The sequence below is a fragment of the Monodon monoceros genome, unplaced genomic scaffold (assembly GCF_005190385.1).
Source record: "Monodon monoceros isolate NGI ecotype Baffin Bay Population unplaced genomic scaffold, NGI_Narwhal_1 Super_Scaffold_4, whole genome shotgun sequence".
Lineage (NCBI taxonomy): Eukaryota > Metazoa > Chordata > Mammalia > Artiodactyla > Monodontidae > Monodon > Monodon monoceros.
The window spans coordinates 11,460,263-11,532,351 of NW_021703781.1; the positions used below are offsets into that span (position 1 = coordinate 11,460,263).

At 40.9% G+C, this 72,089-nt stretch overlaps 1 protein-coding gene across 2 annotated transcripts; it reads right to left on the reverse strand.

The window, feature by feature from the left end:
- Positions 1-23,912: 23,912 nt before the first annotated feature.
- SLC16A9 (solute carrier family 16 member 9) lies at positions 23,913-59,749 on the reverse strand. Of its 2 annotated transcripts, XM_029201248.1 has the most exons (5): positions 59,522-59,749; positions 44,592-44,735; positions 31,976-32,071; positions 25,503-26,420; positions 23,913-24,856 (listed from the first exon to the last, which is right to left on the reverse strand). In XM_029201248.1, the coding sequence occupies exons 1-5, from the start codon at positions 59,715-59,717 to the stop codon at positions 24,669-24,671; spliced, it is 1,542 nt and encodes a 513-aa protein (XP_029057081.1). In that variant the 5' UTR covers positions 59,718-59,749; the 3' UTR covers positions 23,913-24,668. The 2 variants fall into 2 exon arrangements, with proteins under 2 accessions (XP_029057081.1, XP_029057082.1); XM_029201249.1 differs by lacking the exon at positions 44,592-44,735.
- Between the last annotated feature and the right edge of the window lie 12,340 nt (positions 59,750-72,089).

Genomic DNA, 72,089 nt, shown 5'->3' on the forward strand with positions numbered 1-72,089 from the left:
ATCCACAGGTGTCCGAGTTTCAGGCTACAGGTAAATTAGGTCTGAAAATTCAAAGGAGCTTAAAGAGCAATTAAGTCATGCTTTGGCTTGTTAATGAAGCCAGCACTAACCAACCGGGCAGGTAAAATGTAATTGAGCTCAGAGCTGAAAAAGCCACCGTGTCTCTGTTGTAAATTCTACAGCTGTTAAGGTCTGTGTGCATTTATAGGTGGACTAAACAGTGAAGGAAACCCCAGAAACATCCCGCAGGAAATTCTAGACAACTGGGAGGTCACCTCTCCTAAAATCCAGGGAGCAGAGAGAGAGAGAGAGAGGAGAGCCTTCCCCACAATATTTCTAGACCTGTGCTGTGCGATACAGTATCCTTATGTGCCCACTGGGTACTTTCTGAATTGAGATGGGCTATAATTTTAAAATATACACTAGAGGGATCTCCCTGGTGGCTCAGTGGTTAGGAATCCTCCTGCCGGTGGAGGGGACGCAGGTTTGAGCCCTGGTCCAGGAAGATCCCACATGACACAGAGCAACTAAGCCCGTGCGCCACAACTACTGAGCCTGCACTCTTGAGCCCGCGAGCCACAACTACTGAGCCAGCGTGCCTAGAACCTGTGCTCTGCAACAAGAGAAACTACCTTAATGAGAAGCCCAAGCACCACAACAAAGAGTAGCCCCTGCTCGCCGCAACTAGAGAAAGTCCACGTGCAGCAACAAAGACCCAAAGCAGCCAAAAATAAATAAATTAACAAAAAAATATATATATACACACTAGATTTCAAAAAAATGTAAACTATCTCATTAATCATGTTGTATATTGATTACATGTTGAAATGGTAACATTTTGGATCTACTGAGTGAAATCAAATATTAAAATTAATTTCCCCTTTTAATTGGGTTCCTAAAAAACTGTAAATTACATATGCGGCTCTCATTGTATTTCTGTTGGATATTACCACTCTAGGAGCAAAGCACTGATACGCATGTCGTTTGTAAAATACTGAAATACTTTCATACCAGCAGGACGATAACACCGCCCTGGTCCCCCAACCCCTCCCTTGTGTCCTCACAGACTTGGGTGCTCAAGTCCCTCAGCCTTGCAGTGTCCACACCCCAGCCAGCTCACGGTAAAGTCATCTCCTGTGTCCATCCCACCACCCCCAGAATGGGCCTGGACCCACAGGAGAGTTGACACTCTTGGCGGGAGTGCTGGCCCCCTGCAGACAAATGCCCCACGCGCACCTGGCCTCCACTTAGTCGCCCTGCCTTGGTTGTTGGTAAGAAATGCCGCCTTTGCAGTGACTCTACTTGTCAAATATTTTGCATCTCACCCACGCCTATAAAGCTTGCATTTTCTGTATCAGTGATATTCTTCAATTTGTGTTCTACGTATCTGTATGATGGTTTCCCCAAGGACACTGTGAGGTCATGGGTGGCAGGGTAAGTCTTAACCAGACCTTTATTCCCTGCTCGCAGCACTGTGAGAAAATGCACAGATGTATGTTGCACGTATTTCCTTTGTATATATGTTGGTTGAAGGTAAGAAATGGAAAGACTCTTGAGCAGTGTCAGGAGGCCACATAGTGGCCCTCAGACCAGCCTCCACATCCAGAAAGGAGGCTGACTTCTCCCAAAGAGATTCTGAGGACAGTTTCCCCCTGGGGGTTAAGCTACTTGGGAAAAACGAGGAGCAGGAAATCTCTGAAGGGTCTGCAAGGTGAAGAAAGCCAGAATCTAGAGTTTATTTTGTCAGAAATCCTCATGGTGTAAAATGACCAAGTCACTTTCAGTCTGTACTTCAAGGTCTCAATCTGATTCTTCAAATCCCCATTCATTGTTTCTCATCTATAGATGTCTTTGTCTCTCCGAACCCAAGTCCCCCTAAAACCGAGTTCCCTCACTGTGTTTATGATTAACCTCCCTATCCAAAACTTTATTCCCTTTCTGGTCCTCAATCCTGTGCTGAGCACTAATCAATCAGAATCGTATGAACGAAATTGCTGTTGTTGATAACACTGTTAACGTATTAAAATTATTATTATAGATATCATTAATGCACAAACTCAGGTTGTTTCTCCAGGGCAAGATGAGCTAACAGGCCCCCGAGCCATAGACTACCTGGCCAGAGAATCCTAAATCAGAGACATCCTGACTCCCGAAATGACAATTAAGAAATGTCACAAGACAGTGATTAATCCCAGCCTCTTTGTTCTTCCCTGTTTAAAAACCCTTCACTCAAAGAACAAGTGGCCTGGATCTGAAGCTTGTCTTTCACTCCCTTGCTTGCTGCCCTGCAATCAACACTGTACTTTTCTTCACCACAACCTGGTGTCAGCAGATTGGCTTTGCTGCATGTCAGGCGAGCAGACCCAAGTCCGGTTTGGTAACATCTCCAAGCTGTTACTGGACTCAAAAATCCCTGCGTAGAGGACAGTTAAGTTTTCGCCTCTCGGATTGTAGCTCTTGCATAATCCTTGCAACGGCAGACCTTGGAAATGAAGCCATTTTTACCTACATCTTTGGAGGAAGAGCAGATATTTATGCCCTGGCTCACCCGTGATGAATCCCTTGTCAGCCTGAGAGGACAAGGCATTGGATTACTGCGCCCCCGGGGGTACATGGAAACTTGTCTGCACATCTTAAGGAATCAGACCCATGGCCCTACGCCTGGCAAGCGCAGCAAGGCTTTCATTGCTGTGGAGAACAAGAACTCTGCTCCAGGGCTTTCTCTCAGCCCTCTAGTCACAGCTGCTCTGGAGCTGAAGGAGGCTGCAGAGGAAACGTCTTGCCCATCTAAATGCACAGCACTTAGAATGATCCCCCAGACTCCCAGGGCTTCCGCTAGATGAGGAGGCAGAAGCAGCAGATACAAGCCCATAGTGACAAAAGTAGTATGGACTTGACTAAAGAGGAACATGGTGCCTTCCAGGAGTACAGCCCCTGGCTGTGGCCAGCCTCACAGTTACCCTTTACTACATGCTCATGATGTCCCAAGCTCTATGCTAAGGTGTTTCCAGACCTTATCTTAATCATCATTCCAAACAAAGAGATGAGTACGACCATTTATTCCTACTTTACAAAGGAGGAAACTGACACTCAGAGGGGTTAAACAACTTGCTTAATATCACACAGCAAATCGGTGCTGTGGTCTTTCTAAATTCAAAGTCCATGGGGCTTCCCTGGTGGCACAGTGGTTAAGAATCCGCCTGCCAATGAAGGGGACACGGGTTCAAGCCCTGGTCCGGGAAGATCCCACATACTGCGGAGCAACTAAGCCCGTGGGCCACAGCTACTGAGCCTGCGCTCTAGAGCCCGCGAGCCGTGACTACTGAAGCCTGCGCGCTTAGAACCCATGCTCCGTGACAAGAGAAGCCACCGCAGTGAGAAGCCCATGCACCACAACGAAGAGTAGCCCCCGCTCGCCGCAAATAGAGAAAGCCCGCACACAGCAACGAAGACCCAACGCAGCCAAAAGTAAATAAATATTTTTTAATAAAAGAAACCTATTGAAATATTACTCAGCCATAAAAAAAGAATAAAACAATGCCATTTGCAGCAACATGGATGGACCCAGAGATTGCCATATTAAGTGAAGTAAGTCAGACAGAGAAAGACAAGTATCATATGATATCGCTTATATGTGGAATATTTTTTAAAAGTGATACAAATGAACTTATTTACAAAACAGAAATAGACTCACAGACTTTGAAAACAAACTTATGGTTACCAAAGGGGATAGCGAGGGGTGGGGACTTTGCGATTGAAAAAAAAAGAAAGAAACCTATTGCGTCAGCTTCCTAAATATCTCTCCTTTCATCCTCTCCTCCACCACAATGCAAGCATCCATCATCTTCATCTGGACTCTTGAAATGGTCTCAGACAGCCTCCCTGCTTCCAGTACTGCCCCTGCCTTCTACCACCTGCTTGAGATTGCTACCAGAGGGATATTTCTAAAATGCAAATTTGACATCACTCCAATGCTCAAAATTCTTCCATGGAGAATAAAATGAAAAACTGGGAGTTTGTTATAACCAAAAAGAATGCATTTCTACCTCACAACCCAGCAATTCTACTTCTAGATGTTTCTCCCAAGAGAAATAAAAACATATAACCACAAAAAGACTTGTACAAGAATGTTCACGGCATCTTAATTCACGTGAACCAAAAGCAACTTAAATCATCACTGACAGGAGAAAAATTAGCTATAATTGTGGTACATTCGTACTATAGAGTATTACTCGTCATTTTTCAAAAAATGAACTACTAAAAACAAAACGATATGGATTACAAATACACAAGTTGTATCAAATTACAAATATTGCATTGGACATACTTTTACTACAAATTATTTATTACCTGAAATTCAAATTTAACTGAGCATCCCATACTTTATCTCACAAACTTAACATGGCTTAATCTCAAAAACATTATGTTAAACAAATGAAGTCTGACACAAAAGCATAGATCCTAAATGATTCTTTTTATATGAAGTTCATGAAGAGGTGAAATTACTATTTGGTGATAGAAATTAGAACAGTGGTTGCTTCTGGGTAGTGAGGCTTGAGTGGAGGGGAGGCTCAGGAAATTTCCAGGGTATTAGAAATGTAGATTGGGATGGAAATTAGGCAGGTGTATGCATTTAGCAAAACCCATTAACTTGTACACTTAATTTTACCTCAATTAAAAAAAACAAAAACTTGGGGAATTCCCTGGCAGTCCAGTGGTTAAGACTGCGCTTCCACTGCAGGGGGCACGCGTTCAATCCCTGGTTGGGGAACTAGGATCCTGCGTGCTGCGCAGTGCAGCCAATACATTAATAATAAAAAAATAAAAGAACAAAAACTATTTTCCAAGGATTCTCAATACCTAAACTCTTGATTATACCACACAGGTTTCTTCTTCCTCTTGCCATTACTTATCCACTACCCTCCCCTTATCCTTAATGAGTTCTACTGGCCAAGTGTGATGACACTGGTATCCATCGTTTCAGCTTTGGCTCTACCTCCTTTAAGATGAAGACTTGCTAAGAGAGATTTAGACCCACTTTCTTTTCTGGTCCATTGTACCTTGCAGTCCACCTCCATTTACAGTCCTGTCCCATTGTTAGGGAATCACTGACTGAAACCACCCACCCTGGCCAGGCACCGTAATAACCGAATTCAAGAGTTATCTCACAACAGGAGGTCCCGGTAAGAAACACAGAACTGACAAGCTACTGCCAGCTGGAAGAATTTGGGAGGGGACAAAAGGAAGGAGGAGACACCAGCCCATAATATGTCCTGCCAACCTCCCAGAAACCCCTGCGCTGGACTCCATCTTGACTGAGAGGTGCACATGCCACCAGAAAGGGCCCTGAGTCGGACCAAATATGGGCACAAGTAAGATGATTGGCCAGAGACAACCCAGAAGGCTAACCCCACCACCATAAACCATGAGACTGCAAGCCACGAGGCAGAGCAGTCCTCCTGGGTTCCCTTACCCTCCTGCTCTCCACCCAGGCGCCCCTTCCCAATAAAGTCTTTTGCTTTGTCAGCACATATGCCTCCTCGGACAATTCATTTTCCATTTTCCAGTGTTAGACAAGAGCCCACTCTCGGGCCCTGGAAGAGGTCTCCCTTCTGGCAACACCACTGCTTTATTGTCATCGTATACACCACACTAAGCTGTAAATTCCTGGAGGGCAGAGACCTTCCCTCTTTGAATTCATGCAATACAATAAATATAAAGCACCTAGTAACCATCCACAAATGAAGGAACCAAACATTTACTCCAACCTCTCTTCTTAATTTCCTACCAAGAGGAAATCCCTTTCATTTTAAACTTTTTTCAAATACAATATTAAACACATATGCACATACATAAAAGATTTTCAAATGGTCAGAAAAGAATTAATGAAGGGCAAGGCTCCTTCATACCCTAGTTGCACAGTTGCCCTAACTTTCAGAAACAGTCACTACATTTTATTCTAGATCATTCTACAAACGTATGCATAAGCGTATTTTATGTATATATATGAATTATATGCATATATATTATGAATATATATTTCTGCATATGTGCATATATCTACATATCCTCCTGTTAATATTTTTTTAATTAATTTATTTATGGCTGCATCGGGTCTTCGTTGCTGCACACGGGCTTTCTCTAGTTGAGGGGAGTGGGAGCTACTCTTTGTTGCAATGCTCAGGCTCTCTCTGGGTGGCTTCTCTTGTTGCGAAGCATGGGCTCTAGGAGCGCCCATGCCCGTGCCTCACGGGCTCTGGAGTGCAGGATCAGTAGTTGTGGCGCACGGGCTTAGCTGCTCCACGGCATGTGGGATCTTCCCAGACCAGGGCTCGAACCCATGTCCCCTGCATTGGCAGGCGGATTCTTAACCACTGCGCCACCAGGGAAGCCCTCCTCCTGTTAATATTAATGGAGGATACTGTGCTACTTATTCTCCACTTGTCACTCCTATTCTCAATCCATTTTATGTCCTATTTGTCCCCAAGAGGTGGCCCCTGCATACTTCATTACCCAGACTCCCTTGCTGGCTGGCTTCCAATTGGGTCTGTCCAGTGAATGACATGGAAGGAAGGGGGTTGGAGGATGGGAAGAGAGAGAGGTTTGGGTATCTCTTCTTCCTCTGCTTTGGCCCCATGTCCCTGATGGTAGCTGCACGCCTCCACACCTAAAGCTGCTGCGCACAGCCCCTACTCCAGGCTCCAGCGCTTCAGCCCCTTCAGCTCCAAGGATGTACCTTAATCTAGGCTTCCTGGAAACAGACTGAGATGGAGAGGTGCATGCACATAGCTTATTGAGGAATGTCTTGGGAGACATACCTGTAAGGAAAGGAGGAAAGCAGGACTGGCCAGAAGGAGAGGCTAACATGAAATACAGTTCAGTGAGGCCTCAGATGATGCTACAGGGAGCTCTGGAGCTGGGGTGGCCCTTCAGAAATGTCCCAAATTGAGAAAAGGGGGTTGGGTTTTTGTGTTCCTGCATCAGATAGTCATTGGCCGCGGCCACCCCCAGGAGGGAGTGTAACCTGAATGAAGCTGTCCCTTGTGGTGGCTGAGGGCAACCCAGTGAAGGGTCAGCTGTGAGTCAACAACAGTTGATATTCCCAGTCCCTGGGAATGGGTACATCAGCCCTGGAAAGGAGATCTGGATGGAGAACCTCAGTTTCCATTATAGGGAGGTAGTGGCTTCTTCCACTGGTGCTGGTGTCTAAGTGTCTCTGCCCACACTTCTGTAAACAGTCCGTTCATTACAGTCTCAATATTTGAAACATCAGAGGCAAATTTTGTTTCCCAGTGGGATCCTGACTGATACACACAAAATACATGCAAGCCCTGACCCACTCACACACACATACACCTACACTTTCGCTTAGTATGTCTTGAAACACATTCCATATCTAAGCCTATAATTATCCAATGGCTACACTATGATTCACTGCATCAATAGAATATAATGCAATTATCAACTTCTCTTAGACACTGAGGTTATTTCCAGCTTCGCTCTTGCAAAAAATGGTGCAATGAGCACTTGTGTACATCTCTGCACACGTCAACAAGGATAAATTCTCCATAGTGAACTTGCTGGATCAGAGAGTATGTCCATTTTAATTTTAATAGATATTGCCAAATTGTCCATGAAGAGTTTACTTCATTATCTGTTATCATAAGCATATGAGAGTGGCTATATCAGCACTTATTCATCTAACGTGTGTTCACATTTTCAAGGCAGCCTGTTGGATTGGAGGTCTCCCAAGTGCATGCATCCTCTTATCCTTCTCTTCCACCCCCAGCCAACATGCCTCTTTGGACACATGCTCATTGCTGGGCTGGAGAGCGACCACTGTTAGACAAGCATGGCTTCACCACCCATTTTCCCACCGTCGTTTTGCCTTTCATTCTGGTAGACTGACCTGTGATGCTTGGCCCTCAGGGCTACAGTGTCAAGTGTGTTTAGTGAAGGAATTTCCATCTGTTCTCTCTCCTCTCAGAGTTCAGGATGGCCTTAGTAATTCCACCAGGTGTCTAGAGCTAGAAAACTAGAAGTTAACCTGGAATAATGAAAGCTGGCATGTGTAAATGCACCTTACTGTGTAATTAGTAATCAGACCAGTGCCCCACATTCTACAGACTCTCAGACACTCTACGTGGGTTTTCCACTTCAGGATACTAGCGATCTCACCTTGAGGCCTTTTTAACTAACATCTCAAAGGAGGCATGATCCATTTCAGAAAAAAGTTCAGCTTCATCAATTCCACCACCTCAGTTCCAAATTGCCCCTTAATGCCCCCCTATCCAAGCATCACATATAGATGCATTCCATTTGTTTTGACTAGGAACATTAATAAGTGAATTACACTCTCTAAGATTAGTTCTGGAACATTCTTGGAAATGGAAGAGAAGTTGCATAATTTCAGGAACACAAAATGAAGGGCCCCCTGTCATTTCATCTAATAGGTCATTTCACCTAATGCTTTAATCTCTTGGTTTTAGAAGGAGCTACACTTGATTTTAATAGAAGTGGATGTCATCCAGCACAACCTGATAGGCTTGTTACAGCCCATCAAACTTTGAGACATAACCCATGAAAAACAATCTGGAAGGGCCCAAGAGAAGAGAGCAGAGTTTAGAGTTGATGACTTTCAGACACTGAGGCAGGACAGGGCGGCCTCAGGCTGTTCAAGGATGACGGTGAGAGCTAAATGCTGCCCTTCTTTCCCTGCCTGTTAGCAGGAACACATGACACAGGGAACCAGATCTAGGTTGCTGATCACTCGAGCTAAGTGGAATAGAGCTGACCTAGCCAGGGGAATCTGACTGAATAAGATGGTCAGAAGTCCTAGGTGCTCATCCCAGCTCTAGAGCAATGCCTCAGCCACCGAAGTCTTCAGTTTCCTCCTCTGTAAAATGGCGAGAGCATCACCTGCCTGGCCAACATCACGTGGTTTTGATGAGGATCAAAGGAGATACTAGATAAGAAAGCACTTTGTAAACGAGGCAGTGCTGTACAATCAAAGGGGGTCATTATTTTCCACACTCATCCAGAGCACCTGCTGTCCAGCAGGCCCAGCGTGAATGCCTTGTCCCAGTTTATTTCACCTAGCAGAGATAACCTTCACAGCAAAGAAGGCCAGGAGTCACGTGTCAGACAGACATTTCAGTTGTTTCTCTAGGACTGTGGGTGAGTTTGTAGTGATTTGTCCACACTCTCTCAGATCATCCCCAGAGGTGATTAACATGCATGATCAAAGTCAAGAATTTATTTTTGGCCATGAAACAAAGCAAAACACATTGGCCCTGTCTTTAAGGCTCAAAGAGGGACAGAAACAGTAATTTGGGGCTAATTAGCACCAGGCCCAAGTCACTCAACAGAGTTAACATATTTTCATCATACGTAAGAATAAACCTCCTTAAGAGTCATTTATATTCATGGTCTCCCATCACTTTTCTCCATTCTCTTTTGAACCTACTCTAATAATACCCTTGTATGCTGATTGCTTCTCCAAATAACTTATCAAGACCACCAAACGATCTGGGAATGTAAACTGGTGCAGCCACTATGGAAAACAGTATGGAGGTTCCTCAGAAAACTAAAAATAGAGCTACCATATTATCCAGTAATCCCACTCCTGGGCATATATCTGGAGAAAACCATAATTCAAAACATGCACCCCAATGTTCACAGCAGCATTATTCACAATAGCCAAAACATGGAAACAGCCTAAATGTCCATGAATGGATAAAGAAGATGTGGTACATACGTACAATGGAATACTACTCAGCCATAAAAGAGAATGAAATAATGCCATTTGCAGCAACATTGGATGGACCTTGAGATTATCATACTAAGTGAAGTAAGTCAGAAAGAGAAAGACAAATAGCATTTGATATCACTTATATGTGGAATCTAAAACGTGACATAAATGAACTTATCCATGAAAAAGAAACAGACTCACAGACATAGAGAACAGACTTGTGGTTGCCGTGGGGGAGGGATGGGTTGGGAGTTTGGGATTAGCAGATGCAAACTATTGTATATAGAGTGGATAAACAACAAGGTCCTATTGTATAGCACAGGGAACTATATTCAATAACCTGTGATAAACCATAATGGAAAAGAATATGGGGCTTCCCTGGTGGCGCAGTGGTTGAGAGTCTGCCTGCCGATGCAGGGGACACGGGTTTGTGCCCCGGTCCAGGAAGATCCCACATGCTGCGGAGCGGCTGGGCCCGTGAGCTATGGCCACTGAGCCTGCGCATCCGGAGCCTGTGCTCCGCAACGGGAGAGGCCACAACAGTGAGAGGCCCGCGTAACGCAAAAAAAAAAAAAATATATATATGAAAAAGAATATCTATAACTGAATCACTTTGCTGTACACAAGAAACTAACACAACATTGTAAATCAACTACACTTCAATAAAAAAAATTTTTTTTAAGAAGACCACCAAAGGATCTCCACACTGATCAAGCCAACAACGTGCCTGCCGTGCTCACCTTGCCTGACCCATCAGCATCAGTAACCCAGCTGATCACTCCCTCCTCCTTGAATCATTTCCTTCACTTAGGTTCAGGGACACTATTCTCTTTCTCCTCCTGTCTTACAGACTTGCTCCTTTTCAGCCTCTTTTGTGGGTTTCATCTTATCTTCCAAATTTTTAAGGGATGGAATATCCAGACCCAGTCCTTTACCCTCTTTTCTAACTACATCCACTCCCTAGAGATCTCACCCTGACTCCTGGCTTTACTCCAACTGCAGAGACAGCAGCTCCACACAAATGTACAGTAGCTGTCTCAAGCTTGACATGTGCAGAGCAGAACTCTTATTTTACAGCCTGCAAAACATCTCTGCAAATGGCAACTCTCTTTCTCTCTCTCTCTCTCTCTCTCTCTCTCTCTCGCTCTCTCTCGCTCTCTCGTATCCCACACCAAGCCTGTCAACATTTATTCTTAGCTCTACCTTCAAACTAAAACCAGAATCTTGTTCCTTCTCCCAACCTCTCATCTGTTCCAAGTCACTTCTCAACTGAATGACTACAACGGCTTCCTACCTCATCTTTCGGCTTCTCACCCTTGCCTTCCCTATAGTCCATTTTCAACTCAAAAACCAGATAGATCCTCTTAAAACATTATTCAGATCTATCCCTTCTTTCCTTCCCTCCATCCTTCTCTCCTTCCTTCCCTCCATCCTTCTCTCCTCCCTTCCTTCCTTCCCCTCATCACTTGAGTTGTCTCAGCCTCATTTAGAGGAGAAGCCAACATCCTTCCAACAGCCTATAAGGCCCTGAATGAAAGCCTATAAGCTCCTTCACTTCTCTTCAATTCACGCTACTCCACCCACCAGTCCAAAGAACACTCCTGCCTAAGGGCCTTGGCACCTGGTTCCTCCACCCAGGCTGCTTTCTCCCTAAATAGCCATATAACTTGTTCTGCATCACACCTCTATTCAAATGTCACCTCCTAGTGGAAACTTCCCTAACAATCATATTTTAAAACACTCCCCATCCTCTAGCATTCTCATCCCTCTTTTTTTTTTTTAAACTCTGCTTTTCTTCCATTGTATATGTACAATGTACACACATACACACACACACGGAATATATTTGCTCTCGTCTCTCTTCCTTATCTAAAGTCTAAGCTTTTTAAGGACACCAGGTGGCTGGCACATACTGGGCATTTAGTTATTTTTATAATAAATAAGATACAGGTACATTTAAAGATTTGATATTTTTAAAAGCCAGCATATCATGTGACTTCTCAGCAGAGGAGTCAAGATTTTTAAGTTATGCTCCATACTGCCTGTCCAGATTTTAGAAGGAGAGAGAACATCAGTGATCAAGTTCCTACATTATGGATTTGGTATGTGTCAGAATGTGATTTGAAAGTGCTGTCTCACGGAGTTTTATATAAGACTGTGAACTGAAAAAGCTTGACCCAAAATTCCCATGGTGTCAGCAGATTTTCCTCAATGTTTCCTCTTAGAAACTGTCACAAGATAGCCGATTAAAAAGATAAATGATTTAATAAGTAGGACACTTAACTAGTTGTTCAAGGAAAAAATAATAAGCTTGATCCCTAGCTTACTGCTTATACCAACATATATTTTAGGTGGATCGAAGATTTATATGTAAGAAATAAATCTGCAGAACTACACAGGGGTGATTCCTTCCTTTTTCCTTGCTCACAAAATCTAGATCAGGCTCAAATACGTGATGATCATTTGCTTTAGGCTTTTCTCAAGTCCCAGGGTTAAATCTTCATTAGTCGTTCTTGCCAGTTTTACCACCAATGCCAGTGACTACATTGGAAACGAGCACAGGACACAATTCAGAATTAAGACTTGCCACAGGGCTTCTTCAGACCGATTTTCTGTATTCTCAAAACCTGAAATCTGAGGAGGTACCTCCTTTTCCTATGTCTGTAGTTGTTTGCATGTGATACCTGGAAAAGTGGTGGCTGTCTGAGGCCAGGAGAAGACTCTGCCTAAGAGGATAAACTGTTATGCTTACGATTGCAAAACAAAAAGATGAAAAGAGACTGGGTCCTTGATGACATTGTTGGGCTACAAAATTAATCAATGCTGTGATTTTCCTAGCTCCAGATTTTTTGCTATGCAAAATAATACATATTCTTAATATACTCACAACCTTTAATTTGATATTCTATAGCTTGTAGCCAAAAATATTCTCATTCTTTTTTTTTATCATCTTGAAATGAGAAGGCCTTCCTAAGCATGACACAAAACTCATAAGGCATAAGTGGAAGTATTCATAATGTTCACTCCATAACTCATAAACTTTATAATTACAAAAATAAGTAAATAAAAAACTTAAAACATGCACATAGCTATATCTAAAATATACAAATTCTTAATTAAAATCAATTTGAAAACATACAATAAAAAATGAGCCACGCATAAAAATTTTAAAGCTTCGCCATGGCAAAAGACATCATGAACAAAGTAAAGAGACAATGACAAACCGGAAAGATCACAAAGGGCAAATATCCTTAACATATAAAGAGTTTCTAAAAATAGAGAATGAAAAGGCCAATAACCCTATAGAAAAACAGAGTTTACAAAGAAAGAAATTAAAATGTGTCTTACACATATGAAAAGATGCTCAACCTCGTTCATAATAGGAGAAACGCAAATTAGTATTGCACAAGTAAACCTAGTATCAAGTTGTGACTTAATCACATGGAGAGGAATTATTTCAAGGGACTAAAACATAACAATCTGATTTCACATCCTGAATAGGTTACCCTAAGGACAAAAAGAGCTGCAAAGCAGTTTTAAAGTATTTTCAGTAATCATGTTATTCATAATAGTTATATCATTATTTTGAAAATGTTATATACATGGTAGGATAGAACAAGTACTGTCATTAGAAAATTAGGATTTTCACTACTCAACCATAAAAAAGAGCAAAATGATGCCATTTGTGGCAACATGGATGCAACTAGAGATTATCATATTAAGTGAAGTCAGAAAAAGACAAATAGCATATATCACTTATATGTGGAATCTAAAACGTGACATAAATGAACTTATCCATGAAACAGACTCATAGAGAAGAGACCTGTGGTTGCCAAGGGGGAAGGGGAGTGGGGAGGGATGGGTTGGGAGTTTTGGGGATTAGCAGAGGCAAACTATTATATATAAGATGGTTAAACAACAAGGTCCTACTGTACAGCACAGAGAAGTATATTTAATATCCTATGATAAACCATAATGGAAAAGAACATTAAAAAAGAATGTGTGTGTATATATATATATGTATACATGTATACGTATAACTGAATCACTTTCCTGTACAGCACAAATTAGCACAACATTGGAAATCAACTATACTTCATTTAAAAAAAAAGAAAAGAAAATCAGGATTTAAAGCATCAAAGAAAATGAAGTTAGGTAAAAATATGTGATTCTCAATTTAAATTAGAATTACTGGTATTAACTCATGATGCATTTTCTGTTGAAAAACAAAGTATCTATTTTGTAGAAATGATCTCCAACCCACTAGTGATGAACAACCCTAGTGCCCACATTGTGGTCTAAAAACCATCCTGCAGGGCTCCTTGGAGGAATGACTAATTCCAGACCTGGGACAGAAAATGTACAAGATGAGCCTAAAATATCGTGGCATCTCAAAAAGTAAAGAAACTAGCAAAGACTACCGAGTTTGTGTCCTTAGGACTCAGGAGTCAACTTGATGGGAATTTTTGAGCATCAAAAAAGAAAAAACTGCAGTTACTGTAAACTTACCACCCCGCAAAATATGACATACATGAGTTCATAATGAGGTCTTCCCTCAAGGCGGGGCAGGGGGACTCACTGGTGACATTTGGAGGATATCAGAAAACCAACCTATTTTTCTGAAACTGATAAAGAATCAAATATGTACCTTACTTTTCTTGTATCTGCTGTTCCTTGGGGAAATTGGTAGTTGACAAGGAGATCATCTCTTTATAGAGGGATGTCAGCTAATAAATGAAGGAATGATAGAATATCACCATTTTGCAACCTCTAATGACATAATGAGCACAAGCAATGATCATAAACAGCTACAAAAACCATTACGTGAAGAAAGTATTATGGGAAAATGTATAATGGATAATCATGCTGAACTCACTGCTCAATCTTAACACCAAAAAAGTGATACAACCAGATAGATATTTAGTGCACCTCAATGGAAGTACATACCCACCAATGAATTTTTCTTCCCCAAATAATCAAACCTCAGTGTGACCAAGCCTCTAGATATAACTCCCAGCTTCCAGGTAATACAGGCTACAAAGGAATATGTTAAATGACACCAGGGGACTTCCCTGGTGGTCCAGTGGCTAAGACTCTGAGCTCCCAACTCTGGGGACCCAGGTTCGAACCCTGGTCAGGGAACTAGATCCCACATGCCACAACTTAAAGACCCCTCAGGCTGCAACAAAGACCCTGCACAGCCAAATAAATAAATATATTTTTTAAAATGACACCAGGAGTGTGCAATCAACAAGATCCAGAATGTGGAAAACACTACAGGCCAAAAAGATCTGATTTCTTTAACAAATACATCAAAGAAAAATCTTAAATTAAAAGACTTAAGATTCATATCAACCAAATATGTGTGTTAAGATTGCTTAAATATGCTTTTGGATGATAATATCTAGAATAGTACTGCCCAGTAAATATATAATATGAACCGTATGTGTAATCTTAAATTTTCTCATAGCCACATTAAAGGAAGAAGAAACAGGTGAACTTAATTTTAATAATGTATTTAACCTAATATAGCCAAAATCTTACCTAATTATAAAATAATCATTAAACATATACTCAATATTTTAAATTATTAAAAGGTATTTTACTTTTCTTGTGTGTACTAAGTCTTTGAAATCTGGTGGGTACTTCATACAACACATCCCAATTTATCAATAGGTAAATCTCGTTTCAAGCACTCAGTAGCTATGTTTCCAGTGGCTACGCCATTGGACAACATAGAAGAAGGTTCTTACTAATCATAAAGTTCTGGTTACCCAGTAAATGCCTCTAGTTACCCAGTAAATGTTTTCAAGGGGAGGAAGTGATGTCATGAATTTCCAGATGTAAAGAGTGAGGCAGAAGAGTTCTGTTCTGGACCTGTCTCTTTCTGGCCCACGGTGTTTTCTTCTGTGAGCTCAGAGGGGTGGATCAGATCATTTCTGAATGTGCTCTCACCTCCCCACCTCCATCATTGGACAGGAGCTGGGCCTGAGCAGTGACAGGCTGACCTGGAGCATGTGGCTTGATTCCCTTGATTCCTCAGTTTCCCCACCTGTCTCGTGGTGATGGTGGCTCCCTCAGCAAAAGTTATGTATTGCCTAAGCAGACTCCCCTCTGAGCAGTATGAATCAAACATCATGCCTCTGAACAGACATTTGCACAGTGGTTCTGACCAGCAGCTCTTGGCTGTAGCCTGATTAAAGGTATGAACACATCAGGGGAGAGAACAGGGGTTGGTCAGCCATGGTGCTGACTGCCATGGAGGCAAACAGTCTCTGTGCTCAACTATGCATAGTCCAGAGGCAGTGCCTTAGAGAGGCCAAAGTTGAACCTGGCTATCTTCTCGTGATGCTATTAAACACTCATGTCACTCAACGAGCCACCATGGCCCTGATCCCAAGAACCTTAAACACCTTCTGGTTAGTATATGGCTTCCCACTGGACTTGCCTACCAGGAAACGGTGACTAGCAAGTGAATTGGAAAGTTCTCATGCAAATAAATGAATTGGCATTTTGGCCCCTATATCCATTCTTTTGGGAATCTCCGTGTGAGTCAGAGGTGACTTAACTAAATTGGGACAATGCTGAAGGGCCATCTCATATCCAGAGCTTCCCATAAGATCTGAGGCTTCTGCTGAAACTAGCTCTGGGGCCCTGACAAGCTCACAGAGGTCGAGCACCTTGCCCATCTTGCTCACAATTATATCCTTGGTCCCTGGGAGAGTGCCTGACACCTAGTAGATGCTCAATTAATACGCGTTGGGTGAATAAGAAATGAAGAATCTGGATCTGCCACAAGAAAGATGGGCCCTAAATGTACCAGATTAAAAGGCATCTCTGTGGCATCTTGATAAATAGCCAGTATTGCCTGATGACACCCAATCTTCGCCAAAGTCTTTGGAACTTAAACAGGACAAGATTTGGTTGTGAAGTATCTGGAACAATACTGGGCAAATACAGGCCCTCAAGAAAGATGTCCCCCTTCCCCCTCTGCTCTGATGAGCAGACCATTAACCCACTGTATTGGGATCACAGGTGTCTTCAGTCAGGTTTCCTTATGAAAAGCTGACTATGCAAGGGAGTTGACACACATGAAGTTGATTGGAATGTGCTTTCCAGAAAAGCATCTTTAAGAGAGCAGGGGAAGCAGCACTGGGCAGTAGGAAAAGTTGAGCTGTGATGCAACTGCAAGAGGCCTCAGTTCCTACAGTAAACTCTAGAGAGAGAACTGCATTTCAGAGCTGTCCCAATAGAGTCAAGGAAGCCATTCATTAGTATTGAGGCCAGGGTTATTGGAGTCTGGTTTCCCCTGAGGAAGGAGTATAATCCCTTCAGCTGAAGGCAGTGCCCGGAGCACAGCTCAGCTGTGAGCCCTCAGCAGCCAGTCCCAGCCCCTGAGGGAAGGAGTGCCAAAGTGCTGCAGGGATATTAGGGTGACAAACCACAGCATCCACTACAGCAGCAAACATGGATATCTTTTTCTCCCCCAGGACAACCTCATAGACACAACTGCCCTTAAACCCCAAATACCAGTTAGAGTACCATGGGATCTACCTTTTGTTTTAAGGAATCGTTGTGAACACAAGGACTATGTCCGTCTTGTTCATCAGCATTACTTCAACGCTTGTGTACTTGGCACATGGTGTATGCTAAATAAAAATTTGTTGAATGGATACCTAAACTGGTTAACAAGTAAGTTTTTAAAAGCAGTTGATGCATTTATACTTAACTGGATATTAGTTGCTCCTGTTAAATCATGAACTACTCAGGGCAAGAGGCTTTCTTAATTATTCCTGTATTTCTAGCATCTAGGACAAGTCCTAGTAGTGATACACTGTCCCCTACCACCACCAGCACACACACAAAATTGTTTGCAGAACAACAGCTTGATACTATGCCCAGTGAGACAAGAATTCAATCTACCACATATTGTGTATCTACTATTTTACCATATACTTCCTCCTTTTATGATATTGGGGTTCACTTTCTAAGATGCCCCTTTCGGGAGCAGGGGTTAAAAATTTTTTTTTTTTTTTTTTTTTTTGCGGTACACGGTCCTCTCACTGTTGTGGCCTCTCCCGCTGTGGAGCACAGGCTCCAGACGCGCAGGCTCAGCGGCCATGGCTCACGGGCCCAGCCGCTGCGCGGCATGTGGGATCCTCCCGGACGGGGGCACGAACCCACGTCCCCTGCATCGGCAGGCGGACTCTCAACCACTGCGTCACCAGGGAGGCCCAATTTCTATTTTTTTAGAAACAACTACACACTGGACGTTTTACATTTATTACTTCTAAACGTTCCAACAACACATTCAGTAATAACAGAAACGGAGCTCAGAGAGTTTAACAAACCAAAAGATTACCTATCAAGTGACGTGGTAACTGGAGGGGCTAGGAAATCAAAACCTGCTCTGCTGGACTCCAGAGCCCATGCTTCCTCCCCCCTGCCAGGCTATTTTCTTATTACCACCTATCTTTTTTTTTTTTTTTGCGTTACGCGGGCCTCTCACCGCTGTGGCCTCTCCCGCCGCGCAGCACAGGCCCCGGACGCGCAGGCCCAGCGGCCACGGCCCACGGGCCCAGCCGCTCCGCGGCACAAACCCGCGTTCCCTGCATCGGCAGGCGGACCCTCAACCACTGCGCCACCAGGGAAGCCCATTACCACCTATCTTTGATGTCCAGCTTACCAGGTAGTTACAGCAGCCCTTGGCGTTCCACCGGATTTCCTAGGGGTACGCTCGCACTCACAGACGCGGCCCAGCAAACTAGGCACTGACCTGCTGTCTAATTACGGAGAGCCCACGCCCTTCCCGAAGTTCCTTTGAGGAGGGCGGGGTTAGGCAAACCCCTTTAAGGCAAAGCCAATAACCCACAGAGGAAAGCTACCTCGAACTTCCTGAGGAAGCCCAGCTGAAAAGAATCTTCCTCTTGCCTAAAAACCCAGAGGTTTTCAATTTTCAGGTCTTTCTGGAAAGACTGAGATGCCCCAGGTTCTGAAACAAGAGCTTCCTGAGATGTTTCATAGTGGGCTGTGGGCTGAGATAACGAAGACACATCTCTCCACATCTTTCTCTCAACCTCTCTTTCACACACGCGGGCACGCACATGTGCATGCACGGACACACACACTTTCAGATTTCTTTGGCACATCCGTTCACAGTCCCTTCAGAACTGACTGCTTGGGTTCCTTGGTGCTTCTGTTGTCACCTTTCTTTGGTTCACACCACTTCCCAGAGCTTTGGGAATTAGGCACAGACAGAACTCTTGTATCCGCTTATGCCTCTCACCTGGTGACTGCTAAATGCCCCTTGAAAGTTACAGTCGTTTTTAGCCTTGGACAATGGATGGTCCCATTTAATGGAACAAACCTGCACTCTACATACAGTTCTGTCCAGGGGCCTGAGCTCATTCCGACTCTGTGTGCACCATGGCCCTCTCACCGGCCTCAAATGATTCCTGCACCTGGTTCTTGTTCACCTTTAGGGAGATACATTTCCCAGGACTTTTCAAAATGGCACCCTCCCGGCAGCCTTGGCGACTGTATGCAAATGAGCTGCTGACCCTGGTCCATCACTCCTTAGAGGTTGATCTAACCAGTCCCACCTGGTCTCCTTTGTTGTTATGGTGCTAGAGTCATCTGGGCTAGTCCTAGAAATGCCCTCTTAACGCTGTAATGTTCCGGAGTTTTCAGATGTAAGCTGGATGAATGACAACTTGCCTTATCACATTAGGGACGTTCCCAGGAAGAAAAACCAGTATTATCTCCGTGGCTATGTAGTTTTAAGGTGACCTACAGCAGTTCAGCACCTTGACAGCAGTTCATTATTCTTTTCCGAAAACATGCTGCTTAGCAAAGATTTTAGACTATCACATAGAGAAAACTGATGAAATTTTTAAAGATATATATCTTTTTATTTTTGAAGGGAAAATAAAAGTAAATGACTCGGTGGGACAAGGAATGTATGAAGTAAAAAGCAACTAACATGACTGTTAGGAATAGAATCCCAGAGGACCTGGCAAGGAATTCCACTCCCTCAAGGGTAAATCTCAAAGGCACACTGGCAGGCAGTGAGGTAAGGGCCCTGAGCTGAAGCTAATTAGTGCTCAGTAAACAAACGGGAGCATTTTGCTTTCTGCCCAATTTCAGTCCCGCCTTCCTAGCAGCTTGTGTGATCAGTTCTTAAGGAAAAAAATAAAAGTTCAAATTCCCATAGTAATTCAGTTTGCAAAGTGGATTCTATGTGATTTGTGGAGGAACAGCGTGTTTTTGTTTTGTTTTGTGTCAGGGCTTCTGAATGGCAATTTCAGAAAAATGTGCTGAGTCATGAATCCCTAAGGATGCAAGATTTTGACAAGAACATGCATGGGGGAGGGCAAGAGCTGTGACAGAAGGCTCATTCTCCTTCTTCTAAATGAGATTCTTCAGGGCAAACAAATACCCCACACCTGGGCCCAGGAACACTGGATACTTCCCCTGGGTACTGAGAAGCCACACACTCACTAAAGAATAATGACCACAACAAAAATAATAATAGCTAATATTTACTGAACATGTGCCAGGTATACATATGGGTTATCTTATTCAATTCCCACAATAGCCGTATGACGTGTATGACAAATGAGAAGACAGGCTTTGAGAGGCTAAATAATTTGCTGACAATCACCCAGCCACAGGAACTGGGCTGGGATTTGAACCCAGAAATCAACCCTAATAAGTACATACATTGTCTCTCCAAGTATTATCCATGTATTATTCACAGATCTCGGATCATTTTAACTGATTGTAGTGAAACTCCTTACTCAGAGGCATCTTACTAACTGGCATTCTTCAGACACAATCAACTATAGAACAAAAAGGTCCCAAGATTGTTAATATTAATGAAGGAGAAATGGTATGGCACCGCTCATATAAGTTGTGTATTTATGTGTTTAATATAACACTCCTTCCAAGTCAAAGAAAAAAGGAGACATTCTTTTATTAAAAACAGAGCTCTTCGGCTTCCCTCGTGGCACAGTGGTTGGGAGTCCGCCTGCCGATGCAGGGGACACAGGTTCGTGCCCCGGTCCGGGAGGATCCCATGTGCTGCGGAGTGGCTTGGCCCGTGAGCCATGGCCACTGAGCCTCCGCGTCTGGAGCCTGTGCTCCACAGCAGGAGAGGCCACAGCGGTGGGAGGTCCGCATACCACAAAAAATTAAAAAATTAAAAAAATAAAAAATAAACAAAAAAAACCCCAGAGCTCTTCATTTCCTGTAACGTCCTGAGTTGAGATAATCCTACAGTGATTACTAGAAGTTGAGGCTGTCTGAGGTCATGGGCCTTTCTGGCCAGTACAAGACGACTGCCCTCCTGCTCGGTCATGACGTCCCAGAGCAGGAACTCCTGATTCTTGGAACTGTTTCTCATGGGGACTTTAAAAGTTGGTGGCTGAACCTTCTCCCCTGAAGACACGGTCACCCTAGAGAAAATTAGATCACCAACCGGCTTCTAGGAGGCGAGAGAGAGAGAGAGAGAGAGAGAGAGAGAGAGAGAGAGAGAGAAGAGAAAGCAGAAAGCAGAAGTGAGGAGATGTTAGAGTCAGTGAAGACTTTATTTCATATATTTCCCCAAATCAGCCCCAGGCACTTGGAATGTCAAGAAATATCTTGAGTCACAAAAGAAAGATAGTATTCTAATCAATAAAATTTCATTATTAAATGGGATTTTTAAATGCTTAGGAAATAGGCAAGTTAAGAATAATTATTTACATAAACATGACTCTTCTATTCCCTAAAGGACTGGCTTTATAGCAACCCTCCCAGCTAGGCCCCATTTTCTAGCCATGTTAGAAATCAAAGGGTTTGCTAGAAACCTTTCTCATTTTGCTTTTGGAAATTACTCGTGTATGTTGTTTATGTCGTGGCAATTATGTTTCATACCATACAAAGAGGGTCATAAACCCCATCTCACAGGGCTATTATGAGGGATGAATAATATAATGTGATTGGAACAGACCAAGAATTCCATTAATGAGTAGCAAGATCAATACTAATAATTCCAAAGGGGCGTCTGTCTCCCTTTCCTCAAAAGGATTCTGTAGGACTGATATTTTAGCTTTTTGGAAGGCAAAGGTCAAAATGGTTTAGCAAATTGACTTTTGAATATGCTAATATCTATATCACCAGATTCTGGATCTGAAGTGAAATCAGAGAATTCATATTTTTACATTCAAGTAAAGTATGACTGTAATTCGGGGGGCTAAGAAGAAAAAAGGCAACCACACTGAGGCAAAACAAACAAAAAGTATTTTACTGTAACTTAAAATTCATTCCCTAGACAATGGATAATGCACACGCTGGAAGACATTAGTAGACATGGTAAAGACGCACTTGGACAAGTATCAACATTGATGAATGTGGGGATGGCATAAAAGTTAAGAAAAGCGCTTCCCTGGTGGCGCAGTGGTTGACAGTCCGCCTGCCGATGCAGGGGACACGGGTTCTTGCCCCGGTCCGGGAGGATCCCACATGCCGAGGAGCGGCTGGGCCCGTGAGCCATGGCCGCTGAGCCTGCGCGTCCGGAGCCTGTGCTCCGCAACGGGAGAGGCTACACCAGTGAGAGGCCCGCGTACCGCAACAACAAAAAAAGAAAAGTTAAGAAAAGGTTATTGGATTTCCCGAACATGATATTGGCAAAAAGAAACTTTTATCACAAAAACATTTTCCTTTAATTTTTTTTGAATGCTATTTATTTTACTTACTAACCTTGACAGTGACTAAAGAGTGAGGCATAGAAAAGTTTCCAGAAGTCTGAATATGGAGCAGTAGTCCAAGTGCTTTGGAGCCCCATTATTGGGTTATTGAATAGGATTCACTCAGTTATGAAATTCCCCACACTCCAGGTTTACTGCCTGGAAAAACACTATTTACCGACCTCACTGAGGTGCTGTGGGGATTTATGCTTATAAAGTGCTTCACGTGCCTTTGAAGAAAGGCAACATAGAAGTATAAAATAACCTTACATATTTCAAAAGAAATGAAAAGACGATTTTGGCACAGTGGAAAGAGTGACTCCTATTTAAAGAACCAAACTTGTCTATTTATTAAAAACCCCTCACCTCCATGGGTTTTTGGTTTGTTTCTTTATTTAAGAGAAAAAAAATGTTTCTCTACTGTCAATCTTAAAACAGTCATTCTCAACTCAGGCTGTGCTCTCAGAATCACTTGAAGAGCTCATTAAAAATAGATGCTTAGCCCACAGCCTAGAACTACATAATCAAAGTCTCTACTAGTGGTACTCAGGCAACTACATTTTAAAAAGGATCTAGAGAAGATTCTGATGCATAGCAAAGCTTTTAAAACATTTCTTTAGAAAAATGTCAACATATTAAATGTTGATTTTCTTCCTAGAACATTTTGCTTAAGAGTGAATAAAGTTGGAGGAGGGTATCAATTTCTTATTGCCTTTTTCCCTTCCCACGTACTGGATAGCACACAGGCTCGGAGCACAACGTGTGCACATCCACACACACATCCACACACACACAAATTTTTAGTTCTGCCCTTGAATTAAAATTGGATCGTGATAAAATCTGATAGTAGCAAATAAATGCTTCACTGACAAGGCATGCAAGGACTTGCAACTCATCCCCACTGTGCCCAAAGCAAATGGATGTTTCCCATTTGCCAGAACGGAATGGTTTAAATATGCATTTCCAATTTGGAAACAGGTAAAATCAGCACTTCTTGGGAAACAACAGCTGAGTGGATGCTGACAAACAAAAGTGAGCGAGGTTCCAGCGGCCAACCATGAAGAAAGGCTACAGTGACTCTACTCCTCTGTTTGGAGATTGCCTGCAACTCAGCAAACACCTTAGGAATTGAAAGGATGTATCCTCAGTGGGCACCAAACATGTGGGTGATTCATCAAGGTAAACAGAGTACAGTAAGTCCCCTACATACAAATGAGTTCCATTCTGAGAGTGCATTCGCAGTCCAATTTGTTTGTAAGTTCAACAAAGTTAGCCTACATACCCAACTAACACAATCGGCTCTATAGTACTGTACTGTAATAGGTTTAAAATACTTTTTCACACAAATAATACATAAAAAACAAACACAAAAAATAAAGAAAACACTTTTAATCTTACAGTACATTACCTTGAAAAGTACAGTAGTACCAGCTACATCATCACTGCTTTTACGCTTGCTTCTGGACATCCTGGGCTTGAAATAAAGATACTGTACCACTGTACTCTATACAGCACTGTACAGTAAAGTACACTTGTAGAGGAGGCACGCACGTGACAATCTACGCCAGACACGTGAACTAACTTACGTGATTAGACATGCGAACGCACTCCATATCTTTGAAAGTTCGCAACTTGAAGGTTCATAGGTAGGGGACTTACTGTAATGAAAACTGGTGACGGTAGTTTAAAATATCATTTTTAAAAAACGATCAATTTTGTGCCACCGCAATTCTTAACGCTGTTTTAGGAACCCCTTTCATTTCCTGACTGGCTCGAAGTCTTCCATTTACTAGCGAGGCTAGCAGAGAGAAGAGAGTGATTTAGTCCCTGGCAGGCTACACACATATCTCCTCACGCTGCTTGCACCAGTTTTGAAATAGCTAGAGTCTCCTCTGGCTGCCTTGCAATGGAACTAATGGAGTCTGCAGAGAAATCATATTTCTTTACACAGAGAAAGCCTTCTGAGGCTGGCCAAAATGATCACAATGTCCGCAACTCATCAATAATAGTAAAACAGAATAGTCCCACTTCTTGGAAAAAGGAAAAAAGAGAAAAAAAAATACAGGAGATAGAGGCTACATATACAGTACATAGAGAATAGGATATGTTAAAAAAAAAAAATTCATTCAGATCAGGCACAGTGCAATTTTGCTATGAGAAAACAGTCCTCAGTGCCTTCCAATATTCCTCTAAACATTAGAGGAATTAGAGGCAACTTTGTACAAAAAGGTTGCTGGAGCTGGCTTGGGGAGTTGCTTGTTGCACGTATCCCAGGAAGGCAAGGCTGCCAGCAGCAGAATAAAACCTCCCAGCAGGACGCAGAAGCCACTAAAATAAAATGCAATGTCATAGGTGTGGGTCCAGTCATAAAACCAACCTGAAAAGGGAGGAAGAAAAAAGTGAGTTTGATAGACATAGTATGAATAGGAATACTCTAATTTCATCAATTTATATACAGTTCGTGGGAATGACATATACACACTACTATATATAGAATAGATAACTAATAAAGACCTACTGAATAGCACAGGGAACTCTACTCAGTGCTCTGTAATGATCTATATATGGGAATAGAATCTAAAAAAGAGTGGATATATGTGTATGTATAACTGACTCACTTTGCTGTACAGCAGAAACTAACACAACACTGTAAACCAACTCTACTCCAATACAAAAATTAATTTAAAAAGTTTATATACAGTGCAGATTAGGATATATATTACCCAATCTACTCCCAAAGTGGCCTAATGGGAGTTAGAGGAGGAGAATTTCTCAAATAGTTGGACAAGAATAAGCAGGCATTTTGGGTTTCTCCCAGATGAAGAACAAACACAGATTCCTGAGCAAATGTACTGGCTTTTCCAACTACATCAAAGTGATTTTGAATAAATCACGATCAGGAGACATTCCACGCAGATTTATGTTGTATAAATCTGTGCTATTATTACACCATGAATTTCTGTATCCAGAGATGTTACAAAGAAGAACAGTAAAGTGGATTGACTTTAAGATAAATCTCTTACCAACAATTGGTGGTCCAAGGCTATTTCCAAGTCCAGCAAAGAACATTAATATCCCGTAGGCATGGGCTAATTTTTCAATTCCCACAGTCTTCGTGGTCACATAAGGAAAGATGGACCAATTACCAGTAAGAAACCCTAGGATCCCAGAAAGTAGTGCCAACGTGACATAACTTTTGGCAAATGGAATTGCACACAAGGCCAGGCTCATAATTATTAAGGTAGCTACGTAAAGATATAAGGTATTAATCCACTTGAAGTCAGCCAGTATCCCTAAAATGAGTTTACCAACTGCTGTCATAATGCCAATAATGGAAATAAGTGGCATAGGAAACTCTTCTTCTTTCACATTTGAACTTCTTGCTACATCTTCCATAAGTAATGAAGGTGGAAACCCTCCGATGTCGAAAAGAAAGATGGCGATGAAAAGGGCTGAAAATACTTTGTTTTTAAAAAGAGCCACAGTTTCTTCACAGTAGTTTTTATATAACTGCCATTTCCTCTTGGCAAGCTGTTTGCAAAAATATGTCCGTTCTGCAACTTTCTTTTTGTACGTTTCAGTCTCTTTTGTGTGTGCCATTGTTGTTGGGTTTTTAGGAAGTAGACTCTCTGGTTTCCAGTCACCACTGGCTAAAGTGCTCTTACATGTTTCCTCACCACGGTAGGTCTTTTCAAGAATGTTTATGTTTTCTTCCAGGTTCTTTTCTTTTTCATTGTAAATCGAGTACCTACCTGGTACATTTTCCAGAGCTATTTTTTCAGGCAAAGTGCAATCAGAGGACTGAAGGGGTCTCATCAGACTGCCACAGGCTAATGTATTTAAAGCTAAAGCACCTACAATCAGCAGGCATCCATCCAGTCCATAGAACTCAATCAGCAGTCTCTGCAGAGCGGCGTATATAAAAAGTCCAATGCTTGAACCTAAAAAGGAAATGGTAACCGTTTAATCTCTTATCATTTGGGCCTCTCGGGACAAGCATTATTAGTATTACAATTTGATTTCTTTTTTTACACTGGCATTCATGTGTGTGCCTTCATATTAAAATCACAGCAAGAATGCTGAAGATAGTAACAACAATAGTGACAATTTATTTTAAGAATTCGCATTTGTATGTCAGACACTGCGTTAAACACATTACTTCGCAGCATCTTGTTTCATCCTTACAATAACCCTATTGGGTAGGTCCTATTATTATTCCCAGTCTACACTTGAAGTGACCTAGGGCTAGAAAGTTTGAGAAATTTGCCACACATCAGAGAGCTGTAAATGCCATAAGAAGGATTCACACCCAGTCTGACACCAGGAGCCCAACGTCCTTAACAAATACCTATGCAACTCCTTTTTGGGTACTTAAAAAAGAACCAAAAAAGTACTTTTCTGGCTCCATGTTATGTATGCATTCCTTTCGGAAAAGAAAAGTTCTCACGTTTTATTTTTTGAGATGAAGGATATATTTTAGTTTTAGGATATTTATAGTGGTTTGATAGCTCAAATCCATTGCTAATCACCAGAACGGATGCTTGATATGAATAAAATATGAGAAGAGTAAAGTGAACTCTGATAGGGTATTAAAATTACAAAATATGCCTGGTTTGCACATTTGGGCAACACTGTAAATACTCCATTTTTAAAGCATAGATCACACTAACCACACTGGAATGGAAAGTTACATTAGCGCAATTAATTTGCAGTGTTCTTATATGGCTCTGATTTCGAGTTTTTGATTGTTTTAAAATTTAAATACCATTGAGAAATGTCACGTGAAAACACAGGAAAGAAATAAGTAGATCTGTAATAAAAAAATAGTCTAAATAGGTTGATCATACTTTTTAAACGGTCTATACCAAATTATATCAAAACCCCAATAGGATGCCAAGCTTATGGTAAAAACCCATCAAAAATTCTTACAAATAACCAAATGGCTTTGTCTTAGAGTTATAAGAAAACTTTTTTTTTTTTTTTTTGGTACCACAGTTGTCCCTTCCTAATATATTTAAAGTTAACTCCTTCATCCCCAAAGAAAAAAAACTTCGCTTGCAAACGTTAATTAATAGCTCACATTAATGTAATGACAGCTAAAATAGTATCTTTTAGTGGCTACCAAGAAAGTCTCTCTTTGCTGACTACTGAGAAGTTATAAAAGTAGATGAATTGAATTCTGCCTTATCTTTTTAAAAGTGGCACATACTTCAAAAGTTGAAAGCATTTCAGAAAACAAACTGAAAGAATTGAAAAGAGGACCTTTCATATAATTCCATACTGCATTAGCATCCATTCATTATTAATTCATATTTTTCTCTAACACCATTTCTTTGTAGAAGTTCTAACAAAGTGCCCTATAATTAGACACTTAAAAATATTCTTGATATTTTGAAAGTTCTGTATTTTGACCTTAAGTTGAGAAAATAAATAATTCCCCTTTGCTCACCAACTAACTTTATCTGTCAACATCATGAAATATAAGGGAAACATATAAAATCAATTCAACAGGTTTTATCAAACATCTATGATATGCTAAGTGTACGACAGGGCAGCAAAATAAAATTCCACTTTGGACACTAATAGTTTCTTCAGCCCACAGCCCATGAGAATGTAGTTATAGCTTAGAACGATGCAGGAGGGAATTCCCAGGTGGGTCAAGGGTTAGGACTCCGCACTCTCACTGAAGAGGGCCCAGGTTCGATCCCTGGTGGGGGAACTAAGATCCCACAAGCCACAATGCTTGGCCAAAAAGAAGAGAAAAAAAAAAAGATGCAGGATTCTTTCAGGGCAGTGAAGAGTAATTAGAGCTCTCTTGTGGAACTGTGTAAACTGTAAAACCATAATTTTTAATCTTCAAAAATAAAATCCCAATTTAAAAATCAACACGATAAAGGAAAAAGTGAAATAAAACACTAATTATGCTTCCATGCATGCCTAAAGTATGCATTATCACAAAGAGGGAGAATATGAATTGATGTTCAGGGAACCTGAAACAATAAGAGATACACTCATGCTTTGATTAAGACCAGGGGTCAACAGACTTTTTCTATAAGGGGCTAGAGAGTAAATAATTAAGGCATAGTGGGCCATACAATCTCTGTCACAAATGCTCAACTCAGCCCTTGAAGCGTGAAAGCAGCCAGAGAAGAATCATGAAGGAACGAATATGGTTGTGTTTCAATAAAGCTTTATTTATGGACACTGAAACTTTAATTTTACCTAATTTCATGTGCCATGAAATATTCTTCTTTCGATTTTTTTTCAACGAAACAAAAATGTAAAAACCATTTTTAGCTCACGAGCTGTCCAAAAACAGGTAATAGACCAGTTTTGGTCCACGAGCATTAGTTTATCAATCCCTGTTCACCAGGGATTAAGATCGTTTCCCCAAAACCTCCATTTCATGCCCATGTTTCTTTCTTTCAACTGGATCACAATATTTCAACTAGGTCTCATTATTTCTTTTTTTTTTTTTTTTAGATTTTTTTTCTTGACATGGACCATTTTTAGAGTCTTTATTGAATTTGTTACAATACTGCTTCTGCTTTATGCTTTGTTTTTTTTGCCCCGAGGCCTGTGGGATCTTAGCTCCCCAACCAGGGATCGAACCCGCACCCCCTGCACTGGAAGGCGAAGTCTTAACCCCTGGACCCCCAGGGAAGTCCCAGGTCACATTATTTCAACTATATTTTGCTTTTGGGTTCTTTTTCAATTAAAGAAAAACTCTACTGTGAGTTTTGTTTTTCTTGTCACCACTTTCACTGAAGGTGGATACTACAGTGTGAAGGTTTGTGTCTCTCCAAAATTTGTAAATTGAAATCTTAACCCCCAGTGTGATGGAATTAGGAGGCTTCTCCTTTGAGAGGTGATTAGGTCATAGGGTAGAACCCTCCTGAATGGGATTAGTGTCCTTATAAAAGAGAACCTCAGAGAGCTTCCTCTTCCCTTCTGCCACATGAGGACAAAGGGAGAAGGTGGCAGTCTGTAACCCAGCAGAGGGCTCTCAGCAGAATCTAACCACGCTGACCTTGACACCCTGATCTCAGACTTCCAGCCTCCAGAACTGTGAGAAATAAATTTCTATTGTGAATAAGCCACTCAATCTATGCTACTTTACAGCAGTCTGAATAGACAAAGACAGTGGATTCATGCTGCTCCTTAATTTTGCCCCATCTAACTTCCTATGGCTACAACTAAAAACTCCCCAATTCTACCAAATCTAGACTGTCCACAGTCTATCCATTTTGGTTCAGTGTGCCACAGCCCAGTCTCTTATGCTCTCCTCTTTAGACTGAGTGAAAGCAAGAGCAGCTCTCTCAGCATACAATTTCCAACATCTTCAACACAAATAAATTCAGACGTTAAAGGAAACCTAGGTCATAATTATAGTGACTAACACTTTTAGAGCCCCTGCCATGTGCCTTACACATATGTTCCTTTAATATTCCCAATGACCCAGTGTGATGGTGTATGGTCAGACCACCCAAGATGGCTGTTCTCTTGCTCTCTGTACATCCCCTGCCTGACCAGTGCCTGCTTTACCTACACCTACTCGCATGACTGACCTTCCTATATACTGGCCCAAGGCCCCACCTAGTGATTGCTCTTATCCAAGGGGTGGGGAGGTGTGTGCCTCTCTGCTAGTTTCCTGGTAACCAATAAGCCAACCTGATGTCAATTCCCCTATAACTGGCAATCTCCCCTCCCCACCCCGGGAGCGAAAACCCGCATCCATGTCTTGCCCACCCTCTACCACACATGGTGGGGCATCACTCCAGGATCTTGCTTTGGATTTGTAAGCTCCCCCCTTCCATTAAGCCACTGATGTCTCTGTCGCTGACTCCAGGCTCTTTCTTCTGTCTTGAAGCTGGGCAAGCACAGGCCTCACAGGGTGCAGCCCAACAGATGGGTGCTATTATTATCCCCATTTTACAGTTCAGAAAACTGAGGCTTAACAGTTAATTTCACAGAACAGGTAACTTGTCCATCACCAGACAGCTACTGAGTGACACAGGATTCAAAACCAAGCAGACTGGCTCCAGGATCTGGGCTTATCACTACGTTATAGTGCCTCTACAAAAAATACAGTATAGGTAAGACTTATTATCCGTTAAGCTGCCAGCCCTGCTCTCACACTCCCTCCCACACTTGTGGGAGATGCTGTCAGGTTCTTTACTTTTTTTTTTAATTATTATTTTTTTTACATCTTTATTGGAGTATAATTGTTTTACAATAGTGTGTTAGTTTCTGCTTTATAACAAAGTGAATGAGTTATACATATGCATATGTTCCCATATCTCTTCCCTCTTGCGTCTCCACCCTCCCACCCTCCCTATCCCACCCCTCCAGGCGGTCACAAAGCACCGAGCTGATCTCCCTCTGCTATGCGGCTGTCAGGTTCTTTAAACTGCCTTCCAACTGCTCTGGATTCTCCATCTTTTGTTTTTTCTCTTTCTTTTCCCAGTTCTGCCTTAGCCATGCTCTCAGACTCCGGTCCTGTTTCCTCCTAGGCCATGATTCACATTTCTTTCCTGGCAATGCTTCCTTAAACCACCTTGGGGAAATATCCAGCTCGATTTAATTTGATGTGGAAGCACTCTGTTGCTACTGCATTGGCCTCAGGAACAAAACATTAGTTTGGATCCCGCTGCCAGATATACTACTGAAGTACTTCAGCTTATCTGAAAGTCTGACCTCCCAGGAATATCTACCCACGAACAAGTAGCAATGTAAACTTAAATACAAGTTTTAGTAAGCTTGGCAGCTTTATCTCCTAAGCAAACTCCTAAAGCATTGGCCACAGAAATTTTGATAAGTTCTCTAAATAGCTTAGAAAAAAATCCATCTGAAAAGTAAAACACCACTTTACAATATCAGAGCAAGTCCAGAAGGCTTTTACACTTACACACACACACACACACACAGCTGCTCCCCCCCCCATCAACAGTGATTCATCTCTTGATTATTAAAAGAATAACAAGTGTAAACAGTCTGTTGTTTGGATATGCAAATAGACCAACGAGATGTATTCACAAACCAGTACTTTGGAAAAACCCTAAGTTCCACAATAAATGGAGCTGGAGAGGTGTCAGCATTGTTCTTCCTGACAGTGGCCTGAAGGGACCCACTTTCCTTCCATTTCTCCTCTTTCCCAGGGATCAGGTGCTTTACTTAAGTGCTCTCTGCTTCTTTTAGCAAGGCTCTCACCAGCATGTGACTCTCAATTTACTGGACCCATAAGTTTTCTTTTCCTATATTATACTGGACACCTAATGCCCCAGCTTTTTCATACATGTATCTTTAGGGTTTTTTGAAAGCTACACCCATATTTACAGGGGAAAATAAAATTTCCTTCTAGGACTAGAGTAAAATAAATTGTGCTACGTGAATGGCAGCGGGGGCATGGTTGGTTAAACATGTCTGTGCTTTGTAACTTCTAACTTTGATTAGAAGGCTGAAGAGTAGCAATGCTGTACTTATATTGAAAATGTACCTGTTGAAATCAGGCCAAGTGCAAGGCCTCGGCGGCTGTCGAAATACTGGCACGTAATGGTCACTGTTGCAGTGTATAATAAACCACATCCAAGACCTAAACACAAGAAGACATTGCACAAATTAAGCCAGACAGTATTACTTCAATGCAAAAAAAAAAAGAGGTGTAATTAAATAACTCTAATAGGACATTCTGTTACTAACTGGCTAAAACTCTTCAAAGTATGGGTTCCTAGATCCCTCTGATGTTAGTTGTACAGTTCCAATGCACACATTGGGCAGCCTTGGTTTTCACTCTACACCCACCCTAAGGTCAGGGCCAAGTCAAAAAAATAATCCAATTTCTAAAGCATGAATGAATAATGTAAATTTAAATTAAGACTTTATGGAGAGATAGAGAAAATGGTTAAACCACACACCAAATAGCAAAATTTAATCAAACTTGCCCATTAAAATATCTCTGTCTCTCTTCCACACCTTTACCCTTGGTTCAGTGTTCTTCCTCCTCTGGGTCCTCTAAACAATTTTATAAAATCCCCTTATAAAATCATGCCAAGGTATTTTGCTAGACTGCATAGCCTGGTACACCCCAGTCTGCAAAACAAAGGCCCTCTGGCGCTCTCAGATCATCCCATCATCGCAAAATGTATATTTGTAAGTTTTTATCTTTTAGAGATGCAAACTACCTCATTTAGGAGTAAAATGTCATGTCTTTAGTTTACAATATCTTTGAAAAAAAAAATGAGGAAGAAAATGCAATAAATATTAACAACGGTTACATTTAAGTGATGACCATATGGTTGCTTGCTATACTATTCTCCACTTTTCTGTAAATTTGAAATTCTTTTACAGTTAGAAAGAAAAACCCTTACTACTCACTATCCCTTTCCTGAGACCACAGGGCAATATTTAAGGCTGTTTGTTGGCTTAATCTTTTTCTCCCTATTAAGTATCTAATAACCCCAGTTTTGTTTTTCATAAAAATTTCCTCTGGCTTCTAACTCATAACATTTGCCTTTCTTCTGCAACATCGTCTGTTCTTGGGGATCACCCTATAAACAACACAAAAGCCATCGTCTAAAAACTAATTTTAACTATGACTGATTAGGTGAGTTATTAAGGTCATTTTCATTACTCTCAAATTGCGACCTGGACTATGATTAGAAAGAATACATGGGTTTAACAAATACAACGCATAAACATTTTAGGAAATTAGCATTTAACTCAGGACCCAGATGATCATCTGTGATTGCATTAAAAAGTATTCTTGGTCCAAAAAAAAAAAAAGTATTCTTGGCTTCCCTGGTGGCGCAGTGGTTGAGAGTCCGCCTGCCGATGCAGGGAACGCAGGTTCGTGCCCCGGTCCGGGAGGATCCCACATGCCGCGGAGCGGCTAGGCCCGTGAGCCATGGCCGCTGAGCCTGCGCATCCGGAGCCTGTGCTCCGCAACGGGAGAGGCCCGCGTACCGCAAAAAAAAAAAAAAAAAAAAGTATTCTTAAAGAAATGAGATAGATGAAAATAATTATACTTTAAATAAACCTTTTAAAATATAGCACACTTTTGTATGATTTAAGGGAAGAGATACTATCTCATTAAAACATGAGTTGGATTGATTTATACATTTATCATTATTACATATACTTCGATGAAATAAGACCTGCTCCTGAACAATCAATTTTGTGAAGCCAAAAAATGTCACCCTTAACTAAAACTATATTTCGGAAGGCCTTTGGAGAGGGAATGAATTTACTTTTGCGTGATTTGGTTGTCAGGGCTCTGTCAAATGGTAGGCATTAGGGACAAGAAAAAAAAAAAAGGCATTTCTGATTAATAAATGCCAATGCTAGAAAAGTTAAAACAGTAACTTTTAAACATTTTACCTTAGACTAAAAAGAAAGAAATTTTAAAAAACTATTTCAAGGCCATGGGCTTCAGATAAGATCATCTCATTTTTTTTTAAGTAGCAGAAATTTGAAATGCTTTTTCTCTAAACTTTTCAAAAAGCAGAAGGTGACATGATGCTTTCCCACATCTGTATTAGGATGACCTTAAACCACCAGTTATTAAAAAGATGGTCCTCAAGGTCTTTCAATGGAGTCAAAACTATTTTCACGATACTGACATGTTTCCTGCTTTTTTCACTGTGTTCCCATTTATGCTATTGGTGCAAAAGACATGGTGCGAAAAACTTCAAGAGCCTTAGTACAAATCAAGATATTGGTATCCAACTTCATACCTTATATGTTTCATCACCACTCACAGTAAAAGCAAACAAATTTTTAAAAAATACTTCATCTGAATTACAATTGTTGCCGAGAAAAAGCACGTATGCAATTGTTTTAGTAGCCAGCTAAAGTAGCCACTTTTTCCATGTAACCCTGTATGTATTTGAAAGAATTTCTGACAGACACAAACTATGGTTACTCAGACTTGAGTATTTGGCAGACATTTTGTTGAAAACAAACAAGGAAAATAACTGACAATAACTGTTACCAATGATAAAATTTGAGCTTTCCAGCAAAAATTAGAATTTTTGGAAACTTATCCAACACCATGATTTGACAGATTCCCAACACAAAGATTTTCTGATAAGCCTATTGGTGATACTAACAAAAGTGATTTTTTAGCTGTTGTTTAATAAAATGTGTCAACATTTTAAAGTTCTTGCGTAACTCAGAGAACCAATATTTTTCACATAACCAATTCATGATGTTACAAAATCAGACTTGAATGCTGACCTATTCAAAGTACAGAATAAACAAATTGATTTAATATTACAGAGCACGAAAAGTATATTCATGTGGTTTCAGGTTCCATATTGCAATTAACCCTTGGAAAACTATCATACATCAAGTTTTGGGATAGTATCAAAGAAGGGTTTCTACAGTTAACTGAAAAGACTATTGAAAACCCCTCCCTTTTCCTTTGTGTGAGACCAGATTTCCTTCATAAACTTCAACCAAAAAAGCACATTGCAATAGACTGAGTACAGAGAAGACATGAGAATCCAGATGTCTTCCATGAAGCCAGGCATTAAGGAGATTTGCAAAAATGTAAAACAAGGCCGTCCTTCTCACTCAACTTTTTCTTTTGGAAAATAGAACTGTTTTTCATAATAAGTATGTTATTTATGCTAACATGTACTGAGTTTGTTATTATTATCTTTAAATGAATTACTAAACAAATATTTTTAAATTTCTCACCTTTTAATACAGTAAATTTTAACAGAATAAATAAGTATTTCCACATAATTAAAAGTTCCTTGGGGTCCTAAATAAAAGAGTGTAAAGGGTTCCAGGAATATAAAGTTTGGAAACCACGGCCTTAAAGCCTTCTTTGGTCTCCAATCATTTAAAAAAATTAATTAATTAATTTGGCCACACCACGCGGCTTGTGGTATCTTAGTGCCCTGACCAGGGATTGAACCTGGGCCACGGTCATGAAAGCACTGAGTCCTAACCCCTGGACCACCAGGGACTTCCCTGGTCTCCAATCTTGTTTTTTTTTTAATTTATTTTATTTATTTATTTTTGGCTGCATTGGGTCTTCGTTGCTGCGCGCGAGCTTTTCTCTAGCTGCGGCGAGCGGGGGCTACTCTTCGTTGCGGTGCACAGTCTTCTCATTGGGGTGGCTTCTCTTGTTGTGGAGCACGGGCTCTAGGCGTGCAGTCTTCAGTAGTTGTGGCTCGCGGGCTCAGTAGCTGTGGTGCAGGGGCTTAGTTGCTCCATGGCATGTGGGATCTTCCTGACCAGGGCTCAAACCTGTGTCCCCTGCATAGGCAGGCGGATTCTTAACCACTGCGCCACCAGGGAAGCCCCTCCAGTCATTTTTGATCAGACTCCTATCAGTGAAAAAATTTTGAGAATCGACCTCCAGTATAAGCATAATCATTTTTAAAATGAAATACCTAAACTACTAACGATTCAAAGCATAATCATTAGCAAAATATAATTGTTTTCCTTTACTTACATAGGTGAAACTAAACATATTTACCTGTTCTAGCATTTCCTTTCCATACCCTATGTTTCATTCCACATACTCTGGGTGAGACCACAACCTCAGAGGCCTCTTTTCCCTGATCTCTTCCCATCAAACCATACATCACGCTCTTTATCACTCCCACTGCCTCAATCATCAACCTTCCACCATGTGAACTACCACTGCCTCACTTTACCTCCTCCAGATCTTTTCTGTTCTGAACAACGGCCTCTTAATCACCATCTCAGCCTCCAGTACTTTTTCCACCAATCTACTGTCTAACCCACTGTTATACAGTTCTCATCACATTACTCTCCTGCAATAACGTCCAAATAAACCCTCCATCATCCGGTCTCTGTTGCAAACCAAGCTTTGACATATTTGCAAGTCCCCTCGTGACGTGTGCATTCCTTAAACAAATATCTCTGAAAAGACCCCTATTATCCACTGTATCTCATGCCTCTGAGCATTTGAGCTCCTGGAATGTACTTCTCCTACCACCCTCACTCCTTTTCCAACTCATGCCCACCTGATCACATCCCACCCGCCCTTCAAGACTCAGCTCAAGCACCAATTCCTGCATGAAGTCTTCTTCTGCAGCCCCTCTCCCACAGATACATACTATACCCACACTGAATGCTGCTTTCATTTTATAATTGCACTTATTTTACTGTGTTACAAGTTACATATGTACAAGTCTCCTCCCCCAACTAGACAATGAGCTACCTGAGGGCAGGCTGTGTCTTATTCATCTGAGTATCCTGGTTCCAGGTCTGAGCCTGGCACAGAGTGTTAAAGTTATTCTACTACTTTTTCCCATAAACCTCATTTGAATTCCCCAATGTTAAGTCACATTGGCTAATTTCAACCATTTCTATCTATTCTTACTCTGGCTGTCACTCTCTCTTGCATTTCTCTCTTCCTCTCTGTGTCTCATTTCCTCTATTCATATAACAAACACACACACACGGTATGTATGTATGCTTGTGAATATATATTTTAAAAAATATATCTTTACATCTGCTTTACAATTAAATGACGCTGATTTTTTTCACTTAGGCCAGAAAATAAATCTTAGCTGTAAAAATAAGATTTTTTTACTTTCACAATAATTCATGTAACAGGATGGCATCATTAGAATACAGAATTAGAATTATATGGTTTGAAAAAAAAAGATACAACTAATTTACAACTTGTATGTATTACAGGATGATGGTTTGGGCAAATCACACTTAACAGCCTCATTTCCTCATTTTTCTTAATCTCTATCTGTAACTAAAGAACACCCAGATCAATTAAACTGATAAGAGAGATACAAGAAGAAAATATAACTGAAGTAAAACACTCTAATATGATAAAATGCATCTAATTCAGAAATATAAAGCAAGCATCTCTAAGGAAACAGCATATGAATAAAATCACACAAAACGGACAAGCAGTAAACACTGGAAATTGTGTACATATTTTGAAAATTGTCTATGAATTGTCTTTAAATATTCTTTCATTATATACATATTTTTGTGTATATAACTAAACAGACATCTATCAAGCCCCTACTTTTATATATGAACATTTCCCCCTGCAGTATTATCTCTATGAAAAGGGAATAGTTTAGTAATAGTGCATTCTAATATGGCAATCTTAAAAAGTGATGAGAGTAAACTTACAGAATCCAGACTCTATGTGTAAAACAGGGGTTAGGTGTAGCACCTAGGACTTTCTTGCTTTGGCCACTGGAAGTCTCATATCCTGGAAAACCCCTTCGCCCTGGGCAAACCAGAACAGCTGGTCACTGGGTGTGCCTCTTGGGCCTGCCTCTTGGTCATCTGGGAGAATTTCCCTTTTCTATGGTCTGAAACAAGTATTTGATCACCTCTTAGAATAGCTGAGCCAGTAGGATTTATCATCTTGACCAAAGGTTAAGGTAGGCAATAGCCTATAATGTTCCAGAAGTACCTACTTCTAGAAATAAAATTGTGAGAATGGAAATTTGGATGCTGAAAAAGATAAGTTTAGAGCATCCAAATGCAATTACTGTTTATGTTTCTAGCCTAAAACATCTGCATGGAAAAAGTTTAAAAGTTTAAGCAGGGACTTCGCTGGTGGCGCAGTGATTAAGAATCCGCCTGCCAGTGCAGGCAACACGGGTTCAATCCCTGGTCCGGGAAGATCCCACACGCCGTGGAGCAACTAAGCCCATGCTCCGCAGCAAGAGAAGCCACCACAATGAGAAGCCCACACACTACAACGAAGAGTAGCCCATGCACTACAATGAAGAGTAGCCCCAGCTCGCCACAACTAGAGAAAGCCCATGTGCAGCAACGAAGACCCAACGCAGCCAAAAATAAATAAAATTAATTAAAAAAGAAAAAGTTTAAGCAACTGGCTAGCTTTTTGATTGACATGACTTTACAAAAGCATATAGCTTTGACACTGGCTTGATTAAAGCACAAACTTTATATGCTTAGCATGAGTACCTTGAACCTGACACTGGCTGGTCAAGAGCACAGGCTTGGGATCAGGCAGGCGTGGATTCAAGTCCCAACTCTATCACTTATTGGCTGTGTGACTTTCAGTTTCCTTATCTTTAAAACAATCTCATAAGATAGTTGTAAAGATTAAGAGACAGAAAAAATGTAAAAGATTTCAGTATCTGTGCTTGGAATATAATGAAGTACCAAAAATAGTCCTTATGCTGAAATATTTTTCCACTTTTCCACCTGAGTATTATGGTATTATATAGCTCTAGCCTCAGACTAATTAGAAAATCATAGTTCCTTTTTATAACTGAACACCCATTAGAGACAAAAGGCGATCTTTAATGGCACAACAAAAAAACAAGGGCTTATAAAACTAACTGCTAAAGCGAATATCAGAAAACAACCTTTATCTAATTTGCCATCACTAGAGAAGGAGAATCAAATTGTCTATGAAAGTGGGTTATGCCCTCCTCAAGCTCAATGGATATGCAGATACTAACAAGAAAATGAAGGAAGAGAAAACTGAATTTTTCCAAAATCAAGAAGAGATTATTAAGAAAACAGTAATCAGGTAGCTAAGGAACAATATAATCTGAAGAAAAGAGAAAGCAAGAAATTGATTTTGAGTTGTGCTTTTCAGAAAAGCAATGGGAAATGATTGGGAAGAAGCTTGAGCAAATCATTAAGGGCATATTTCCTGCGGCCCCTCTTCCCATTCCTCCCAGTCTCCCACCACATTTTCTTTTTCCCGATTTTAGTAAAGTTATTGGGAACACAGGAGCCTGAATTACCAGGTTTGCCAGTAGGACATACAGTCACTTGAAAATCAGCAAGCTGCCATTTCATTCTAGCTACAAAACCCAAACAAGATAACATCATATTTTCAAGACAGTATTTTTAAAAAAATGGTAAAACAGAATTATGCCAACTAATACACTTCACTATTCTTTTTGATGTTTTCTATTATAAACATACCATATAACTTTAATTTTCTTTCTCTATATTATTTAATCTGTTATACACATAGTTCAATAGTGCTTCTTCAGTTACAAAAAGCTGCTGCTGTGCTCTTGAACTAAGAGATCAGAAAAGAATTTAAGGGGAAGGGAACAAACATTCATTAAACACCCATGTGCCTCTCTATATACATTATCTCATGAATAGTCACAATATCTCTGTGAAGTCGCGTTAGTCTCATTTCATAAGAAATACAAACGGAAGCTCAGAGAGGTTGGATAATTTCCCAAGGTCACAAAACTGATAATGATGGTGATGCTGGTGAATATTTATTGCTTTAACTCATCCATCCACAAAACCCTAGAAGGTAGTTACTATTATTATGTTCAGTTTAAAAAATGAGAAAACAGTAGGTAAGTAACATGTCTACAGTCCACGGCTGGCAAGTGAGTAAGATAAAATTAACCCACACGGCCCAACCCCAGAGTTGGACTGTCAGTGCTTGCTCCTGCCTGTGCCATATTATCTTAAGAGACCATCTAGTTCATTCCAGACAGAGGAGAATGTTTAGAATACTGCACAGAATGCGTGCTCAATATATGCTATCATTAGACTGAATCTTTCTTGTTTTTTCTAAGGAATTCATAATACAGAGGGGAGGAGTTTAGACGGTGTAATAATTTCCTGTCAATTCCTTTTCAACTGGATATTCTACTTCCAATGGCGACAGAATGGAAGTGTCATTGTTCATTAAATTCCCATTTATTTACCCTACAAATATTCCACGAGCCCTATATTCTGAGCCTACTGACAAAATAAAACCACAAAGAAGTCAACCATGATAATAAGTGTTAATAATCTCCTAGCAAGAAGTAGCTCACAGGGGCCCAATAATTACTACAGTGCGTGCCTTTTTAAGTATTGAAATTAAAACTTTAAACTTTTAAAAAATTCTTTAAAATTACTGGAATCTGTAAAATTATTATTGAAATTAAAATTAAATTGATTTTTTACTATGGAAATCCAACTCAACTCTTTCATTTACCTTATTTTTATTTTGCTCGACTTCACTTAGTCCTTACAAGAGCTACGTGAGGTAGGTTTCTGAGTCCGCCTTCACAGATGAGGCGACAGTCATTCTTGGAGACCGAGGGGCTTGCTAGAGCTCACAGGACCTATGTCTCCTGACCCGAAGCCCAGGGCTCTCTCCATGAGCTGACAGCCTCCTCCTAGCCACAGGGATTCAGAACCTGTTGCCAAATCAGAGTCATATACAACCTTCAGACGTGAGCCTGTTTTCTGACCCAGATTCCATTAAGTGAAGGAAAGGCCAGGATTCCAGAAGGAAGGACGTTGCAAAAAACACTATGGCAAATATATAGACAGTAATATCCTGAATCTTGCCCCAAAGAGAACTACGGTCACTTATTTAGGTATCATACGCAAGGGACAGTGGGATGCCTTTTGAGCACTGTAGGACACAGAAAATGAACTGGCACTGTTAACTAGGGGCCTGAGGCACTTACATGGCCTACCCTTAGAGGGGGGTCACAGGAGGGCCAGGTAATATACGGGATCATGGCCCAGGTCTGGCTCACAGTAGGTCCACTGAGTCCATGGGCCCATCCTAGTCATTTCCCCAGTTCCTGATAATTAATTGGAGCACATGTACATAGTAGTTGGTATAACCTTCTATCTACATTGTTTCTGGCCAGTGAAGTAAAAGTTACCATAGTGGGGAAAGCCAAGTGGAAGCCCTGTACTCCCCCCACCTCCAGCAGCAGCCAGTAAAGTAAGTCAAGACCAATATCAAATCCTATCTCATTAACAGAAGATCATGGGTTCATGGGGAGAAGGGACAGGGTTAGCTATTGAAAGGTTCCAACACCATAAGCCAAATCAAAATCAGTTTCACAGGCTGGTAAAGCTCTCTCCATTGCTATAGAAATTTTGAAATTTAGTTATGGGAGTTACCTAATTTTGTCTTTTTCTTTCTATATACCCTTAGATATGCTTCCAACACAATCAAATGTACATAAAATCTTAAACAATGTACATTAATTTTTTTTCTTTTTAAAAATTCATTTTTGGGCTTCCCTGGTGGCGCAGTGGTTGAGAGTCCGCCTGCCGATGCAGGGGACATGGGTTCATGCCCCGGTCTGGGAAGATCCCACATGTCGCGGAACGGCTGGGCCCGTGAGCCATGGCCGCTGGGCCTGCGTGTCCGGAACCTGTGCTCCGCAACGGGAGAGGCCACAACAGTGAGAGGCCCAAGTACCGCAAAAAAAAAAAAAAAATTCATTTTTATCTATGGGGAATACAAATACTATGGTATCACTCACTTTGGGTCAATTTTTAAGTCAGTGACAACTCTGGATATGTACTCACAAAGGCTATACCTTAACCTTGAAACCATGTGAGGGAGTAAAACCCCATGAAATTTTAAATGCTTAGTCCAAATTTTTGGGGAAATGCCCAAATCATGTCAATGGCATAATGATTCAACTTTCTATGTAAAAAGGGGTTTGACCTAAAAGGAATAATCCGATGCTCATACACAAGCACAGATATCTACATTTTTATTTTCATGATTTTAGACAAGAATGCAAGATGACTATTCAATGAATACCTTCAAATTCTACACCAGAGATTAACATATTTGCATGTATACGTTTAAACTGTATTAAGCACTACAGGAAATAAGTAATATAAAATATCAAACATATAACCTGTTCTCAAAGAACTAACAAGTGACCTGCGTATTTAGATTATGATCTGAGTAGAATTTGGGTATGTAGTTAAATTTAAAATAAACTTCAAGAGTTCTAAAAGCACTACAAATAATTACAAATATGTAAAAGAGGTCAGGATCTGGTGTCAGACTGAATGGATTCAACCCCAAATCTCCTACCTATGTGGCTTTAGTTAGTAATTTCACTTTGCTTGAGCTTCACTTTCCCTCTCTGTGAAATGGGCTCACATGAAGACAGGATGAGATCATATAAAGCAGAGCCTAGCACACACTACCTACTGGAATATTAGTGGCTATAATTTCTATTATTTATTATTGGGGAAATATCCCCATGTGAAAAAAATGAATATTGGTAGTCAAAAAAATTAAATTCTTTCAGACTTGACTCAAACCAACCATCTTGCTGGAATTTGTCTCTGAAGTATTTAAACACCAAAATCCTGAGCCACAGCGTCTGTGTCCCTGCCTGGGTTGTGTCCGGCTCAGCTGTGCTTTTCCCTTTGCTGCCACATGTAGCAATGAGATCTGCTCTGTTCCAGTCTTTTCCTTTGCAGCTTCTCCTCCTGTTAATTAGCTGTGTCAGCGCTGGCAGGCAGCTCTTCCTCCACCCTAATATGCTGTGTTCTAAGAATTTTGCCATCATTTCTGAACAAACGTCATATAGATGGTACTACGGAGCTCATGTCTAGAAAACTGGCTCTTAACATACGTTTATCAAATGTGTTGTGACTTTTCTGACACTAAAGCAAAAAAAACATGTTGATCAGGAATAATTCATTCTTTTATTTATTTATTTATTTTTGTGGTACGCAGGTCTCTCACTGTTGTGGCCTCTCCCGTTGCGGAGCACAGGCTCCGGACGCGCACGCTCAGCGGCCATGGCTCACGGGCCCAGCCGCTCCGCGGCACGTGGGGTCTTCCCAGACTGGGGCACGAATCTGCGTCCCCTGCATCGGCAGGCGGACTCTCAACCTCTGCACCACCAGGGAAGCCCTAATTCATTCTTTATATAAAATGTTTGAAACTGTTTAGCCTTTTATCGGGATTTCATTTGGAAAATAGCAATCTTTCTACAGATTTATAACTTATGTTCCTCTGATTATAACCCAAATCATTTCTTAACCCTTTCATTACTTAAGCAAATATTCAATTACATTTTACTGTATAATAAAGTGGGCATAATATTTTTATGATCTAAAATAAAATATTTCATTCTCTCTATGCGACTAATATACTTTTCTCTTTGTTCAAATTGAATATGAAAAACTAGGACAACTTCTGCCTACACTGTATTTCAAGTGTTATTCCCTCCAATTGTATATGATAACATTGGTGTATTATTAAAAAATTCTAATTCCTAAACATAGAGGACTTACATAGAGGATACATTTGAAAGTGATTATTTGATTTACAAAATAAATTTTTATTATTTAAAAGAAAAAAGAATTCAGTTCTTTCAGACATTAAGAAGAAACTTTGAAAGTCAGAGTCTTTTAAAAATTCCCCACCAACAGCTCCTAGGGATCCTGAGTCTGGTGATGTTTGACATTGAATACAATGAGTGCAATACATCACAAAAGCATTCCCCCCAAAATTGCCAGTGCTCTCAGGCCCTGAGCCCTGGACCCTTTCCTCTTCTGTAACCAAGATCATCATTAATCATCCCCACCACTCAGTTTTCTTCACTCATGCCTCACCTTTAACAAAAATAATCATTATTATTACGTGCTTTAAACTCTGCTTTTTACTTCTGCTATCACCTTGTGGTTGGGGCCCTGGTGACAGGTGCTGTGGAACAGCAAGGATGTTTAGAACACCAACAGTTCAACAGAGCCCTGCTTAACCGCCCAATAGGAAAGGGACCATTTCCTACATCAGTGAGAAGTGGCAGGTGTCAGTGACATCTAAGTTGCATGCTTCTCTCCCTCTTTTCCTTTTTTGTGCTAGAGAGACAAGTGCTGAAATAAAAAAAAAAACCTCCCCATGCCTTGCAAGAAAACAAAATGGGCATTGTTAAAACACATTTATCGGGCTTCCCTGGTGGCGCAGTGGTTGAGAGTCCACCTGCCGATGCAGGGCACACGGGTTCATGCCCCGGTCTGGGAAGATCCCACATGCCGCGGAGCGGCTGGGCCCGTGAGCCATGGCCACTGAGCCTGCGCGTCCGCAGCCTGTGCTCCGCAATGGGAGAGGCCACAGCAGTGAGAGGCCCGCGTACCGCAAAAAAACAAACAAACAAACAAACAAAAAAACACATTTATCCTTTGAAGTATTTTGATTCACTGGGTGGACGTTTTACTAAAGCAACAATTTTTGGTAAAGTGGTTGCCGAAAGTGAATTATTCCTGAGCATTTTCACTCCTTACATTAACTGAATAAGAAACGTCACACGGGTAAAACATTTAACTCTCAAAGCTCAGAAAAGCATCACGGGGACCAAGTTTCTTACCTACAACAATGCCATAGGAAAAAAACAGAAAGTAGATATTGGGGGCAAAACTGCTCAACATGAGGCCTCCTGCCACCATGAAGCCACTGAAGATTGTCACGGCTCTTGCTCCAAAAGATGAGACACACAGGCTGCACACAGGACCTAAAATCATAAATGAAACCTTCACTTATTTAACAGTAACCTCCTCTCCACATCCTATCATCCATCCGAAATTTAAAATGATTCCATCGTAAAACAACAACGGCAATAATAAGCTACTGTGTGTTCACTATGGGTTGGACACCCTGCTACTTCACATAAACAATCTCCCTTCATTATAATCTCCCTGCTTTCCTGGGAGGTAGGTGCTTTCGTTATCCTCGCTTTTCTGATAAGGAAATTAAAGTGTCAGAAGAGGAAGGTCACATAGCTAAGAAATCGGGGTTCTGGAGTCAGACTTTATTAAATTTTCAATGAGAATAACAGCGGCAGCCACCCTCAGAGTAACAAGAAGTAAAAACCCAGGCCATCTGGCTGTTGAGTGCATCAGGATTTCGGTCTCCTGTACTTGCCATGCATCTTTTCTACCCAGAGCTCCTATCCAGCACAAGGCCAGTCATATAATTGATGGTAAAAATAAACTTAATGATTGACTCAATGCTATCCATAGCATCCTTATAAAGGGATGAAGTGAGGGTAGTTACTCCCTTCCTAGAGAAGATTTTGGCAGGTGGGGCAAATGCCTCTACCCTACCCACCCGGGCACGACTTTGTCAGTCTCACTGTCCTACATACTACATGTAACCTGGAATTTGGGGAAGGAAGTGCACTGTTGACTGACAGGTAAAAGGGACCATTACCTGGACCAGTTCTATGTGGAAGTGGGCAACTGCTCACGTACTGGGATTTAAGTGATAGTGAAATTCTCTCTCACTAGCACTGTTACCTTGACAGTATCTACAACTACGGAGCTTAGCATATTAGAAATAAAAGGACATGAAGGGTTACTCAGCCCAGTAGTCTTATTTACATGGAAGGAAACCGAAGCTCAGAAGGGTTGTCCATGCCATGGTTAGAAGAAAGGGCCCAACATTTAAAAGCAAAGAGAAACATCTTAATTGAGTTCACAACAACCTTTCAAGGTACAAATCATTATTCCCAATTTTTAAAAAGCATGCTCACCAGAATGGCAAAAGGCAGACAACAATAAGTGTGAGCAAGGATGTGCAGCAATCACAACTCCCATAAACTGCTAGCGTGATCTCCCAAAGCGGAACACAGCGCTGTATGACTCTGAAGTTCTACTTCTATGTACACCTACACCAAAAGTCATGGACATAAATGGTCATAGCAGAACTAGTCATAGTAGCCAGCACCCACAGATCCAGATGTTCCTCAGTAGTGGAAGGTATAAGTAGATTCTGGTGTATTCATACAATGGACTACCATATGGCCATGAGAATGAATGACCTACAGCTACACACAGTAATGCAGGTGTATCTCACAAATGTATGTGGAGTGAAAGATACAACAAGAAAAAGTACACATTGTGTAATACCAATCATAAGAAGTACAAAAACAGACAAAATTAATCTACAGTCAGAAGTCAGGATAGGGGGTCTTTGGTAGGGGGTAGGAAGCTATAACCAGAAGGAAACACAGCCCAACTTCTAGGTACTGCTAACGTCCTGTTCCTGGATGTGAATGTGCTCATTACATGGGTGTGTCTGGTTTGTAAAAACAATTCACTGAGCTATACTCTCAGGATATGCACACTTTTCTGTACATATCTTAAAACATTTTAGGAAACCTCAAATGGAGAGATAGTGTCATCCATCCACAGTCTCACTGTTAGCAAGTGGGGGAGCCAGGATCTGATGATCCCAAGCCCGTTTTTACCAATAACAGAGAGTCTCTTAAGCACGTATTTAAGACCAGGGTATGACCACTGAGATACCACCAGCTTTCAATGCCTAGAGCCATCCCACATTCCTCCCTGGTCATGAACTGGCCCCTGTCATTTCAAGCCCTCTTGTGTGAGCCAGTATGGAAGAGCAGACTGATATATTTACATGACAGAGGGGAATATTCTACTCCAGTGTTTTAGGAGGAAAATCCATTTGAAAGACCAAACTTATCTGACAGTTGAGCTATGTGTATACCCAACGAGAAACACTTAGATACTTCAAAAATAGAAATGATTTTAAATTTCATAAAAGGATGTTGACATCATAAAATCATGAGCCTTCTATGTTGTTTACCAAATTGTATTGACATTGACAGTCAGTGTTTACAAATTTAACAGGCACGTGGAATTGAAATAGAGATTGTTACTGGCATACTTGAAAAGTTTCAAGTTTCATCCTCAAAGCAGGACTTTAAATTTATGCTCCTTAAGGCATGTTAACCCTACAAGGAAACTCAAAGTTTGGGAAGATGGGGGTGGGGTGAAGGGTAATAATTTTCACAGCATGTACAACCAAAACAACTATTTTATAAAATGTATAATATTATCATAAATTTTGTGATAAATTCTTAAATCATGTTTGCCTAATACATGATTCTTTGAATAAAATTAAGCCTAAGGAAGAAATGAGCAGAAATTCTTTGACAGATGAAAACAGCAAATTGAAAACTGTTTTTAAAAAACTTCTCACCTCACACCTGTCTGGCCTTTATCAAAAAGATAACAAATAACAAGTGTTGATAAGGATGTGGATAAAGGGGAACCCTCATGCACTGTTGGTGGGAAGGTAAACTGGTACAGTCACAACGGAAAACAATATGGAGATTCCTCAAAAACTTAAAAATAGAACTACCATACGATCCAGCAATTCCACTCCTGGGTATTTATCCAAAGAAAACAAAAACACTAATTTGAAAAGATATATGCATCCCTATGTTCACTGCAGCATTATATACAATAGCCAGGATATGAAACCAACTTAAGTGCCCATCAATAGATGAATGGATGTGGTATATATATACAATGGAATATTACTCAGCTATAAAAAAAAGAATGAAATCTTGTCATTTGTGACAGCATGGATGGACCTAGAGAATATTATACTAAGTGAAATAAGTCAGACAGAGAAAGACAAATACTGTATGATTTCACTCATATGTGTAATCTAAAAAACAAAACAAATGAAAAAACATATTTACACAGAAACAGAGTCATAGATACACAGAGTCAGAGAACAAACACGTGGTTGCCAGAGGGGAGGGGCGTAGGGGGAGAGAGAAATAGATGAGGGAAATTAAGAGGTTAGAACTTCCAGTTACAAAATAAATGAGTCACAGGTATGAAATGTACTGTGTGGGGAATATAGTCAAGAGTTATGTAATATCTTAGTATGGTAACATACTGTAATTACACTCATTGTGGTGATCATTTTAAGATGTGTAGAAATATCAAATCACTATGTTGTGTACTGGAACTAATATAGTGTTGTAAGTCAGTTATACTTCAAAAACAAACAAGCCAACAAAAAGGCTCATAGAAAAAGAGATCAAATTTCAGGTTACCAAAGGTAGGGGATGGGGGACGGGGACTTGGATGATAGTGGTCAAAAGGTATAAATTTCCAGTTATAAGATAAATAAGTATGGGCTTCCCTGGTGGCCCAGTGGTTGAGAGTCCGCCTGCCGACACGGGTTTGTGCCCCGGTCCGGGAAGATCCCACATGCCGCGGAGTGGCTGGGCCCGTGAGCCATGGCCGCTGAGCCTGCGCGTCCGGAGCCTGTGCTCCGCAACGGGAGAGACCACAACAGTGAGAGGCCCGCGTACCGCAAAAAAAAAAAAGATAAGTAAGTACTAGTGATGAAATGGACAACATGATAAATATAATTAACACTGTTGTGTGTTATATATGGAAGTTGTTAAGAGGGTAAATCCTGAGAGCTCTCATCACAAGGGAAAAAATATTTTTTTCTATCGCTTTAATCTTGTACCTATATGAAATGATGGAGGTTCACTAAACTTATTGTGGTAATCAATTCATGATCGATGTAAGTCAAATCATTATGCTGTACACCTTAACCTTATACAGTGCTGTATGTCAATTACATCTCAACAAAACTAGAAGAAAAAAAATTCTCTACTTTCACACCACCACCTGCTGCTTACTTAGAGGAAAAAATCTTGATGTCAGAGGTTAAAGACAAAGAATTTTAGAGCTGAATGGGGCCTTGGAAAGGGTCCAAAGACCTCATTTAAAAAATGATGAAACTGTAGTTTAGAAGGATCATGTGATTTGACCAAGAATCCGTAGCTAATCAATGACAGGGCTAAGGCCAAAGTCAGCCCAGCATTCTTCCCAATTGAGATGTATTTCCATTGGCACCTTAATGTTTTTCTAGAAATATCAATTTAAAAAACACCTATGTACTTTTATTAATATCTTACAGCCTAAGTAATTTTATGAATTTACAGAAGATGAAAACATGAGATTTATGTTCATTTTGGTGTTTAAAATTTAGAGCAAACTATTTTATTCTCACCCTCAGAACCAGGGTATTTCTAGACTTGATTTACACAGATTTAAACCACAATAGCCCCAGGTTTCATCAATAACAATTAGGGCAAAGTATAACTGGAAGTGACCAGTGAGTCACATCGACAAAACTGACACATTTATGTGTTTAGCTCTTCCTAGTAACAGGCAAGTTCTCCAAGATGATAAACCATAGATTACTCCTCAGCACTCCTCATCTGAATTACTCAGATTCATTAAATCAAAGGACTACTCTCAGGGGAGATTTCTTATGAGGCTTCAGGTCTTTTACTTTGCAGAAGGGACCTTTGGAACAAAAGGTACTTAACTTGTAATATGAACCAGTAACTCCACTCCTTGGAATCTATAAAATTTTAGAAAAAAAGGGAGGGAGGAACGTCATCACTGGGTTGCCAATTTTCCTATTTTGACAAGTAAAGACATTTTTAAATGTAATAACTATCTATTATCACTGTCATTTCATTAAAGAGGAAGAAGGAATATTTTAATAAGGAAATAGTGAGAAGGATACAATTTCAGCGTAAAATGGAAGCCAGTAAGAAGTTACACACACACGCGCGCGTGCGCGCGCACACACACACACACTACATATCACTGCCTTTATATTCATTTTGTTTGTTTGTTTGTTTGTTTTGTAATGTATCAGTCTGGTTTTAGAGTCAGGATAATTTTAACCTTATAAACGAGTTTGAACAGTGTTCCTTTCTAGAAACCGAGAATGACCTCTGGGCAAAGGCTAGTGAAGAAATGAGGACTTCAGTCCTACAGCACACAGAATTGAATTTAGCTAACAACCTAGTGAGCCTTAAAATGGACTTTCCCTCAGTCTCCAGATAAGGGCCGAGAATAGCTGACACCTTGATTTTGGCCTTCTGAGACCCTAAGCAGCGTACCCAGCCAAGTCTGCCAGACTTCTGTCCTGGAAAATGGTTATAGAAATTATAATTTTTCCTTAGTATACAAATTTAAAGCTTACATTGCCCACTAAGCACAACTTTGGCTTAATGAAAAAAATAATATATTATTTTCATTATCAATCAGTTCAAAAGATTGCCTAATTTTCCTTGTGTTTTTTTCTATTTGAGGATTTTTATAAATAGGTGAAGAAATTTCCTAAAAAAAAAAAAAAAAAAAAGAAGATGGTTACACACACTACATATCACTGCCTTTATATTCATTTTGCCTTTCATAAAAAGTCTTCTTGAACTCACGGTTGTATGTGTATTGGGGTTTAGGGGCCATTATTACTACCTTCTGTCTGGGTGATTAATCTTGATTGGTTGGATGAACTGAAAATGCTAAGTAGCAGAGCTAGCAATCAGAACAGAAGACGAGTCTGAGGACGGCAGGTGGCAGGTGGGGCGCTAAGACGTACGCAGGGCTCTTAAAAGATATTCCATTCTCCTGCATAGTAGCCTGGCAACATCTTTGGCACAATGCTGACACGTTCCCTCACAAAAGGTAAGAACCTATATATTAGGGAGTAACTCTATAAACCAAGGGTCTCCAACCTCTGGGCCACAGACCAGTACTGGTCCTGAGGCGTGTTAGGAACCAGGCCGCACAGCAGGAGGTGAGTGGTGGGCGAGCGAGCGGAGCTTCATCTGCCGCTCCCCACCGCTCACATTACCGCCTGAACCATCTCCCACCCCATGGAAAAATTGTCTTCCACGAAACCAGTCCCTGGTGCCAAAAAGGTCAGGGACTGTTGCTATAAACCCAAGTGATGAATGAGGAACGAAAGGAGGATGCGGTCGGACTTTCAAGCCCTACAACCTCTTAAATACAAAACGAAACAAAAACATAAAATCATTTGTTAATGGTCATCTGCAAATCAGACTGATTGATATCATTCTCAGCCAATGAGGGGAATTAAATGAAGGAAATGAAACTGAAAACTCTTGCGGAAAAAGTGTTTTGTTACGATCAAGGGTGAATTAGAAAATGAGAAGGATGAGAAGATGTGGTACATATATACAACAGAATATTACTCAGCCATAAAAGAGAACAAAATAATGCCATTTGCAGTGACATGGATGGACCTAGAGCTGATCATACTAAGTGAAGTAAGTCAGACAAAGACAAATATCATATGATATCACTTATACGTGGAATCTAAAAAGTGGTACAAATGAACTTATTTACAAAACAGAAACAGAGTCACAGATGTAGAAAACAAACTTATGATTACCAAGGGGGAAAGGAGGGGAGGGATAAATTGGGAGACTGGGATTGACATATATACACTACTATATATAAAATAGATAACTAATAAGAACCTACTGTATAGCACAGGGAACTCTACTCGGTGTTCTGTAATGACCTATATGGGAAAAGAATCTAAAAGAAGAGCGGATATATGCATATGCACATGTATAACTGATTCACTTTGCTGTACAGCAGAAACTAACACAACACTGAAAATCAACTGTACCCCAATAAAAATTATTTTTTAAAAAAAGAAAAAATGAGAAGGATGAGTTGTTCTAAGGAAGTCAGAAGGATGTACACGTTAAGGGATGAAATTGTTTCCTTTAGCCCTTCAGGGTAATGTGGGAAGAAATGGAGTTAAATTTTTGCTGGCTATTAAAATTAATAGGAAGAATACACATCTTTAAAAGTTTGCTAGTAACATAAATTTAGGTCTGCATTAATCAAACAAAAGAGTAAATATTTGACCATTACCATTCCTTCACTATTTACCAAGCATCCATTAGAGCGGCACTGCTGCAAAACAGAAAGATAAGGAGGCACACATGGAATTTTAAACTTTCTACTAGCTACATTACATAAATAAGAAGAGGTAAAATTGATTTCAATAATATATTTTATCTAACCAAATACATCGAAAACATCATCATTTCAACATGATTAAAGAGATATTTTACACTCCTTTGTTTTGTACTAAGTCTTTGAAATTCACTGTGTATTTGTTACACTTATAGCACATCTCATCTTGGACTAGCCACATTTCAAGTGCCCAACAGCCACATGTGGCCAGTGCTTACTGTACTGGACCACACAGCACTGGAGTCCCATATCATGGTAGATAAGGACACAGAGAAGAAGATGCAAAATTTCTGACCTAGACCAAAAGGCAAAACAAACACATATCAAAACCTAAGGCCATGGGCAATAAGCACAAAAGAAAGGTTCAGCTCATGTGTTTGGGGATTTCAGAAAAGGGAGATCACCATGGGCCAAAGAACTGAGCCTTGAACTGCGCTGTGAAGTATTGTCAAAAGAGATGAAAATACATTCTAAATGGAGAGAAGAGAACTATAATGTGGTTCTCCAAGTTGTAATTTTTATAAGACAGCTTTGGAAAAGAAATTATTCCCTTTGGGAAAGAAATCAACTTCCATGCACTTCTCTCTCCCAAAAAGTTTCAGAGAGTTCCCAGAGTGGTAGGATGGCCAGGCCTACTGTCGTAAGTATGCTGACGGTACAATGAGAAATAAATTATAGCAGTAACCAGGCTGTGTGCTTGAAGCACTGCAAGGATTTCCTAAGACAGCAGATTGATTAGGCCCACTAGTCCTATCCCTCTACTTACAAGGCGGGGAGCCCAACAAACTGGCAGGTTTCTCACTTCTTACTCCCCCCCCCCTTTTTTTTTTTTTAATTTTTGGCCACACCCCGCAGCATGTGGGACCTTAGTTCCCCGACTAGGGAGGGAACCCGCGCCCCACACTGGAAGGCGGAGTCTTAACCACTGGACCGCCAGGGAAGTCCCTGAGATCAGGAATTTTAAGTTCATCTTCCTGAGGAAGAAAAAGGCACTACAGAACCACATCCACTCAAATCCTTGCTCTCAAGTATACCGATCACCTTGCTTATCGGTTGCTTTGGTGTATCATGTACATTTGCCTTCTTCAAGTCAGCAAAACCTGCCAAGATTCTCACCAAACCCTAGACCTGCCTAGCACACTGGGAATGGGCCAATGTAACAGCATCCTTGTAGGAGGCAGGAATTCAGTCCTACGCAAGGAGTTAACAGGGGGTAAAACTGTACAGATAATGCTGAAAGCCAGCTCTGCCAACACTCACAACTCACGCAGCAAGCCTGTTGGCTATACTGACTCATTATATTAACCTGGAGATAGATGTACTGACTCATTAGGGATTTGAAGATCTTTGGAGGAATTAAAGACAAAAAAAAGAGAGAGGGAGGGGACTGTTAAATCTATCTGGAGTACAAAACTACAGAACAAAAGATCTCCCTGCTGTATCAGCACCTCTGTGGTCAGAAAAATGGTCCCACCCTTCTCCTTGAATGTGAAGCATAACACCCAACCAAAGCGTGCTTTCTCCCAACTTAAAACAATATAAGGCCATGATCGCCCTTTAGTTCAGTTACCTTCCATTCCTTCTGAATCCTTCAGGTTTCGACCAGAGAAACTGAACCAGAAGAAGACTTCCATTAAGAGATTTATTGCAAGGAACTGGTTTACGTGGTTTTGGGACCTGGCTAGGCAAGGACAGCATCCACAGGACTAGGCCTCAGGAAGGGCCGATTGGAACTCTCTCCCACAGGATGAAGCTATAGCCGTAGGCTGAATTTCTTCTTCTGGAAAAGCTCATTTCTACTCATAAAGACTTTCAGTGAATTGAATCAGATCCATCTAGATTATTTAATATAATCTCGCTTACTTCAAGTCAATTGATTATGGACTTGGAGCGCATCTATAAGATACCTTCACAGTGATACCTCCATGAGTGTTTGACTAACCGTGGAATGCAGCCCTAGCCAAGTAGACACAGACTATCACAGCTCCTAACACATCACTCCTTCTGCAGCCAAATGTACTCTACCAGACTGCATCACCTGCAGCGCGATGCCAGGGCTTTGCACACGGGGACTCTGCGTGGACTGCCCTCTCCATGCCCATGCATCTGGCCCAGCCCACCCTCCCCTCTGGCCCACTTCACAGCCTATCTCTATAAAACTGCAGAGACTGCCTTGTTCTTGCTGTTCTTGGTATTTGTGGTGAAGTCTCAAGGCATTACTACCCTTTTTTCCTGTCTCTGCCCTGAGACTCTAAATCCCTTATAGCAGAGATGATGTCTGGGCCTCCCTAACACACAGGAGAAGAGATTCTCTGAGTGTGCGTAATGACGGTGTATAACTGCGGGAGGCCGAGTCCTTGATATTCAGCTTTATTCATCCTAAGGATCATCTGGAAAAACAATTCAGATGAGAAGTCTACTTCTTAGTATTTTCTCAATTACTCAAGTTTCAAAGAGAAAGAATTAAGGTTATAAAGAGTAGAAGGTTAAGAATTGCATGTCTTTCCGCTATTCTTAGCTACTGTCCAAATCTGCGTTTGTTAAAGACAATGGGTGGGCCTTTAAATTCCAGATGCTTAGATACAATCTTGACAGCTCTCCCTCCTGCCCATCCCCCTAGAAATGTCTTTGTCTTTCAGGCTGAAGGGTTTCTTTCTTTTGCAGATTCCAGTTTGGCTGGGACTGCCTGGGAGAGTAATTTTATTTGTGGGGGATTGTTGTTCTTTAATAACTAATATTTGTTGAGTACCTACCATATGACAAGCACCATCTCAAGTATTCTACATGGCAATCATATAAGGTAGGTACTTTTATTTTTTATTTGTTTATATTTTTGGCTGTGCCGCGCAGCATGCAGAATCTTAGTTCCCCAACCAAGGATGGTACCCACGCCCCTTGCAGTGGAAGTGTGGAGTCTTAACCACTGGACCACCAGGGAAGTCCCAGGTAGGTACTTTTATTATCTCCAATTTAAAGATGAAGAAACAGACTTAACAGGTTAGAAAAACCATTGCTTGGGTGTCAATCTTTCTCTCCTTTTTTTTTCCAATCTTCCTCTTAGACAATGTGTTCATCTTGGGCAGGTCACTAAACCTTAAGGACAATAATGCCTATTTCAGTGTGTTATTATGAGGATCGACCAAGATCAAGTAAGTGAAGGTGGCTGGTATTGAGCCAGGCACACAAGGGGCACTTTTTGGGTTTTTTTGTTTTTTGTTTTTTTTGCGGTACGCGGGCCTCTCACTGTTGTGGCCTCTCCCGTTGCAGAGCACAGGCTCCGGACGCGCAGGCTCAGCGGCCATGGCTCACGGGCCCAGCCGCTCCGCGGCATGTGGGATCTTCCCGGACCGGGGCACGAACCCGCATCCCCTGCTTCGGCAGGCGGACTCTCAACCACTGCACCACCAGGGAAGCCCAAGGGGCCCTTTTTGAACTAAAGGGACAAGTACACGAAAAGCAGACTTTGTATGTTGCTTAGCAAACGTACCTCTGCTGTGCTTACTCAATTATAAATCTCCAGAGGTCGGATCACAGAACTAGTCAAGGACGACACCTACCAGGCCTTCTCTGGACAAAACTGGGTAAAGAAAACAACTCATGTTCCTCAGCTACAATATGGCTTGCTGCATCAGAATCATCTGGGGAACTAGTTAAAAAGAAGATTCCTGGGACCACCCTCCGTCCCCCCCTCACAGCACTGATGAGTAAGAAACTGGCTTTTTAGACAAGCTCAAGTAATTCATATATACTCCTGATTTTAAGAGCAACTATCAAAGATGTATTTATGTAAATATATAATACATATATATAAATTAAATTAATTTTTATCGAAAAGGATGCAAAGATGTCCGTTTATGTGTTTATTCCCCAGAACTGGGGCCACTGGACACAATTTGTCATGGTTTACATGGCATACACAGTGACACATTCAAGCAGAAACCTACAAGAGTTCCCTTTATAAATATGTCAGCACCAATATACATTTGAGAATCATCAAGGAGTGCAAGACTGCAATCTAAGTAGAGAGGGCTTAAGCCAGTGGTAGCTCCCAACTGAAAATCACTTTGGGGGCTTGAAAAAGATTCACGTATGTGGGCCCCACTAAAGACTGACTGAATTAGAATGTCTGAGGGTCAAATCCAAGCATTTACATGCTGAAATCTTTCTACAGATGATTCTGATTATCTCCCTGGTTAAGAATCACTGACAATCATGATGAGATGTACTTTTCCTATTTCCAAGGTAGGACCGATCCGTTTGTTTTCGTGTAGAAGAAAGCTGTCCACAAAGTACATGATGAATGTGGCTCAAACACCGCTAGACCCCTCTTGCTAATACTGTATTACATAGCTTTCAGGATTTGTCCCTTAATTTATGCTATGAAGAGCCAAGGGAAGCCAACAACACAGATACTCAGTAGCCACTAACTAAAGTGCACACAGGCATGTGCACAAACACACACAAACACACACACATAAGTCTTAGCTCTCCAGTCATCATTTTTTTCTCACTGCTTCCTCATTCTGGAACCCTTTGGTCTCCGTATTCTATGTTTATCTGCAAAAGCTCTGATTAGCTGCTTCGAGGGTCTTCTCATCTAGCTGAAGACACTGAAGATAAGTTACTTGCACGAGGTCCCTCAGCTACAGGGTGGTACAGCCAGGACTCAGATTAGCTCTCACTTCAGCCCAACACTCCTCCAGTACTTGTTCATTCCCTGGACGTTTGGTGGGATGCTCTCTCTCTCCAGCCCATCAAGCGGGGCTGGCCTCGTAGGCACGCAACCAATGCAGCTGCACTGGACTCAGCTCTGAGAAGGGCCATGCACTTGGTCTGCTGCCCTGCTGCTGCTGTCTTGAAATTCTTAACTTCTGTAACTGGAGGCCTTGCATTTTCATTTTGCACATGGTATTGCAAATTATGTAGCTGGTCCCGCCTACAAGTGAAGGGAGCTGCTTGTGGCCCCTGAGACAGACTGGTCCATCCACTTAGGAACTTGCAGAAAGTGGAGCGCTGCAGTTCAGTTTTCAGAGTCTCAGCATCGGCTCTGACCACCAATACCCCATCCATCCCTAAGAAGATCTCAGCTTCCCTGAACACCTCAAACCCTCAAGTCTTACCTGGACAGACTTCCTGAAAAACAGCTTTGTTCTCCAAGTATGTGCTGACAGAGATAGCATTTCAATTACCCTTTGACCTGTGCTGGAAGGCAAGGTAATTGAACTTCTGTTTAAGTTTGTATTTGCTAATAGAAGCGATGACTAATTGGGACTTCCCTGGTGGTGCAGTGGTAAAGAATCTGCCTTCCAATGCAGGGGACTCAGGGTTCGATCCCTGGTCGGGGAACTAAGATCCCACATGCCACGGGGCAACTAAGCCTGCGCACTGCAACTACTGACCTCTTGCGCCTCAATGAGAGAGCCTGCGTGCCGCAAACTACCGAGCCCATGTGCTCTGGAACCCGCACACCACAACTAGAGAGCCCACGCGCCCTGGAGCCTGCCCACTACAACTAGAGAGAGAAAACCTGCTGCTACAACTAGAGAGAAGCCCGTACCACAAAGAAGAGCCTGCACCACAGTGAAAGATCCTGCATGCCTCAACAAAGATCCCACATGCCGCAACTAAGACCCGACACAGCCAAAAAAGAAATGACTAATTGGAGAACATTTAAAAATTCTCTTCTCACCAGATCATTTTCTAAAAATTATATTCTCAAACGTATCAGTCATCATCCACTTGTGCTTTGACAGCTTTACAAACAATCCACATTTTGAAAAACTCTTTCAAACAAATCTTGGCAAATGTTTCCTGCTTTTCTGACGCTTATAATGACAGTGTTATTTTCATTTGTTTAGTTACGTTTAGTTCTCTTATCTGACATGGCCACATGATCCAGCATTGTTTTTCAAGTCTTGTTTTTAATTTAACAAAGTAATTCATCAATTGGAAGCAACTATTTTTGTTTTGTTTTGTTTTAAGAAGTCCCCTTTAGTGATCAGGAAAGATAACAGATTTAAAAGAAGGAATGGCCAATGCATTTTCTTTGTAAATCATTTTAGAGTTGAAAAATACCTTATAAATCACCACATTCACTGTCCTCATTTTCCCCATAAGAATAGAGATTGTGATTTGCTCAATGAATCATGTAAAGGTCATAGCTCAGGATAAGACTCCAGGGCTACGTCTTAGCATATCTGTTCTTTTTTAAAAATTTTTATTGGGGTGTAGTTCATTTACAATGTTGTGTTACTTTCTGCTGTACAACAAATTGAATCAGTTATACATATTCATATATCCATTCTTTTTTAGATCCTATTCCCATATAGGCCATTACAGAGTACTGAACAGAGTTCCATGTGCTGTACAGTAGGTACTTATTAGTTATCTATTTTATATATAGTAGTGTGTATACAGCATGTCTGTTCTTCACTAGTTCCAAGTACGTTAGACTGATGATCGCTAAATACTACTGCAGAGCTCAAACTGTGACTCCAGAAATTGAAGTGCATATGATTTTGTCCTTAAAAAAAAAGCCGCCCTACTGTGCTGTCTAAAGATGTTAAGAATCACTATTATATCATACTTGATAAATGTTTATCAAGAATATTACTTTTGGGGCTTCCCTGGTGGCACAGTGGTTAAGAATCAGCCTGCCAATGCAGGGGACACGGGTTCGATCCCTGGTCCGGGAAGATCCTACATGCCACGGAGCAACTAAGCCCGTGCGCCACAACTACTAAGCCTGCGCTCTAGAGTCTGCAAGCCACAACTACTAAGCCCGCGAGCCAGAACTACTGAAGCCCGTGCGCCTAGGGCCCGTGAGCCACAACAAGAGAAGCCACCGCCATGAGAAGCCCTCGCACCACAACTAAGAGTAGACCCCGCTCGCTGCAACTAGAGAAAGCCCACGCACGGCAACGAAGACCCAACGCAGCCAAATATAAATAAATAAATAAAATAAATTAAAAAAAAAGAATATGACTTTTGGAGACATTTTATGAAGGTCACACAAAATACATCACATACATCTTACACATAACACTATATTTAAATCCTTAATGTCATTATCATTGTTGAGAAGGGACTACTCTTTGTCATATCAAATTTTTCTTAAGAAGGTGACACAAATGTAGGACATGCGATCTGATCACGGTGTGTCCGAATCAGAGAGGAGTAATTATGAATCATAGAGGAACTGTTCCCAGGACTGCTGAAAAATATTTGGTCCTTTGGTCACCAGCATTCATCGCACATACCTGGATCACTGCCCTCATACCCCTGTATCTTTCTTATTTGTGGAAATGTGTGTCTCACTAGACTGAGCCTCTTAAAGGCAGAAATGATGTGTTTGCCATTCATCCTTTCATATCCAGCATCCAGCACACTGCCTGGCACACAGTAGCAAATAAATATATAAAGGAATGAATGAACGGACAACTGAATCTCTGATGGAATTCCTGTATTGTCACATAGATTTATGACAGTGAAAGAGTGGTTTATAATCTCAGTGAAGGCAGCAAAGTAGGTGCTATACTTTAAAAAAAGAAAATAGCCTCCTACGTCTTGCACAATGTGAATGATGCAGCAAATGTAATTAAATGATTAATGAGTGAGGAGAAGCATAAGTTTCTCCACTTACTTGCAAGCAAGCCAACTCCACTTGCAAGGGATCCGACCCAGGCTGTTTTTCCCTTCCCTTCACCAAAGGCGTCCAGCCATTCTATGTACAGGACGCCAACAGCTAGCGGAGATCCGTAACACAAAAACTGAGTAAAGAGGGAGGCCAGTACAATCACCCAGCCCCAGCCACCGTCAGGTGGCTTCTTAAATTCCATTGTAATGTGAGATCAAGGCGGTGTTTCTCTGTAGGTCCTAAGCAAAAACAAAAAGAAAAAAAGAAAAGCATATTTAGAGTGTAGCGAGGCATGGTATTTTAGATTAAAAATATCTCCTCCCAAATTGAAACATAAAAAAAGTTCTCTAAAAATATAAGAGGAAAAGGATAAAATATCATCGATATACCAAGTTAACTTTAATATTTTGATTTCTGATTTGAATAAGTAATACATCCACATGTTTCCAAAAAGATGTTTTTTATATCATAAAAAGGATAAATTCGGAGTTTGGGATTAACATATACACACTACCATATATAAAATAGATAACCAACGGGGACCTACTGTATAGCACAGGGAACTCTATTCAATATTTTTGTAATAACCTAGAAGGGAAAAGACTCAGAATCACTGCCGTACACCTGAAACTCACACGACATTGTAAATCAACTATACTTCAATTTTTTAAAAAGGCATAGAGTGTAGAGTGTAAAGTCTTCTTCCCAAACTTGCCCCCGTTCACCAGGTTCCCACCCCAACCCAAGCACAGGAAATCACTGTTTTTGGTTTCCTGTGGCACGTTGAGTTCCCCAGGACACACTCTTACTTATTAGCAAGAGGAGGTTTACTAAAAGTGTTCTCTTTCTATGGAAGAGACCAGACAGCAGCAGGAGAAGGTAAATTACCATGCAGCTTAAGGAAGGGGATTTCTAAAGCTGGCTGACCCTTCAGAGTTGCCCTGAGTTGGGGGTGGGAAGCTGGCCCTTCACACGCCCATGTTGCTAATTCACTGATTGCAGGCCACCCCAGAAGGGGGCATGACCTCAGGTGAGGTGACTCTCTTCAAAAGAGGCAATCATTACCCATGGGGTTTGTTCCCTGAAGGACATCTGTCAGCAGCCCTTCAGCTGCTTCAGCAAGAAATCTTTCATTCCTAGGGGGGTCTGGAGGCAGCACATCACAATGTTCACACTCGATTATCCTTCCAGAGTTTCTTTATAAATATGCAAGCAAAACCAAGCAAATAGCCTTAGATTTCCTTTTTTCAACAAAAAGTGGATATTGTACATTCTATTCCATGCCTTGTTTTATTCGCTTAACATCCTCGGGAACGCTTCCCTATCAACACATAGAGAGCATCCTTAGTCTTCTTTCTTAAATACACACATATGGCTGTATACTTGTATGTTTGTTTTCCTTATTGAATAGGCAAAACATTCACATGGTTCAAAAATGAAAAAAAATGACAACGAATATACAGTCTCCATCTACCTAGTTCCCACCTAACTTCCATTCTCTCCACCAGTAACCAACGCTTCTTGTTTCTTTTATATCCTTCCAGAATTAATTTATGAGTACATAAGTTAACTCATATACAGATTTGCCCTAATTATTTTTATTTTTTTTTTTTTTGCGGTACGCGGGCCTCTCACCGTTGTGGCCTCTCCCGCCGCGGAGCACAGGCTCCGGACGCGCAGGCCCACCGGCCATGGCCCACGGGCCCAGCCGCTCCGCGGCACGCGGGATCCTCCCGGACCGGGGCACGAACCCGTGTCCCCTGCATCGGCAGGCGGACCCTCAACCACTGCGCCACCAGGGAAGCCTTCCTCTAATTTTTTACACAAAAAAATAGCATATTATATACATTGGTGTGTGTCTTGCTTTTTTTCACTTGACAAATACCTTGCAATGCATACATAGTAACCTTCCTCATCCTTTCTTTCTGCTACATTGTGTTCCAGTAATTCTTAATTGTTTAACCAGTCCCCATGGCTTCCAATGAAAAACAGTGCTGCAGTGAATAACCTTACATACACATTTATCTTTCTACATACCTGTCAGGAATTGCTGAGTCAATTACAAATATACATTTGTAGCTGTAATTAGCATTAGCAAATTGAGTTCAAGGGATTAAACGGATTTACAAGATCCCCAGCAACTTTGGGTGTGTTGTGAAACTTCTCGATTTTTGCCAATTTGTTCGCTTTAAAACAGTATTTCTTTATAGTTTTAATTTGCATTTCTCAACATTCTCTGAATGATGTGTGTCGTTCCATAGGTGAAAAGCCATTTGTAATTCGTATCTAATTCTTGGGAATATATGGGTGTTTCTGGACTTTTCTTTCTGTTCCACTGATCTGTCTATTCACTCACCATACCACATTTGTTTAACTACTAAGTCTTTTTTCTTTCCGGCCGCGCCACGAGGCTTGTAGGGTCCTAGCTCCCCGAGCAGAGATTGAAGCCGCGCCCTCGGCAGTGAGAGCGCAGAGTCCTAACCACTGGACCACCAGGGAATGCCCTAAGTCTTTTTAATATATTTTAAGTCCCAGTGGAAATAGTTCCTTCCCTCTCTCTCCATCATTGCACACCTTTTCAATATTTTCTTGGTTCCTCTTGTTTGTTTACTTTTTTATATGAACTTCAGAATCAGTTTGTCTGCTTCTAAAAGAAATCTGATGGTGTTTTCATTAGGACTGAGTTAAATTATAAATTGATTTAAGGAAAAATACTCCTTTTATGATGTTGAATCTTTCTATCTTCCATTTCATATCTTTCCATTTGTTCAAGTCTATTTTTGTGTTCTTAGTGTTTAAAATTTTCCCCAACATTTCTTTTTATTTTTATATATCTTATCCTTTTTGCTAATATTATAATTGGGCTTATTTCTTTGATTTGTCTTCTGTTTGTATGTGTAAAAGCTATTAATATCTGTATGTTAATTTTGGACTCCACTACCTTACTATAAAATCTCTTGTTTGAAGTAGATTTTTGCATGATTCTCTTGGATACATACAATCTTTAATACAATACAGTTATATAACCATCTACAAACAGTGGTAGTTTTACCCCCAACTTTGGATTTGTACGCGTCTATCTAACAAGGTCCTTCTTTTGCCTTTGCGTGGGACAAGCATCTAGAATAACGTTAAATAATAAGAGTACACATCGTTGTCTAGTTCCTAAATTCAATGTGAAAGCCTTCAAGTGTCATGGTGCTGCTTCCGAGGCTGAGATAGATATATTTCACAAAGTTAAGAAAAAAAGTCTCTACTTCTGAGTATTATAATAAAGTTTTGGGTTTGTTTTTTTTTTTTTCTTTTGCGGTACGCGGGCCTCTCACTGTTGTGGCCTCTCCCGTTGCGGAGCAACGGGCTCCGGACGCGCAGGCTCAGCGGCCATGGATTAAGGGCGCAGCCGCTCCGCGGCATGTGGGATCTTCCCGGACCGGGGCACGAACCCGTGTCCCCTGCATCGGCAGGCGGACTCTCAACCACTGTGCCACCAGGGAAGCCCTATTATAAAGAATGTTTATTAAACTTTTCTGAAATGCATTTCCAGTGCATAGGGAGGTAATTATGATTTGCTCCTTTTAATTTTCAATATAACAAAATCTGTATTTTCTACTAGTGAACGATACTTGAATCAGTAGACTAAATCCTCCCTGGTTCATGCCCTACTTTGATTATGTCAGTCTATTTGAGGGAGGGTTAAATTCATAAGTGAGATTTGTCTCTTTTTGTTTTTAATTTTGACTAGGTTTTGGTATCAAAATGATATTTTAAAGGAATTTGAAACATTCATTCTTTATAAGTTCTGAAACAGTTTACATGGCAATGGATTTGGAGGCCCAGGCCTGAACTTCCTGCCCCCAACAGGGCCTCCCACTTAATCCTCACCTCCTGTCTCTCTTCACCATGCCAGGTTTACAGTCAGGTTCAACAGCCTTCTTTGTGCACAGATTTTTGCCAAACCATCCCCTTGGCTGTAGTTTCATCAGATAATAGGTAAAGAGAGTAGGAATATCATTCATCCATTCATGCATATCCCTAATTAGATGGTGAGGCATGTGGCTACCTTAAGAGAGTCATAGTTACACCCATCAATTTACCTGAGCCTCAGTGAATTTCTCTATTTTGACATTCAAAGCCCTGGGCAAAAATCACGTCACCACTTGCCATAGGATTTTGTACGAATTAACTTTCAATATTTCATAACTGAAAACTGAAAGATATTACAATTTGTGCACAAAAGTGTGGAGTCTAAAATCCAGTCTCCCAGAACACATGATTGTGTTAGCAGACAGAATACTCTAAACTTCCAAATATCGAAACCCTCTGAAGTGTTCAGATATGCCCCTTCATCAGAAGTTTACTCTCTCCAGTACCTACTCTATTGTAAAAGTAAATAATAAAATTCTGTTCCTCCTAATGACAATGTAGTACTCTGAAATTCCTGTTTAGAATACCTTTTAAAGAAAAGATAGTCTTAATTTCCTAAACTAGATAATATATGATAGCAATAGCCAAACACCTAATGAGACTAAAACACTGTATAAAAACAAATGCATAAGACACTGTCCTTCATTTAAATCTTCAAATTACAGCACTCCAGGAAAAGTACACATTTACAAAGCAAAGCACCACAATCATAAATAAAGCCAGTATTTTCTGGAGGGCAGGGGGAAGGCAGCGAAAGGGTGAGGAACATCTCCCTTGCCAGTTTGCAAACTGAAGTAGACAGAAATGCCTTTATACACCAAGTACCTTTGCCTTGCTTTGTTTTGCTTTGCCTTTCCTCGGGTGACATTTCAACAAATAGGACAGAAGCCAGAGAAATTCTTCTCACAGTAAATATTTGGGAGAGCAAACCTTTGAAATACAAAGCTTCCATATATATCAACTTAGACTAGAAAGACGAGTTTTTATAAAGAGTTGGCTAAGAGCTTCTGACCTTTAATTGTCACATAGTTTGAGATACTTGTAGCCTGAAGAGAACATGGTGAAAAATACCATTTAGTGATTTCTTGTTTTCTGTCAGGGCAACACATTTCTCCTGTACTTTCCGCTATTCCTTAGATGTCACCCACCTGCTAGTTCTCTGATATTCTATGTTCTGTAAGGGGATTTCACAAACAGACTAGCCTTTCCTCCCTGCTGTAATGGTACTCAATTTCCTTTGGAGCACGTGGATCTTCCTCATGGGTAGATGGTTGGTGGGACTATTAATCAAGGTTCCTTGATCTTGACCTATAGAGTAGAACCTGATCCAAACAAGGCCAGTGGGACCTCTCTCCCAGGATCCTGAATCTCAAGTGAAATTCTCTAATAAAAGAAAAATATTTGGAGTTTATTGATCCCAGTTGTGGTGCATTAAAGAAACCCTCTGTCAGATCCTACTACCTTTGCTTCCTAGGGATACCCAAGCCTGGTTTCTCCAGCCTTCCATTTCATTCTATGAGCTAACATAGTAAATTATTTTGTTAAGTTAGCTGGTATTTGTTTCTTTTAAGTGCAACAGAATAAACATGTTTTGAGTATGCAGTAATTTCAAGTTGATTACTTTAACCATCCTTACCCTGCTTGATCCTATTTGGGCAAAAGGTTAAGCTTAAGAGTATAGTCTATGACCACAAATACAGGAAATATAGATACGCCATACCTTTTTTTCTGAAAATTTCATCTTATTAATCCTCCTTCTTGACAACTTATGATCCAATATGATAAAATGCCTTCCCTGGCATCCTTGTACATAAAAAGTCTAAATTAACTGAAATTTCCACTAAGCCCACTTATCCTAATATTTACAGAAATGCAGTGTTATAAAAATGGAATCTTCATTGAAAAAGCTTTTTGATCACTTTCAATTTAAATTATATTGCACTCAATACCAAAGGAAATCAGAAGGAAGATAAGGCATCGCCCTTGCCATCTAGGAGCTTATAACCCCATTAGGAAGGTAAGATACGCTCACAAGAGAGTATATAGTTAAGTGACACAGAGGTGGGTAGATAGTAAACCTTCAGGAGTCAGAGGGAATGAAAGCAATCAAGGCAGGAGCAGGAGTGGAAGCCCTCACAAAGCAGGTTCGTTCTAAAGAATAATGTAGAGACTCATGAAAGGGGGGCTCAGACAAGAGGATCAAGATTAATATGGGTGTGGAATCAGGAAAAGGCTTAATAGGTTTCGTGTAAAGTGAAGAGGGCAGACCTTACAAGGCTCCCAGAGGAAAATTAGAAATTCCTGAAACTTAACAGAAAAGTGTCTCAAGAAGCCTATGTTTATAGCCCCAAGATAGGATTCTTTTTACACTTTTTGTAATAAATCCTGGCACTAATAATAACCCATTTATATTATCTAAGTGGTGTGTTTTTTCCCTAAAAAATAGCAAGATCAATAAGTACCAGAACATGTTGTTTTATTCCATGAGTATATTCAAAGGTTTGGGAATGTATTCATATGACTGTATAAAAATATGCTTCTAGGAAACACATGCATTGTAGTATATTCTAGTACATCCTTTGAGAATTTGGAATCTTTTAACCTGTGTTAACAAATTCAGACTCTACATGACAAGACATCTTATAAAATTCAAAATTAGAAGCCATTTTGAAAGACAATTTGAACAGCACTGTAATTTAGGGGTAGTTTTGTCACACGACAGAGTCTGATGGGATATCACAAAATTAACTTTAACTTATAATTTAAGTGTATTTCTTAACTTTAACTTAAAAATTAAATGTATTCTGGAGAGCAGCCAAGATGACAGAGTAGAAAGACCCTGAGCTCACCTCCTCTCATGAGCACACCAATATCACAAGTTCTGCAGAACAGCTATCGATGAAAATGACTGGAACCTATCAGAAAAGATCTTCTACTGAAACCGAGCAGGACCCTGTGGGGCTCCTGGGCACGGACCCTTTCTCTCCCCCACTCCTTGTAGGGAATGACCTCCATGACCTTCCCTGAGCCCCAGAGGGCAGGTTCAAACAGTTGCTAATCAGGAGGAAGGGAGGGGATGCAGAGACAAAGGAGGAGCAGCTAAGAAACAACAGTGCAGCCTTGGGGCAGGGTCCTGGTTCAGCCTGAAGGGATACACATAGCAATATCTTCGAGCAATTTATAGAACTAAAGCCCCCAACAAATGGAAGATGTCAGCATTCTTCATTCCAGAGAAGACCACCTGGGACCAGATTAAAGGAACCAGAGAAGCTCATTAAAAGATTACCTGAGACCAGATTAAAGGAGTGCAGGCCCTGTACACATCCTAGTCTTATCAGCAACCCCACCCTTGAACCCTTGCTATAAAACTCCTCACCAAATCTCCCTGGGTTGGGACACACAGTTTTCGAGGGTGGGATGCCACTGTGTCCCCTTTGCCTGGCAAAGCAATAAAGCTATTCTTTCCTACTTCACCCAAAACCCTGTCTCTGAGATTCGATCTGACACTGGTGCACAGAGGTCGAGCTTTCAGCATCACTACAACTAAAGACATAAAGAAAGAACCACAGTGACACGGGTAGGAGGGGCAGACTTGTGATGTAATCAAATCCCATACCTCCAGGTGGGTGACCCACAAACTGGAGAATAACTATACTGCAGAGGCTCTCCCACAGGAGTGAGGTTCTGAGCCCCACATCGGGCTCCCTACCCGAGGGTTCTGCACTGGGAAGATGAGCCCCCAGAGCATTTGGCTTTGAAGGCCACCAGGGTTTAATTTTGGCAGCCCCACAGGACTAGCAGAAATAAAGACTTCACCCTTAAAGGGTGAACACAGAATCTCACAGGCACTGGGATCCTGGGAAAAAGCGGTAATTTGATAAGAGCCTGGCCCAGGCCTAACCAGCTAGTCTTGAAGGGTAAATAGGTATGCACCCAACATATGAGCACCTCAATATATAAGGCAAATGTTAACAGACATAAAAGGAGAAATCAACCATGACACAATACTAGGGGATTTTAACACCCCACTTACACCAATGGACAGATCATCCAGACAGAAAATCAGTAAGAAAACACAGGCCTTAAATAACACTTTAGACCAAATGGACTTAATTCATATATAGAGAGAGCATTCCATCTGAAAGCATTAGAATATATATTCTTTTCAAGTGCACATGGAACATTCTCCAAGATAAATCACATGTTAGGCCACAAAACAATTCTCAGTAAATTTATGAAAACTGAAATCATATAAAGCATCTTTTCCAACCAAACACTTTGAGGCTAGAAATCAACTACAAGAAAAAAACTGCAAAAAACATAAACACATGTTGGCTAAACAACATGGTACTAAACAGCTAATGGATCACTGAAGAAATCAAAGAGGAAATTTTAAAGTACCTAGAGACAAATGAAAACAAAAACGCGATGATCCAAAACCTATGACACAGCAAAAACAGTTTTAAGAGGGAAGTTTATAGCAATACAAGCTTGCTGCAAGAAACAAGAAAAATTACAAATAAACAACCTAAACTTATACCTAAAGGAATTGAAGAAAGAAGAACAAACAAAACCCAAAGTTAGTGGAAGGAAAGAAATCATAAAGATCAGAGCAGAGACAAATGAAATAGACATTTTAAAAGCAATAGAAAATATCATAAAATGATACTAAAATCTGGTTATTTGAAAAAATAAACAACAAAAACAAATATATATATTATGATGGTAATTCCCTGGTGATCCAGTGGTTAGCATTCCACCCTTCCACTGAAGGGGGCATGGGATCGATCCCTGGATGGGGAACTAAGATCCCGCATGCCACGTGGCATGGCCAAGAAAAAATAAAATAAAAAATTAAGTAAACAAAATTGATAAACCTTTAGCAGACTCATCAAGAAAAAGAGGGCGAGTGCTCAAATCAATGAAATTAGAAACAAAAAGGAGAAGTTACAACCAACACCACAGAAATACAAAGGATCATAAGAGACTACTATGAACAACTCTATACCAATAAAATGGACAACCTAGAAGAAATGACAAATTCTTAGAAAGGTACAATCTCCCAAGACTGAACCAGGAAGAAACAGAAAATATGAACAGACCAATTAGCAGTAATGAAACTGAAGCAGTAATTTAGTGCTCACTTCAGCAGCACATATGCTAAAATTGAAGCAGTAATTTAAAAACTCCCAGCAGGGCTTCCCTGGTGGTGCAGTGGTTGAGAGTCCGCCTGCCGATTCAGGGGATACGGGTTCGTGCCCCTGTCTGGGGGGATCCCGCGTGCCGTGGAGCGGCTGGGCCCGTGGGCCATGGCCGCTGGGCCTGCACGTCTGGAGCCTGTGCTCCGCGGCGGGAGAGGCCACAGCGGTGGGAGGCCCACGTACCGCAAAAAGAAAAAAAAAAAAAAAACTCCCAGCAAACCAAAGTCCAGGACCAAATGGCCTCACAGGTGAATTCTACCAAACATTTAAAGAAGAGTTAACACCTATCCTTCTGAAACTATTCCAAAAAACTGCAGAGGAAGGAACACTTCAGAACTCATTCTATGAGGCCAGCATCACCCTGATACCAAAGCCAGACAAAAATATCACAAAAACAGAAAATTACAGGCCACTATCACTGATGAACACAGATGCAAAAATCCTCAACAAAATACTTGCAAACCCAATCCAACAATACATTAAAAGGATCATACACCATGATCAAGTGGGATTTATCCCAGGGATGCAAAGACTTTTCAATATCTGCAAAGCAATTAAAGTGGTACATCACATTAAAAAATACAAGAATAAAAACAATATGATCATCTCAGTATATGCAGAAAAAGCTTTTGATAAAATTCAACATCCATTTTATGATAAAAACTCTCCATAAAGCCAGTACAGAGGGAACATACCTCAACATAATAAAGGCCATACATGACAAACCCACACCTAAAATCATACTCAATGGTGAAAAGCTGAAAGCATTTCCTCTAAGATCAGAAACAAGACAAGGATGCCCACTCTTACCACTTTTATTCAGCATAGTTTTGGAAGTCCTAGCCACAGCAATCAGAGAAGAAAAATAAATAAAAAGAATCCAAATTGGAAAGGAATAAGTAAAACTGTCACTACTTGCAGATGGCATGATACTATATACAGAAGATCCTAAAGAAGCCACTAAAAAACTACTAGAGCTCATCAATGAATTCAGTAAACTCGCAAGATACAAAACTAATATACAGAAATCTGCTGCATTTCCGTACACTAACACAGAAATATCAGAAAGAGAAATTAAGGAAATAATCCCACTTACGATTGCATCAAAAAGAATAAAATACCTAGGAATAAATCTACCTCAGGAGGTAAAAGACCTGTGCTCTGAAAACTATAAGATGCTGATGAAAGAAATTGAAGACAACACAAATAAATGGAAAGATATACCATGCTCTTGGATTGGAAGAATCAGTATTGTTAAAATGACCATACTACCCAAAGCAATCTACAGATTCAGTACAATCCCTATCAAAATACCCATGGCACTTTCCACAGAACTAGAACAAATAATTTTAAAATTTGTATGAAAATACAAAAGACCCCAAAGAGCTAAAAACAATCTTGAGAAAGAAGAACAGAGCTGGAGGAATCAAATTCCTTGACTTCAGACTATACTACAAAGCTACAGTAATCAAAACAGTATGGTACTGGCACAAAAATAGACACATATTTCAAAGGAACACGATAGAAAGCCCCAAAATAAACCCATATACTTATTGTCAATTAACCTACAACGAAGGAGGCAAAAATATACAATGGAGAAAAGATGGTTTCTTCAATAAGCAGTGCTGGGAAAACTGGACAGCTACATGGAAAAGGATAAAATTAGGACATTCTCTAACACCATATACAAAAATAAACTCAAAATGGATTAAAGGCCTAAAGCTAAGACTGGATACTATAAAACTCCTATAGAAAAACAAATGCAGAACACTCTTTGACATACATTGCAGCAATATTTTTCGGATCCGTTTCCTAAAGTCAAGGAAATAAAAGCAAAACTAAACAAATGGAACCTAATTAAATTTAAAAGCTTTTGCATAGCAAGGACTCTCCTGGTGGCACAGTGGTTAAGAATCCGCCTGCCAATGCAGGGAACACAGGCCCAAGCCCTGGACCGGGAAGATCCCACATGCCGCAGAGCAATGAAGCCCATGCGCCACAACTACTGAGCCTGTGCTCTAGAGCCCGTGAGCCACAACTACTGAAGCCCATGCGCCCACAGCCTGTGCTCCACAACAAGAGAAGCCACCACGAGAAGCCTGCGCACCACAACAAAGAGCAGCCCCCACTCACTGCAACCAGAGAAAGCCCGCACGCAGCAACAGAGACCCGACACAGCCAAAAATAAATAAATAAAATAAATAAATTTATTTAAAAAAATAAATAAAAGCTTTTTCACAGCAAAGGAAACAATAAACAAAATGAAAAGACGACCTACTGAATGGGAGAAGATATTTGCAAATGATATGACTGACAAGGGATTACTATCCAACATATATAAACAGCTCATACAACTCAACACCAAAAATACAAAACAACCTGATACAAATATGGGCAGGGGCTTCCCTGGTGGCGCAGTGGTTGAGACTCCGCCTGCCGATGCAGGGGACACGGGTTCATGCCCCGGTCCGGGAAGATCCCACATGCCGCGGAGCGGCTGGGCCCGTGAGCCATGGCCGCTGAGCCTGCACGTCCGGAGCCTGTGCTCCGCAAGGGGAGAGGCCACAACAGTGAGAGGCCCACGTACCACAAAAAAAAAAAGAAAAAATGGGCAGAAGGGCTTCCCTGGTGGCACAGTGGTTGAGAATCTGCCTGCCAATGCAGGGGACACGGGTTCGAGCCCCGGCCTGGGAAGATCCCACATGCCGCGGAGCAACTAGGCCCGTGAGCCACAACTACTGAGCCTGCGTGTCTGGAGCTTGTGCTTCGCAACAAGAGAGGCCATGACAGTGAGAGGCCCGTGCACCGTGATGAAGAGTGGCCCCCACTCGCCGCAACTAGAGGAAGCCCACGCACAGAAACGAAGACCCAACACAGCCAAAATAAATAAATAAATTAATTAATTAATTAAAATGGGCAGAAGAACTGAATAGACATTTTTCCAAAGAGGAAATACAGATGGCCAACAGGCATATGAAAAGGTGCTCAACATCGCTAATATCTTTCACCGGCCATGGCTCACGGGCCCAGCTGCTCCGCGGCATGTGGGATCTTCCCAGACTGGGGCACGAACCCGTGTCCCCTGCATCGGCAGGCGGACTCTCAACCACTGTGCCACCAGGGAAGCCCAACATCGCTAATATCAAGGAAATGCAGATCAAAACCACAATGAGATATCACCTCACACCTTTCAGAATGGCTATAATCAAAAAGAACATAAATAACAATGTTGGTGAGGATGTGGAGAAAAGGGAACCGTCATACACTGTTGGTGGAAATGTAAGTTGGTGCAGCCAGTGTGGAAAACAGTATGGATGTTTCTCAAAGAAATAAAACTCCCATATGACCCAGCAGTTCCAATCTTGGGTATATATCCCCCCCCAAAACAAAAACACTAATGGAAAAGATACATGCACCCCAATGTTCATAGCAGCATTATTTATAATTGC

Excerpts from the sequence above, each read along its gene's own strand:
- SLC16A9 (XM_029201248.1), bottom strand. The coding sequence starts at position 59,717 with ATGGAATTTAAGAAGCCACCTGACGGTGGCTGGGGCTGGGTGATTGTA. Across the intron at positions 44,736-59,521 it reads TGGAGTTGGCTTGCTTGCAA|GTCCTGTGTGCAGCCTGTGT; the intron begins GTAAGTGGAGAA and ends TTATGATTTTAG. Across the intron at positions 26,421-31,975 it reads ACTTGGCCTGATTTCAACAG|GTTCAAGCATTGGACTTTTT; the intron begins GTACATTTTCAA and ends TTTCCTTTTTAG.